This window comes from Erigeron canadensis, chromosome 1 (assembly GCF_010389155.1).
Source record: "Erigeron canadensis isolate Cc75 chromosome 1, C_canadensis_v1, whole genome shotgun sequence".
Taxonomy (NCBI): Eukaryota; Viridiplantae; Streptophyta; class Magnoliopsida; order Asterales; family Asteraceae; genus Erigeron; species Erigeron canadensis.
The window spans coordinates 43,065,146-43,137,234 of NC_057761.1; the positions used below are offsets into that span (position 1 = coordinate 43,065,146).

The 72,089-nt window shown below is 33.6% G+C and overlaps 6 protein-coding genes, 1 long non-coding RNA gene and 1 pseudogene across 7 annotated transcripts; 4 read left to right on the forward strand and 4 right to left on the reverse strand.

The window, feature by feature from the left end:
• Positions 1-2,174: 2,174 nt before the first annotated feature.
• Positions 2,175-11,815, reverse strand: LOC122611376 (cation-chloride cotransporter 1). The gene is made up of 13 exons (XM_043749904.1): positions 11,429-11,815; positions 8,974-9,111; positions 8,434-8,509; positions 8,028-8,128; positions 7,729-7,843; positions 7,542-7,642; positions 6,900-6,961; positions 6,590-6,817; positions 6,389-6,503; positions 5,938-6,132; positions 4,844-5,244; positions 3,860-4,021; positions 2,175-3,429 (listed from the first exon to the last, which is right to left on the reverse strand). Exons 1-13 carry the CDS (start codon positions 11,581-11,583, stop codon positions 2,327-2,329), a joined length of 2,952 nt encoding a protein of 983 aa, XP_043605839.1. The 5' UTR covers positions 11,584-11,815; the 3' UTR covers positions 2,175-2,326.
• Positions 11,816-12,189: 374 nt separating this feature from the next.
• On the forward strand, positions 12,190-17,927 carry LOC122592919 (heavy metal-associated isoprenylated plant protein 8-like). The gene is made up of 5 exons (XM_043765254.1): positions 12,190-12,252; positions 15,720-16,002; positions 16,108-16,295; positions 17,069-17,159; positions 17,599-17,927. Exons 1-5 carry the CDS (start codon positions 12,190-12,192, stop codon positions 17,925-17,927), a joined length of 954 nt encoding a protein of 317 aa, XP_043621189.1.
• A 1,094-nt stretch (positions 17,928-19,021) lies between these two features.
• LOC122592929 lies at positions 19,022-20,333 on the reverse strand (annotated as a pseudogene).
• A 479-nt stretch (positions 20,334-20,812) lies between these two features.
• LOC122587000 lies at positions 20,813-22,054 on the forward strand. The gene is made up of 2 exons (XM_043759095.1): positions 20,813-21,404; positions 21,827-22,054. The coding sequence occupies exons 1-2, from the start codon at positions 20,835-20,837 to the stop codon at positions 22,013-22,015; spliced, it is 759 nt and encodes a 252-aa protein (XP_043615030.1). The 5' UTR covers positions 20,813-20,834; the 3' UTR covers positions 22,016-22,054.
• Positions 22,055-30,148: 8,094 nt separating this feature from the next.
• LOC122583132 lies at positions 30,149-31,336 on the forward strand. Its single transcript, XM_043755569.1, has one exon. The coding sequence runs from the start codon at positions 30,298-30,300 to the stop codon at positions 31,087-31,089; it is 792 nt and encodes a 263-aa protein (XP_043611504.1). The 5' UTR covers positions 30,149-30,297; the 3' UTR covers positions 31,090-31,336.
• A 7,279-nt stretch (positions 31,337-38,615) lies between these two features.
• LOC122586077 lies at positions 38,616-43,553 on the reverse strand. Its single transcript, XR_006321868.1, has 3 exons — positions 43,113-43,553; positions 39,167-39,304; positions 38,616-39,091 (listed from the first exon to the last, which is right to left on the reverse strand). It is a non-coding gene; the product is annotated as an uncharacterized LOC122586077 (long non-coding RNA).
• On the forward strand, positions 39,010-41,307 carry LOC122586076 (protein LAZY 1-like). The gene is made up of 5 exons (XM_043758181.1): positions 39,010-39,102; positions 39,189-39,255; positions 39,746-40,425; positions 40,519-40,774; positions 41,028-41,307. The coding sequence occupies exons 1-5, from the start codon at positions 39,097-39,099 to the stop codon at positions 41,045-41,047; spliced, it is 1,029 nt and encodes a 342-aa protein (XP_043614116.1). The 5' UTR covers positions 39,010-39,096; the 3' UTR covers positions 41,048-41,307.
• A 3,131-nt stretch (positions 43,554-46,684) lies between the features above and the next one.
• On the reverse strand, positions 46,685-53,544 carry LOC122584882 (sphingosine-1-phosphate lyase). The gene is made up of 15 exons (XM_043756956.1): positions 53,009-53,544; positions 52,864-52,909; positions 51,154-51,305; positions 50,567-50,626; positions 50,253-50,477; positions 49,759-49,900; positions 49,605-49,655; positions 49,419-49,510; positions 49,163-49,289; positions 48,952-48,967; positions 48,276-48,383; positions 48,132-48,186; positions 47,821-47,967; positions 47,178-47,256; positions 46,685-47,061 (listed from the first exon to the last, which is right to left on the reverse strand). The coding sequence occupies exons 1-15, from the start codon at positions 53,203-53,205 to the stop codon at positions 46,939-46,941; spliced, it is 1,620 nt and encodes a 539-aa protein (XP_043612891.1). The 5' UTR covers positions 53,206-53,544; the 3' UTR covers positions 46,685-46,938.
• Between the last annotated feature and the right edge of the window lie 18,545 nt (positions 53,545-72,089).

Genomic DNA, 72,089 nt, shown 5'->3' on the forward strand with positions numbered 1-72,089 from the left:
AACTACTTAGAAAAAATAAATAAAAATACAACAACTAATAAATAGATATTATATCAAATGATAAAGTATGTTTTTTTCTACTAATTAATTAGTTTTAAAGAAAATTTTAAGCAATATTTTAAAAACCGGATTAAATTTGTCCGTTCAATTACTAGCTGAACAGTTGAATACCTGCTTGCTTGTAACTGTTCTTTATTGTCTAAATCAAACTTGGTTTTGTTGAACCAAAGTTATCACTTTGCCAATAACTTTAATCAGATTGTAAGTATTTGGAACACTAACTAGTCAACATATATAGTTCAACCTGATCCAATCGTATTAACCAACTGAACTAGAATCGACCACACCAAAATTAGGTCAAAAAAGATCATGCCATATTGGGCTTTCGTCTAACGGAACCTATTGCAGCGTTTGCCCCAATAATGACCTTTCTAATCCAATCATCCATATTCCAATTTCAAGAATCAAAAAAGAAGGTTGGGTTTTAAAACATATATTGTTTTCAACTCAATATCAAAGTTGCTTATAGTCTTCCGTTATACCAATCAAAATTATTTAAGAATAGTGATATCTATAAGTATTTTTCCTCAATAATAATTGTTCAAGTTACAGATGTATGTAATAATGGATGACATTTTAGCCTAAAAGAAATGATAGGCTATGTTTAATAACATTAAAAGGCTATGTTTAATAACATTAATCAGTTTTTATATTTATGGATTGATATTCATAATTAACATTATGCTAGGAAATAGCTGGGGTTAGTCAAACACATCGGATCGGAAAACTGAAATAGATCTCATGCACATGGACAACCGATCCTTACAAAGAGTATTAACGAATGTATTACATTAAATGGAAATGTAATTTTCTATCCTTTGTAATATTATAACTTTATTTAATTTTGGTTGAAAAAAAATAGAAAATGATAATTTGTATTTTGATACTAGTCTTCTAATATCGAACAATGTCCATATCAAGTATGCAATGTCAACTCATTTTACCATTTTTGTTGATACATTTAAGAAGACATGGTCAAATGCTGCATAGAAGTATGCATGCAAGGTTGGACACGTACTGTGGAATCTTGTGACGGTCAAACACATCGAAAGAAGTGCATCTCTTCTTGCACATGAAATTATGACAACCATACTCAATTCCTCATTCAAGATTATGAACATATACCAATCTCATCTTTTTAAAAGAAGAAAAAACGAGCTCATCAGATTTTGAGAGGCACTTAAAATATTTAAATAACGCTGCTTGATGCTAAATCAATCAGGGGTTATATCTATGAAGAAAAGTTAGGTAAAGTATACAATATCTATCTTAAGTAAAGTAGGAGGATTATGTAAAATTCAAGAGAGTTTTATGTAAAATTCAGGAGAGTTAATGTATGTTTATCAAATTCAAAGGTTTAAATAGTAACTTTTTTTTTAATGTAACATTACCTTAGCTTAGTTAAGTCTGCAGTACGGATCATTTTACCATATAAATATAATTTTTTTTTAATGTATAATAATGTTACCACTAGGCATAATTTCGCCCAGATATTGACACGGGGATATATTTTTATACCTTTCAGAATTCAGACTTTTATAGACATTCATGTCCATACTTTGTAATATAAAAGCAAATATATACAGTACTATTTTTTGCTAGAACAATGTCACAAGATGAGAATGTACAAGATATTTTATGCTTGAAATAATATAGCCTGCGAGCCGGCCATTTTGTGCGTTGTTCGGTTGTTGTATTGAATATAGCACGAAGGATCTGGCGCAATATTTGTTTTAATATTTTTACCACAATACTGACTTGTACGGTCTGCTACATATATTGTACTTAATGATAAATTAATTGAAAAAAATGATACTAATATCATTTCTCTAAAATAAGCAATAAACTTGGACATGTTATCCAACCAACTTGAAAATTCCATTTTACCACCTAATATATTTAAGAATATGGTTTTTCAAGTCCCCCAATACCATTGCTAACGTAGTATTCACTATTCACGATCCCCAAATAGACATCCTTCCAGAAATTCATAATTAATATCAACAGCAGACCAAACTCTTGTAAGAAATCTTATACCATTTTCCTTCTAAACTCTCATTTCTCGTATGAGAATAGGGCCTTGAGAGAAACATATTTGAACAAACCCGGACTGCTTCAAGATTAAAGCTCGTTTTGAATAGAACAAAACTGAATAGAGGTTCAAAGAATGAATCGAACGTTTAATCTACAAACTGACATCTTTGACTCTATATATGGAAAAGGTTATAAAAATTAAAAAAAAAAAAAATGGTTTTAGGGTGATTGACTACGTGAACAAAGTCACAACATCTTTACGATACCCTCGAACCATTAGAAGCCTGGGAATATTCTCCACCAACAAATCCATATACTCCATGTAAAAGTAAGATGGGTGGTTGACTGGCGGTGGAGGGAGGCTGACCAACACCACTGCCGCCATTCTTGAGTAATTCATAATCGTCGAGTTCAATTTAAGGGTGGTATACAAAAATTTCTCCACTTGTTGCTCATTCACCACCACATTCTTCCCATCTGCCATTAGTGGTTTCCCGTCCTTTTGAGCTCGTTCCTTCATTTCCGTTAGATAATTTTTAATTCGTCCTTGGGCGGCACTAAACGCCTCCACAGAATCATCTTGGGTGGTGGGCCCACCACTGCCGTTACCGCTACTATGATCCCACGTCTTCATTGAAATGACAATAACTTCAGCTTGCATCCTAAGATCATAAAGAAACTTCTTTACATCAGCTTTAAGCTCCTCCGCATCGGAATCCTCTTCGGCAATACAAAAAACTTGAATTTTGCAGCTTTCAAACATCTCTTTAGTAAGAAGAAGCTGAGATAACAGCAACATTAAACCACCATCTCTAACAATCCAATACAAATCAATCGTCCCATACTGTCGTTGATACTCATTTGGCCACTCATCAAGTCCTTTTACAATCACAACTGCTTTATTGGCGACAATACAGTCGTTGATAATGCCAACAAAAGTGGCAGGAATTTCCGTTAAGTTTTCCCGACGCCATATTTCAGGGTAACGTAACACCACAATATTAGGTTTAAGATTACCAAGTCCCATGGTTTGGACAATACCTCGGAAACCAACTGACATGGTGGGGGCTACCACTATTTCTGCCACGCCTTCACATCGTTTGTATTCAATGTAGGTCGCTAGATTTTTGCAAGCAGTTTTAGCATCTTCAGCACATTCATGGTAGTCTCCATCTAAAATGTCGACAAATATGGACATACCTCGACCCTTTTTCTTCATGCAATTGGCAAAATCGGCAAGTTTTGGATGACATGGAACATTTTCAGGTAATTTACCCCATGGTCGGCAGAAGATGAGGGGAATGGGATACCAGTTCTTCGGATGAACATTGCTTGCTACAAAACCAGAGGTGTTAATGAGAAATAGACAAGACACACAAGAAGGATAAGTTCCAACTACTTGATTGATAATAAATGAAATGGTATTTCAAACAGCAAGAGAAAACTATAAGGACTATGAAAGCAGCTTTTATTAGATTTCTACTTTGGGGTAGTCATCTGCAAAAAAAGAGCCAACTTTCAACAGACATGATTCAAGGTAATCCGAATGGGTTATTTGGTCAAGGTCAAAATGATAACACGCATGTTGACCTTTTGGTAGTGACACAAAACTGGCTAAGTTAGAAGATTATTTTAATGACAAACTTTTTGAAAGTTTGAGCCTTATTTTGAGGGTCCAAAAGTTATGCAAAACAGAAATCGAAGCAAGTTCGTTGTCTTTCAATGCAACTGGCCCAACTGGAAAAGTTTAATCTGTAGGACTCACCTCCCAAAGATCGTAGACTGCGAAGAGCCAGCTGAAAGTAAGCACTTTTGAAACCATCTCCCCAGTCCCCGGCTTTTCCCTTGATGCTGACATAATAGTATATGAGGCTAGCCAGAGCAAGGGACACCACAGTGAATGACCAAGAAATCAAAAACATGATTACTGCAAATAACCAAGTAATTACAGCATTAAAACGATAACCCAAATTCTCATTACACACAGATGACAGAAAATGCACTTAAATGCCATTATGATCATTTAAAATGGTATGCACTGATTTGAGCTGAAACTATTGCTACCATTACCTAACATAACTCCCAAAATTTTCAATTGGAAAATTTAATCAGGACATGATTGTGAAACCAAGAACATGATAATTTTCAGTTGATCAAGAGACTGAATGTTTCAAGGCTTTTTGAAAACTAAGTCCAGAGGAAAGACTCTTCCATCAACATGGCATGATCGGACAATCAATAATATGGTTTGACCATGCCTAGCAACTTCTAAGAGTATCAAAAGTCAGCATTTAGCTTCTACTCCCCCATACCATCTAATGATGTCGTACATAAACCAAACTTCCTAGCAGAAAGAGAAAAAAAGCCATACAAGTTTAATAGAATGGCAAAACAGGTGGGTCAGGTAACAGGTCAAAATGGGTGCTGTTGTAGTGTCCTTGTAGGGTAAAAATAGGCCGGGTTGACCCAAAAGACTTCTTGTCCAACTTTTTTTCAATTATTCATAAGGATACAGTGGGTATAATATGATTGCACATGTATACAATTATAGTATTAGTTTTGAGGTTTTCTAAATACACATTAGGTGATGTTCGAGCCGTTCAACCCATTTGACCCATTTACCTTAATATATCTTTTCTTAATGTGACCCATTTGACCCACTAGATATATAACATAACCAGAATCCCATTCATATGTAAACTGGTCAAAAATCGCCACCTCTAAAGTTGAATATATCCTGGTAGCATACCGATACAAAGAGATGCTCCAAAAAGAGAGAGACTCCAATGGTGAAACTTCCAACGAGGACGCCAGCTAGGAGCATCTAAAAGATCCAGAAGAAAGCAGGACAGGTTGACACCCGCATAACACAGTAGATAGAACATAGTTATGGTTGGGGAGATAAGATCGAGATTTCCAATTACAACGCATGCAATACAGAGGAATGCCGTGAAGAAAGTTGCGACATGAGGTTCACTGCCATCTGCAACCTTGAAATAATTGAGAACTGGTAGAATGTCATCATTGGCTATAGCCGCAAGCAAACGTGGTGCACCAGTTAGACTCTGTAGAGCAGCACCCAAAGTTGAAAGAATGATTCCTATGTATATGATTGCTGAGGAAGGCCAAGCAATGGTTGCCGTCAATAATCTGCAAGAAAAGTTCAGTTATTTTAAAGCAATAAAGTAATCTCGAGAAATGTGTAAACATCTGTTAACTGGGCACATTGATTAGAGTAGTTCTGCTTCTGCAATATATAAGGGCATATTGAACAATAGGTAGCCTTCTTTTAGCCCGGAATACGCCATCAAATTTAGAATATTCGGTTCAGATATACGAGGTAACATTCCAAGTTTTGCCGTTTTCCATGTGCAACATAGCATTAGAAAAGGATCAAACTCAGTCAAATTTACCGACACGTCAACCGGAAATATTATCGTCTTTAACCAGGTCAGTTTACCTCACATTGATATTCTTGAAAGTTGGTCAACTTGGATCAATTTATTGAGAATGTGCCACTGCCACCTCAAAAGTAAGTCAAACTTGGGTAACTGGGTCAGATTATCTCAAATCAGTTTACTTGGAAACTTGTTACATTCAACCAAATTTCTTAAAACCTTGATGGTTTTTTATGACCGAAAAAGTTGTTTCCCTTCGTATGCAGTCAGCCTTACTAATAGTGAAGAAAACTACTGACTTAGTTTAAACCATTGCAGCTATGTTGTGGTCACAGCTCACAGTTTATAAACCATACATGAAGATATGTCCTTCAAATAAGACAAGGAGCCTTTAAATATTGAGAAATGAAGTATGATCAACTGATCAAATGTATAGAACAATTACCTGTCTGTAAAAAGCTTCTCTCTGGTAGCTACAGATCCCAATAGGAACACAGAAATGAAGTACATTGCAGTAGTTGTTAGTGTTGCAGCCAAAGTTCCAATAGGGATAGAACGCTGAGTGTCTTTCAATGATGAAGAGCGGTTTGAACCGGCCATAATTCCCGTTACAGCAGGAAAGAAAAGACCAACTAACGCACTGAAATTGGAAAATTATACCTGTCAGAAGTCATGCATCATAGATAATTGCTAAGCATAGGGTCCGGACGATGTAGAAAATAAACCCTAGGATGACATGGTAAATGAAATTGACACCATAACAATATCATCAAAATATATGAAATTGACACCATAACAATATCATCAAAATTATAAGCTCCTGACATGAGACTTTAGAAAATCCAGAGATAGGAACATATTATAGCTAGAACTGATAATATTTGTTGTTTCCTTACTTGAAATGCCAATTAATTTCTCCATTTGGATCGGGTATTCCAGCATTGTTTGTCGTTTGATAATCAGATCCCCAATTGTCTTTGAAAGATTTCAAACTCAAGCCCGTAATACCAACTATTTTAATCATAATTTGAAAAAAACATGGTCAGTTTTACTTCCCATGAAAGACGTAAGCTAAAAGGATTCAAATGAGGCCATACCTACTGGATTATCCTTCCTTGCTGCAAAAATCCCAATGAATATGCAGAGGAGTGAAAAAAGAACAGGTATAAGAAAAGCTGGTGCAACCTTGTTGATCATTTTCACGCCTCCAAAAACTATAAACACTAAAATTATAGTCACAATAATTCCATAGATTTGCAGGTCATGTAAACTTGGAGTTGTTATAGGTTCTGCTACTGCTGTCCCGTTGACTTGTGTGATGGTCTCTGCAATAAAAAGGAACACAATCACATTAAATCTTACACGTGGCATAAACTACTTAATTTACAAAATAATTAACATTATCACCTCTAAAAAGTCCCGCCTTTGGAACAGCATTCAAGAAGGTCTCCACTGCTCCCAAAACATACCTACAAACAGGATAGGCTCATTTTAATTATTGCAAGAGAAAAAACAGAACTGCACTTGGCACTTTCAACCTGTTTAACTATGAGTCACTTCGGGTTGTGTTTTACTCAATATGGGTCAAGCTAAAAAAAAAGGCTTCACTTGCAGATTACTAGGTAAATTTTACTTACAAACTGATTTGGCATACACGGTGAACCCATGTTAAAGTAAAAATGTTCGCTCTCTTCATGTTAATGGACCACCTTATATGCCACAACATTTTGTAAGTAGGATCTAGCAACCCACATGTAAGGTAAGTGCAGACTTTGGCCTTAAAAAGAACTAACTAATTAGGAAAGGATCCGATGGGTTGAAACTTGGAATTGGCACAAGGTCTACTTAGACACGTCCAGCTTCCTACTCCTAGATCTGTAATCTTTATCTTTAAATTAAACTATTAATATTGTTTGTATTATCGTAATTACCAAACTGATTATATATCACACATAAATTTAGATGAAACAAAAAAGTGGTCGCAAATTAACATAGTGTGTTTCAACCCAGCCATATTAGCACCTCAAGCATAAACTACAACATACTTACATAGATCCAGCAACTGCATTCCCTAAAAAGAAACATAGTCCTATGCTGACTCCAACTTCAGGACCCAAAGCACGACCAATGAGATAGTAAGGCCCCCCGCCCTAGATTGGAATGGATCAGACGGTAAAGATTAGAATTATATTTAAGCTAACTATAAATGAGTTAAAATATCTTAAAGAGACTCCACCTTCATTGCACCATTAGTCGCAATTGCACTCAATGATACTGCAGTCAAGAAAGTACACAAGCCACATAGGGCAACTACCAGTAAAGATCCACCTATGCCCGCCATGCCAACAATCCTGCATTTCAATCCCCAGTATAGTAAGAAGTCCTTCAAAGTTCAAAGATTGGGACAAAGATGATTGGATAACAGTTGATGAATACATCTAAGATAACAATCACAGTAACGTTTGTGCTCTTTAAACCTTACTGAACAGATAATTAAATAATAGTAATATCAAAGACGATCCCCGAAGAACATACCACGAAAACCTGATGTAGTAGATAATGCCCAATATGTTCTGCAAGCATGGGATGAAGACTCCCATCATCGTTCCTGATTTGACAACACTTCTAGTCTGCATCTGGAAGATAACAACTCTTTTCAGGAATCTCAATATAAGCTAATACACGCTTTGCATAAATTTATATATATAAACTTATATACACCAATAGGAGGTAATCGTTATTATTATGAAGTAAATGGGTTGGCACAAACTCATTGCTTGAAAGATAAAGCCATAATAGTTATGTTGAACAGACTTGCTCTCTTTCTCATGAAAATGAACTAAAACATGTGCAGGATTCTTGCAGCATTTAAAAAGAGAATATACCATTGCAATAAATTCACTAAAAAATATGAATATATGATAATTTTAGAAGACATTACTGTTGGATGGTGTGCACCAGAGCTATCTTCACGGCCTCTAGGACTCGTAGGTACAGGGATCGGCTCTCCTGTCATACTAAAATTGGGGAAGTTAAAAATCACTAAAGGTTATAATAAAAAACAACAGAGACTATATGTAGAAGCAATCGAAACACCAAGGTTACTCAAAACTAAAAATTAAAAGCTTCAATGGACCGGGAAAAAAGGCAGCATGGGTATAACTGTTCAGGAGCTTTAAAAGAATGGACCATTACCAAGAAAGAAAAAAAAAAGATCATGGACAAGTATGTGAAGATGAATTTAATCAATCTCCGAAAAGTTGAATCATGGGGGACAGACAATTTCTTGTACATACCATATAAAAGGGGGAGTGATATTGGTACCACAGGTTTTGATAAATCTACCATACATGTTTTTTAATAGCTTGTACAGTGTGTTCAGAAAGTTGTACAGTGTGGTAGATTTATTAAAATTTGTGGTACGAATATCATTTCTCATATAAAAGAGGTTCAAAGAAGCAACAGAATATGCAATATTTACCTTTTGAGACCAAGAATGTTAACAAGAGAATCAAAGCCAAATAATTCCAATTTGGAATCTTTGTGTTCACCATTGAGTTCTCGATCATTTGGCATTGATTCTTCTCTTGCACCCGCACCCGTGGTTGTTTTTACTTTGCTGGCACATGCAAATTAGTTTTAAAGACGTTACTAGCAGATATTAAGTCAGAATTTAATACACTACTAACATGTTATTGTGTGGAAAACTTGGTGTTTTACAAGACAGATACTCCCTGCATAAACAATAATATTTTATCTTACAGGAGAAGGAAAGTCCCATATGAAGAGCAAAAAAAAAAATACATAAGATCAAGATCTAAGAGGGTGCATAGAAGATTATTAACAAAACCCATAATATAATCATTTAATCAGTAATCATGCTAGAAGTCACTCAAACCCCACGAAAATAACTGTTTTATAACAGCCTCAAACAGAGAAAGAAGAAAGAACTAATAACAAAACCCTAAATCTGATATAGATATATACATATACATACACATAGAGTGATCGCCGGACTAAAACAGTCGAGAATCAGTGAAAAGTCAATAGATCTTCTACGTCAGCCTACAGTAAAAGTCTATTTTTCTCCCTGCGAACAGCCACAAACTAATGTTGCATAGCAATGTAAGTCATTCCCCTTAACTTGATCACAATATACTATTCTTATTCCTTCGCAACAAAAGATCAATCGTATATTTTCTTTTATTCTTCAATCTACTTCCATGCTTTTTGCTCTTATTTTTCCCGACGGACAACTCGGAATAAAATAACATACAGAGAGCCTGGACTGTATATTTGCAGAAACGCTAATAGAAGCATATGTGCAAACACTTGCTATTGTTTCCTCTTTGATGTTCAACATATTCAAAGTCTCAACTCTTTCAAAGAAAATTTAATTATGAAAGGCAACAATCTATACGGTTATACCTACACCAATAGTGTCAACTGAGACTTGAAACATACCTCTAAGTTGATGGATCACCCCAATACTGCTACACCAAAGTCCCTTTGGAACGAAATTACCTCTAAACTGATGGAAGGGAGGAGGTTAGCTTAAGTGAAAGATCTTGTGTATATTGATTCCTCGAAAACATCTTATTTCCGTCAGATAAAATACAGCTTGTTTGGCAAGTGAAAACGGATTATTGCGTTTACGTAATGCAACAAGCTTAAAAGTTCTTGAAAAGCTAACCCAAACACCCCCTAGGTAAGTGTGGAGCTTGTCAGCTTATGCTTTTATCAAAACGTGACCCTTTCTGGATACAGAAACAGCTACTTAGGGTTAATAGGTCGTTTTTAGGAGCTTTAGTAGTGTAGCTTTTCAAAAGGGCTTATTAAGCTATAACATTTCTTTTGTCAAAAATTGTTAGCTGATATAAGCCAACCCAAACACCACCTAAGAATTTGACGATAGAAAAATCAAATGGATTAGGTTTCAAGTATATTGCTGTCAGTTTAAACTATCTCTACAAAAATCAGTGCCTACAATGAACTATATGCCAAGCATAGAAGATAATGTCAAGTAATGGCAACATATTGAGGTTGGTGGTCCGTTTCAGTAACTATTCTCAATTAATGTCCCTACCTGGTAACTATGCTTCAAAATGATCAATTTTCTGCATTGGCTAATTTGATCACAAAAAGATCGATTTGTAGCTTCCAAAACTTTGATGTCCAGCAATCTTGAGCGATTGACGAGACCCCGCCCCCAAAAGATGGAGGCAATGATCACCCGCATTTAGTGTCCCGTTAGGGAAGGGTGGTTGTTCCTAATGGGGATTCCAATGACAAGTTTCTGACTTATGTGGCAACTTTTTCTAACGATGCGGCTTCATCACTAATTATCACACTAGTCCATTTCAAAAACAATATATTATTGGACTTTTAAACTAGCTGATTTTGAAATGTACATTTACCATTGAGCAAACTAAGCAGTATTCTAATGAAGTGGCTTGCCACATTATCTTGTTATAATACCAGATTAAAAAGGTAACCCAATTACCAGGTTGGGACATTATTGTGCAAAATCAGCAAAACAGTCCACAATCCTAAGCTTCACTTTAAGGCAAACACTAACCCACCTACAAATCTTAGTACCTAAGTACATTGCTCTTTACGACATTATCCCTAAGCACGATAAACATCAGTCTCACCTATAAACTATAATGCCACTATAAATGCCCCTTTTCGAGTAATAATTAGCCTAGAGCAACACAAAGTCCTCTACGGAAACCTTACTTTGCAATAAATCGTTACAAAGCTACGACGGTAGATATACTAAAAACTAATTATACACATTTCTATGTAATATATATATATATATAACTCCTAACTTTATTACTTGAATCAATTCAATTATTATAATTAACTATTACTGTATATTAATTTATATAAAAAAAAATTGGAAAACATAAAATTAACTGGAAGTAACTAACTTATTAGAAGAAGATCCACGATCGAATGACGACATCTCGAGAACGACGGGATCATGATCGTGAGCAACGACGGGGCCATATTTCCGGCCGACACGTGGCGCCGACGACGGTAAATCGTTGTCATCGGAACTAATTTCAATCTCTTCGTTCCTCATAAAATAATCAGGTATGGGCGGCGGATCTATACAGAAAATATAGATATATAGGTATATGTATGTATGTGTATGAATTGTTGTATATATATATATATGGGGTATGGGAAGAGATCCAATCCAATGGAATGCTTAGGGAGAGAGAAAAGGCAGAGATTTCGTGTGATATTTGAGAGAGAGAAACAGAGTGGACGGGTTGTTTGTATTTTTGAATCGAGTGAGAAATTAGCAAATTGCTCTGCTTTCTAGATGTATAAAAGTAATTATTTCCTCCAACTTATATGTTTTAGCAGGTGTGTTTCTTTGAAATTGTCTAGTCAAGTGCCATTTTGGTAGCCATTTTTTGTTTTCGCTTAATATCATAAATTTGTATTATCTACGTGTAGTTAAATAAGCTTTTATTGTTATTGTAAAATTTGAAGGTGAGTTTTTCATTTCCAAAATTATAAATTTTTATTGTAGGTTAAATGTTATTAGATTATTCCTAAAAAGTTTATAGAAATATCGATCGTATAATAATGTGTTGGGCGTGATGACGAAGTTAATTTCAAACCAAACATTTATGTACGTAAAAAGTAAAATAGCATTCGCTAATATTCCGATCAATTGATGGCGGTGGCAATTTGTAATGGTGATGCCGTGATGGTGGCTCGATTATTGGTGGTGTCGAAGGTGTGTGTTTGGAGAAGAAGAAGCGAAAAGAGGATGAATGAGAGAGAATTGAAAGGAGTAAGGTTAGAAATAAGAATTGATTTAAGAATATTATTAGTAGATCATTAGTGTTGGTAGGAAACAAAAATGTATAAAGAATATGTCTGGTCTTTTAGTCCTTATCCTTAAATGACAGTGAGGTAAAGTATTCAAACGGTTGGGTATTAGTTTATTCTGTTTTGAAGAAATATTAGTTACGCCCAATACCCAATTCATGGATAAAAAGAACTAAACTAACCAAAATTAACAATCAGTTTAAATAGTATGAACCATGTAAAACCGAAAGTATGAAGGATTCAATATTTCGATGAAATAAATGGTGACACCGAATTCTCGTTGTCAATCAATATAATATTTACTTTTAGACCTTTACAATATCAGTTCATTAGCTAAATTATTGTATAGCTTTACTCATCGATTTTAGATAAAATGCCTCGTAAATGGTTTGTATGGCACACTAATAGAATTCAAACTTCAAATACATCTATCGACTATATATTTATTTTCCTACTAATAACACATGCTTTTAAATTATCAGGTATTCGGATAAACTCAAAATTTAAAATGAATACCCAAAATGAAACCAAAAACCATTATTTTGTTTCGGTTAGAGTCAAACATCAAACCAATACCCAAATAATTCAAACCCATTAACCTAAATATGTTTGGATTGGGTGGTTAGTTGGTTAAAATAATTTAATAAACATCAACGGTCATGTAAAATGTATTATAAAAGAGTATAAATAAAGAAAAAGATATGAGTCTAGTCTAAAAATAAATAAAATTTATCTGCTTATTATGATTTCTTTGTTACTAATTTATTCAAGCAGACTAATACAATAATATATGGAGGTTATAATTGATATATTTGAAAAATAAACCATTCACTGTTACTTCAAAGCTAAAGCAATTGTTGTTATACATATACATTTGCTATTAAATACACAAGTGTTGGTTTTCATTTGTAGATGGACGTTACTACGTTAGTTAGTTTGAGATGTTTACTATCGTAAAGGATAAAAAGCTGTTGGTAAATTGACCTTAATATGTACATATAATATGTATCAATAATTTGGATGACTACGTAACAGTCTATTGACTTGTGAGACTAAAATGTGTAGTTCGATTGAATTTCTCCGTTGTAACTAAATAAATGAAAATTATCGGATTTCTTAGCTATTTTCATTTATTTAAATTTTATTTCTTTGAATTTTTTTCATTTATTTAAATTTCCTCCTACTAAACGTGCACTTAACATATATATATTATTCCATGACAATTGAATTAACCATGTAATTTTATGCAAAGTGATCTATTTGCCACCCAAATATTAAAAATCTAATGACTACTTAAATGAGAAGGAATGATCTCACAATGGTTAGTGACTTAATTGATATAACAAAAATAAGTTTCATAGTTAAATCACAACATAGAAAATTCTCGAAGTGATTATAGGGAAGGATTCATTCGAAATATCATTACTAATTAACCAATAATAGTTTTCATATAAATCAATTTTAATAGGTTTTTGTCAATTTAGGTACCGTTATTGTTGTCATTTAACTAAATAACCATTTTCTGTTATAAAGTTTCTCCAAAATCAATAAAACTCATTATTTTCCAAACAAATAATAATAATAATAATCGTGTTATGTTTCAATAAATGCCAAACAATTTTATTTTTTTCGTTCTCCTAACCTAAAATTCTCCACCGTTTGACTAAAAATAGCAAAATACTATATTTTTTTTTAATAACATAGCTTAATAAAGCACTAATTTAATGATTATTATCAATTTCTCTAAAACTAACAATAACTTATTTTTCAAAAATATGTGAGAAAAAAAAAAACTTTCGTTTTCTAAAAAGTCAATAGTCGTACTCGTTTTCATTTCCAACATACTCCATCACATTAGCAGGACTTTTGTCGAGATTTTCAAAACAAATTGAAATCTTACCCTTAATATGGAAATATCTTTAAAAAAAGGTGAGTAAAAGTTCCGGTATTTACTGTTTTACCCTTACTGCACGCCCAACAATCGTTTTCGGTCTTGCCACATTTGGCCTGACTTCACAGAGCTAGACAAGCAGACGTATTAGTTGCCCCATGGCCCAGTCATATTTTTCTTTTGAACGGCAACGCACAACCATATTAGGATTATTAGCATCATTGACCCAAGCTTAAGGCATAATTAATGTGTCAAAATTTTTCATCATTTTGGATCAACGGTAGAATCTTTTATAAAAAATACCCACATTCATTTTCAATGAATTATATCAAATCCACAAAAGTGTTTTTTTATAAATTGTTTTATATACTAGTTGCCTGGTTGGCAATGCATCAATCAAAATTAATCGGCTGACAGTCAGAACTCATCATTTGCCAAATAAGAAGCAGGGTAAAACAGTAAAATCCGACATAGTATAAGGACAAAATACCAGCAGACCACCATTGCCATATCAACAGAGATCACTTTTTTTTTCAAGAGACAAAAAAGGACACTGTAGCAGTAGTAGTGGTGGTATACACACACATATACATATATACACATACGTGTACATATCTCTCTTTCTATACATATATATCATGCATAGCCATTTAAACACGCTCATAACAATGTCAGTTACAGCATAGCTGTGCCCTCTTACCATATTCTCTGCCGTTACTGCTCTTTCTGCATTCTCTTTCTCTCTCTCTTTCTCAACACCACCATGGGCAAGGTCCGTACATTCTCTATACTCTGTTTTTCAAATTTTTTTTTTTCACAAAAACTATAACTTGTAAATTATTTTTTCATCTAAATCAAACTAAAATTTTGATTCGAATCGTTATCAAACAAATTTTGTTCACAAATCAAACTCCTCATATCTATTTCCGTTTAATCGGACGTTAAATTTTTTTTTTTCCACAATTTTCTCCGTAAAAATAGGTGTGTATGTGTGTTGTACTGTGTGTAAAACTATAGATACAGATATAGCTACATGTTAATATGTTATATTGAACGTGTGATTCTGTTAATTGTGATTTCATTTTATTTTACAATTTCTTCGCCGGAATACGTGGGTAAACCTATAGATACACACAAACATACATACATATTTCAGATGAGAACTTTTCTGATTTTTTTTTTTTATATATATATTTTAGTTTACAAAGATTATTAAAAAAATTATTCACTAGAATGTGTGTGAAAAATTATTCATACATATATGTATATGTATATATTTTCAGAGGAAGAAGTTTCTGATTAGTTTTTTTTTTTTTTTGATGAAAACTTGGAGAACAATTTCTCTTCTGTTATGTGTGTGAATCATCAGTCTGTTACATTTTATTTAAGTAGCTTCTAGAGGATTTTATTCAAGTGTACATGTATATATAGATACAAAATTATTAATTCAATAATATTTTGATTTTTTTGGAAACTTGAAGAACAAGAAGAAGAAGCCAAATCACAATAACCAGACCGGTGAACAGAATCAGAATCAGAATCAGAATGAAAAAGAAAATGAGAATGAAAATGAAAATCAGAATCAGGAGGAAAATAACACTAATGCAGATGAAAAGAGGGATGAAAATGCGGACGAAAAGGGTGATGAAAAGGGTAAGGAATCGAAATCCGACAAGCAAAACACTGGAGTGATTGTGTTAGGAGTTCACCTTCATTGTCAAGGTTGTGTTGAAACGGTAGTGAAATCACTCAGAGGATTTGATGGTAATAATTGATTAATTTTTACTACTAATTGTATTTATGGAAATGTTTAACAATGATTTATTTGGTTTAATGATAATTGAATGATGATGATTTTTGATTAATTAGGAGTGGAAGAAATTGAGCCAAATGCAAAAGATAGCAAAGTGACTGTGAAAGGCAAATCGGCAGATCCAGTGAAGGTTGCAGAGCGTGTTAGGCGCAAAACTGGCAAGCCTGTGGAGCTGATTTCGCCTAAACCAAAGAAAGAGGCTGACAAGAAAGACAAGGATAAGAAGTCGGAGAAGAAACCCGAGGTAGTTAATATACGTAATTTCCTTTTTTTTTTGTTTTTTCATAAGTTGTAGCACATTAGAAGAAACAATATTAGGAAAAAATGGTTCAACTGCTTGTTTAATGATTTATGTATGCACATATCTTTGCACCAGTATGACTAGAAAACTTGTTCTATTTTTGCGTTTGTGTTTATAACAATGCTCAGAACTAGAGTTTGCTTGTTCCATATGCTTTATTATGTTAATGGAAATTCTGTTGACTGATATAACTATAATGTTTGATAGCAGAAACCAAATTTGGTAGACGCCAGGGGTAATTTCAACAGTTATAGAACAGAATAAGAAAGACTATTTGAAGAAAAAGGCTTGAAATACCTGAAAAATGTAACGTATATGTATAATTGTTGGCATTATTACTAAAGCTTGCCATAACTTGGTATTTAGGTGTGTATGCATTCCCTAATGTAGTGTTTGCTTGTTCTATTGGATCTTGATTGCTTGTACTGATGTTTATGGAATTTTATATGACCTTTTTGGAGTGTGATAAGAATAGTAGACACCATATGTGGTAGAAGGCAAATCCGCAAATGTTATTTTCATTTGTCATAACAATATATAAGAAAAGAATATTATGGGGAAAAAGTGCTTAACATGCCTACAGAACCATCTATTATGTACATATCTATGGCATTAGAACATTAACTTCCTGATTTATTGCTTTCTCAATCTTCATGCTTTTCGGTGTACCTGTGTCTATGGTTTAGTTGATTTAATAAACGTGATGAATGATGTAGGCACCAAAGGTTATTGAGACTGTGTTGAAGATCCACTTGCACTGCGGGGGTTGTGCTAAGGAAGTTAAGCATTGCATCCTCAAGATGCACGGTATATCTTTCTACAAATCTGATTTCATTACATCACAGTTATCTTATTTTCTTGTGGTTCAAAATATCAGATTGTTTGTTACCATATAATGTGTCTTTTATTTGTAATCTGTCCTAGAATTGCTGTTTTTATAACCTTTAACACTTGATTACTCGTATGATTTAAGATGACCATAAGTGACTTCATGTCCTCTACTTCTATTTAGTCATCTTCTAGGCGTGTAACTAAAAAGAAGAATCACAAACCAAAAGCAGTAGCATTAGGAATCCTATGAAGAGAACTGATATGATTCATAAACACCGGCTAAACTATAAATTGCTAATAAACTATAAGCACAAGGTCATGATTTTAACTGTTCTATCCAAGGACTTGATACATAATTGGGTTTATTTACATGAGATTGAATGCTAGATTGAGAATAAATATGTGTGCTTAACAGGTGTCCAAACAGTCAATGCTGATATAAACACATCGCATGTGACCGTAAAGGGGGCTTTTGATCCAAAAAATCTGATAGCACATATTAGCAAGAGGGCAGGGAGGCATGCAGAGGTTGTGAATCCGAAGAACAAACAGAACAAGAACAAGGACAAGGACAACAACAATGATGGTGAACCGAATGAAAAGAATGATGAGAACCCTAATGAAAAGAACAAACAGAACAAGAAAAAGCATGAGGGCTCTCCATACCCAGACTTTCCTTCAGAAGTTGTTTATGCTCCACAACTATTTAGTGATGAGAACGCTAATGGCTGCTCCATAATGTAGATAGCCATCAAGTTGTTACAAAGCGTACTTTTGGATCACAGTTTTGGTTACAACAGGTATTTCTTGGTATTTTTGGGGAGACATACTGATTTCGTTGAATATGATTCACGATGAATATTTTGCTTTGGAAGGTTGTATAGAAGTTTCGTCAACTAAGTGAACACAACTATTAGTAATTTTGTGATGATATTTAAGTCTATTCATCTCAGGTTTGGGACTGGGTTACACATATGCTGTGAGCTTGTGATGTATTTCTACACACATATGGTCACAACTCACAAGCTAAGGATTATGTCCAAGTCTTTTATATAATTATTCTAACTTGCCCAATTGCATTATGCTTGTTCTATTGACGCTTAAGCTCTAAAAAGTGTTTAAACGATCAACTTTATTAGCAGTACATGAATGGCTTTTGACTTTTGTGTAAAATTTTAATTTGATACGAGTGGTTTTGAAACAGCTAGAACAACTTAGCAAACCAATGGGCATCATTTTCATCACTTTTGCTAGTTATATCTAGTTGTCATATTATGCTAAAGTCAATACCGAAACTTTGTTCTTAAAAAAAAAGTCAAACTTATATCAATTTGGTAAAAACAGGTATGTTCTGTTTCTAGTATTGTTTGTGTCCCCTAAGTAGAATGTTAGTACAAGCGAATCTTAAAAAGGTTGACAAACACGAGCCATGCTAATTTGGTGATAGACGTATTTGTCTAACTGGTGACACATGACCATCTTGACCAGTCATACAAGCAATAGTTGAATTTAATTTACGACATTTTAAACTCATCTCCAATTCTGATTATTTGAAGAAAAAATTTAAATAACATTCGACACTGCTTTTTGAAACATTTGACAATTAACATTCACTACTAACTTATGGTTTTCAACTGTGAATTATAACTGGTCATACTTCATACAAACATATACAATAACCAACTGCCATTTCAAACAAAAAAAAAAAAAAGAAACTGATAATTAACTTGAAATCCTAAGCATAAAGACATAAACAGCCATCATATGTGAAAAACAATTAACATTGTTCAAATTTTATTAGCTGTTACCGTTGCCGGAAGAAGACTACTCCCAATATTTCATGACGCGTACATGTTAGGTAACGGTGTTACAGCCATGAAGGCATCCACCATCTCCTCGGTCACCTTCGCCCGAGCTGCACGATGTGTTTCAACCAACTGTGTCAATACATCAATCACTCTGTTTTTAACTGCACCGGTAAGCATGCGTCCAGAACCATACTCCTCCTTAATATGTTCGAGTTCCTCATCATCCTCCAAGAAGAAGCTTAGGTACTTGTATGGTATATCCACATCCAAATTTGCTCCATACTTCCTATGTTCCTCAATAGAATCTCGCCCTCCTGAAAACGCATACCGGTTAACCTTTTTCTTGATATCTTCCTTGGAATCCGTCAAGTAAATTGCAGAATTCTCGTCACTGGCAGACATCTTGCGCGATTCTCCTTGAAGCGCTGGAAAGAATTTAGACTCGATCAACGCAGGCTTGTTATACTTTAACCAAGGAGCAACATCTTTCCAAAGTGATCTTGGCCAAGAAAACCAAAGATAGAATTAACTTTGTTCATTGAGGCACAACATCCAATCCTTATTATGTTCTCATATAATTTGCTGACATATATACCCAGAGTTCTGGAAAATAAAGGTCCTCGATCGTTATATCAAACCCACACGCGATTATGTCTTTTGCATTCTCGCGTGCAAATCCTTTACTCTCTTCCACCGAAATATCCTTAAACAATGTCTTCTCATCTTCTGATAATTGTATGACAAGAGGGACTTTAAAAGCATCTTGTAAGTATTTGGTGAACATGAAAGGTATAAGGTGGCCCAAATGTAAAGATCCAGAAGATGGGCCTCGGCCCGTATAGAGATAGAATTTTTGGCCATGTTCGTAGGCATCAAGAATTTTATCAAAGTCTCGATGAGCAAAGAAAATATCGCGACGTAGAAACGTATGAGCAGGACGGTTTGTGAGAGTTTCAACTCGGCGAATGATATCGACGGAATTATCAAGTCTTTGACACCCGAACTGGTCAATCAAGTTGTTATAAATTATGCCCTTTTGCTGCTGCAACTTTGAACGGGGTCACTTCTTGTTTCGTTTGGTTATTTTCGGGTTTGGTTTCATTCTCGGCTGCTTTTTCGGGCTTGGTTTCTTTCTCAGCTGCTTTTTGGGATTCGGTTGCATTCTCGGCTGCTTTTGTGGGTTCAGATTCCTTCTCGGCTTCGGTAGTTTCCTTCTCGGCAGCTTTTATGGGTTTGTCATCCTTCTTATTTGGGTGCTTTTTCAGTTATGGTTTCCTTCTCTCCTGCTTCGTTTTCTTTGTCGATTGCTAGCTTGCCGTTGTTTGCTGGTCACGCAACCCATTGTGTCACGTACAATGAACGAAAGGAAAAATAAAAAAGGTTTCTTACGAAAAGCAAAAATTAACCTATGAAAATCGATCGACAAAAGCTTAAAGGATAAACTTAACGGGCTGGGATCTAACATGCATATAACGTATATATATAGAGTAACCCTAAGAATCCTAAATGGACTCTAACATGGTTTTTAAACAAAAGGGGCTGGGCTCGGTTTTGGGATAAACTTAACGGGCTGGGATCCGTCACGTGATCACGAGGCCTATGCAAGAAAGTCAACTAAAGTTATTACAATTACAGTTATTTTATTACTCGTATTACAAATTACGGAGTATATATATACGACGACGACACAAATGGAAATACTAAGCATGCCACGTGGAGAAACAGACCCTACCATAAAGAGGAAAAAAATGTCAAAAACGATCCATAATTTTCTCAAACATCTTTCTCATCTTATTATCTCTTGACCCATACAAGAAAAAATATACAATCTCGTAACAAAAAAATGTCGGGTGTACAATTAGCAACGGCTCATGCCACAAAGCCAGACAACACATCCACCGCCGCCGCAGGGTCTGCCAGCGGTGGTGGCATGATGGGTTCGATACGTTTGATCGAACTCCAGCTTGTGGCATTCATTATGGTCTTTTCCGCCATTGGTCTTGTCCCTATTTTAGACCTTATATTCCCCGCTATCATAACATCCTATCTCCTAATGCTATCGCGATTAGCATTTCCCGGGAGAGCTAAGACGAAGGAAATAGTAAAATGTACGGGAATGTTACGTGTTTATTCAATTATGGGCACGGTTATTGGGTTGTTTTTGCCATTAGCATATGTATTGGGAGGGTTTGCAAGGGGGGACAATGAAGCGGTTAGATCGGCGACACCAGCATTGTTCTTGCTTTCGTTTCAAATATTGACGGAAAATGTCATAAGTGGGTTGTCCTTGTTTTCGGCTCCTGTTAGAGCTTTGGTACCCATGTTGTATACGGTTAGAAGATTGTTTGCTATTTTGGATTGGATACAAGATGTTTGGTACAACAAATCCCTTGATGCAGATGCTCATATCCAGGTATAAACAACCTCAATAAACATAAACATATGTACCATTACGGGCATGTAGTGTTACGTGTCAAAATCATAACTAATGCATCAACTTTTGAAAAAAAAAATATATATAAAACTTTGCTAGTATAATGATATTTTTAATTAGGAGAGACTTATTTGATCACAACTTATAGAAATTTTTGAAAGAGAAGGTAACAAAAGGAGCCCATTATACTGACGGGCCGGGTTGGTTAAAGGGTCAAAACTCATGGTCTTTTGGTGTTTGTTAAAACGAGTTGGGTCAGGATTGGGTTGACTCACAAACATTGTTTTGTAAAGAATAATGTTGAATTGTTGATATGTATTAGTAATAACTAATTTCTTTAATGGAAGGGTTTGAAGCATACAAACTTATGTGATTTAATCAATTAATAATGTTTGAAACAGGATATCGCATGGTATTGGTTTGGGATAAGCCTGGCAGTTGCAAATTTAGCATATTTTTCGATCAATATATTTGCATTCTTGATTCCCCGTTTTCTCCCAAAAGCATTTGAGCTATATTTTAAGGAAAGGTACGACGAGACAGGGGCAAAGTTGTCTGATTACAAACATCAAGATAAGAAGTTTGATTAATTGATTAGTTTAGCAAAGTATTTTGTTAATTTGTACGTATGTGTTTATTTCAAGAGTTCACTTGTTATATATATACGCTCTAATGTTATACCTATAGACGCATCAGGAAATAATATGTTTTGTTATAGACTTTAAAACATCGTGCAAGCTCTTTATTGACAACTAGGTTTTGCCCCGTGCAACACACGAGATAACATAAATTTTTAACAAATAATTCAACAAACACTTAATATAAAAAAAAACTTTCATCGAAAAACGAACATAATTTTTTATAAAATGAAGTAAAATTTAACAAATGATAAAGTAATAAACATTATTACAAAAAAAAAAATTATAAATCTCACAATACACTCCTCACTTTTTCATCCTCCATCATCCCTTCCACAAGCATTGAATATTTCAACATTCTCTTCCCATCTCTCCCCACTTAACAGAAGACAAAAAAAACAAAGAAAAAAAAACTAAAACTAATAAGGTGAGAGGGTGAGAAAGAATCCGGATACCACCATCACCACTTTGCTACCCGAACACCCCATAGGTACCTATAGGGGCGGTGGTGTTCCAACCGGTCACAGGTTGATCACTACCTTGTCTCCTAACGTACTACGTCCACCCTCAAAGAACTAAACATAGAGTATATAGATAACATAAATTCAACTTGAATTAAGACAACATTTTTCGCGATGACACGTTATATAACAAAAACAACTGAAAGTCATAATGGTTAACAACTTAAAAGCCAAAAAGAGATACATTATAAATTACATGTTTTGCGTGTATACATTTATAAACATATTTAACCATTCTACTCTTTTATATAGTAAAGTTGTTTGGAAGGGTATATATGTTTATGTATTTACATACACTCTAATAACTTTTTCAATTAGATAATCAATCTTTTTTAGATGACATATAATAACTTGAATCAAACAGTGACAATCACTACATAGTGAACAATAAATAGTGCAACAACCATCATCTTATTCATTATAACATATAATTACTTATTCGCTATAAAATACTCACTTTGTCCCACTAAATGTGTCATATTTTAAATTTTTAAAGTCTTCTTTTATAAACTTTGACCTTATATATTTTGATTTGTGTTATATAATATTTGATGAAAACTATACCAATTTTCAAAGTCTTCTTTTATATAACTTTTATCAAACATTATATAACACTAACTCAAAAAATTTAAGGTCAAAGTTAATATAAGAAAACTTTAAAAATTCAAAATATGACACATTTAGTATAGTAGGATGGGGGGAGTAACAAATTAGTATGTGGAGGATTCTACATCCAAGCTTAGGTAAATAACAGCTACATATTCATTTTTCTCATAAATTCGTAATTAATATTATTGTGGTGAATTGTCATTAGCAATTATAAAACTAAGAAACTGTTACCATATATCTCTTTTCTATATATGTTAAGTGTCATCTAATTTATATATGTTAAGTGTCATCTAATTATATAAATAATATTTTTAATAAATTTTGTTGGATTTTAGACCGAATATCTATTATGTTTTGCAAAATAAAACAAAAATTTTATTAGATCAAGTGGTTTATGTTTCATATTAAAAGCTAAAGGTTATGGGTTTAACCATGCTTATGACTTTTTATTTATATTTATGCTATTTATTTATAATTAATAAAAACTATGTGGCTGTTGACTGGATGACGATTTGTCAAGTTTTGGTAGATAATTAATGTATGAACACCACGCAGGAAAAAGATGATGTGACGACATCAGAAATATGTCACATCATCGCTTGGAGATAAAGAATAAGTAAATAAAATTGGGGATTCGTGATAAACCTATAAAATTTATAGACATGAGTTTCATAGTAATTAAGGGATGTTTGAGTTTTTAGGAAAATAAGGTTTTAAGAAAGTGAATATATTTGAGCAACTCAATTGAACGTATACTTTGGGATATTGATATGAAGGTTTAATATGTGTTGATATTTAGATTTTGGTTTCGAAATACTAAAAGTAACTTCGTTCTAGATGGAGTGGCAATTGTATTTATATTTATTAGAAAGATCGTGGGTTTTAATCCTTTTTTTAAAATTTTTTAAAGATTTTCTACAAATACAAAGGTGGAAGATTACATATAGATTTTCGTTTCGGAAAACAGATTAAAATTGCTTGTAGACTAAGTGGCAAAGTTGTTTTATAGCTTTCACATAAGTCGTGGGTTCGAGTACCGCGTTAAAGTTTTTTATATTTAAATTAATTATTTTAAATTTAAGTTTTAAACGAATGCATAAGTGGCAGCTTACGTGTCAACGTTTAGCGTGGGAAAAAGATAATGTGGCGATCAAAGAAGTATGCCACGTATGCCTTTTGAGATAGAAAATTATATATATATATATATATATATAGGGGGATGGGAATATAAGGCTGTCGGGTATCTAAGCTTAGGTGTGGAACACTCACATATTGTTTTTTTAATCCATAAAAATCATAGGGGCCCATGCATTTATTCATTAAACAAGAAATAATAAAATATTAGTATGTGAGGGGTTCCACATCTAAGCTTAGGTGCCGGACAACCTTATATTCCCTTTTCCCATATGTCCATAAGTCTTTTATTTCCTTTTATTCATGATTTATTCTTAAATGGTTTAAGTTTTGAACCTACTTAAACAAAAATTTTAGAGGTAGCTAGCCATAAAAAAAAGTTAATTAAAGAACTATCAAATGACTACCCCGATGATATCATTTACATTTGACTATTTGAGATAAAAGTTGGTTTGGAAAATCCATCTCTATTGTGTTAATTTAAGATTTATTTCATTAAAATTATCATAAATTTAAGAAATTATTTCATGTTAACTGATAATAGTCTTAGAAAAAAGAAGTACGAGTGTCAAGTATTTTCACTACAAAAAGATATATACTGAATAAAAAGATTAATGTAATTTCTGTATGATGAAAAGCATTACATTAATCTTAATTGAAAGTCAAAAAAAAAATATATACAAAATGTATTAATTTGTCGTGAAATATCAAAGAACCGACATGTAAAAGGATGGTGTAACTTTGTGAATGATTGAAAGAAGCTTTGAATCTATAAATTGGAGACACGATGATCTAAAAGGATATATAAATCTAATCAAAAGTTCTAATTTCGAGATTTACTAAATCTTTTGACGAAATAATAATGAAGAATCCACTCGATCAAGTAGAAAGCATCTGAAATACAACGGGGGATTCAATTGTATGTAGCCGACCAACATTTTGCACTGTTTTGATATGCCAAGAATATTTTAATCCTCATCTTCTGCGATATTCCATGTTTATAGTTAGTATTTAACGAAAATTAGCATTAGAATCTACATGGTTCGAAGATACATGAATGATGAATCTATAGAATTCGATTGTCGATGAAATTATTCTCTCAAAGTCTCAATATATATTAAATCAACTCTTGCAATGATGCAGTAAAGATATACTGTATAATTTAGCCACTTTTTAGATATTGGGCCTACCACCAAAAAAAAAACCTTAAAGATTTTGTAGCAATGAGTCAATGACACACAATTGAGGTGACGATGCTTTTTATATATCAACGATTTTTAGATATTTTTTTTACGAAGCGCGTAACACGACCAGGCCATAAAGGGTATTCCAGCGAAATAAGTTATCCGGCGAACCAGTTTTCGGGGAACGAATTTTGCGACGATATCCGGCGAACCAGTTTTTGATTTGTCCGGCGATATCCGGCGAACCAGTTTTCCAGCGAACGAATTTTTTCCGACGACCCAGTTTTTCCGGTTTTCCGACTACTCATTTTTCCGGTGAACCAGTTTTCAGACGAGGTAACACTCATTTACATTTTAAATTGTTGTTTTTATTTTAATATATAAAAATGTTATAAATATATATTTGTTATAGAAATTATTAGTTATAGAAAATAAATGTTAGAAAATATTAGTTATAGAAATGTTATAGTTTAATGTTATAAAATATATGTTTGTTATAGAAAATATATGTTAGAAAATATTAGTTATAGAAATGTTATAGTATTATAGTTAGGAAATATATGTTTGTTAGTTTGATTGTAAAAACTTTGTAGAATATGATTGTTATAAAGATTATGTTATTATACTTAGAAATGATATGATTCTTAGAAATTAATTGATTTTTAGGAATTATTGGTAGTTAGAATTATTGTTTAAAATGTTATATTATTATAGTTAAAAATTATATGATTCTTAGAAAATTTATGGTTATTGTTAATATGATTGTTAGTATTATGTTAGAAAACACTTGTTAGTATGATTGTAATTGTTAATATAGTTGTTATTAGGTTAATATCAATGTTAGAAAAGAAGGTTTGAAAAATAAGTTGCAAAAATGTGGTCATTTTAGGGCTCTAATAAGTTTGAAAAACAATTTTGTGTCCAAAATATATCAATTTAATTTGCACCTTTTTTTTTACATTTATGATTGTTTTTATTATTTATAAGTTGTGTATAACTTATGTAGGTTAAAATGGTTGCCCTTCACGGCGGAGATGGTGGCAATGACCCTCCAAATTGGGGGTGGAATCCCGAATGGGGCTGTAATAAAACATACTAATCGCGCTGCATGTACTCGGCAATCTTGCAGGCACATGGTAGCCCGCAACTAGACTGAACCTTGCATCCGCATTTTTTTACGTGTCTTTTAAGGACTTTGTCTAAACATACGATTTCACCAGCCATGATGTCCAAAGCTTTATATGAAACCTTTCCCAACAGGTCCTTCATACAGTTGTAGTTATGACTCCCCTTCCGGGTCACGTTTTGTACCCCAGTTGGCCCCTTATTTCTGTCTCTTGACCGATCAGGACAGAATCAACACATTGCAGGATTCTAGTAAATGTGCATTTCCCCTTCAACTCTTCCTTCAGTAGGTGGTCCTCGGCCTCGACTCTGTTTGTGGTGTGGTTTTGGTAGTTGAGGTGTTCATCCACCCAACATAACACAAACTGCTCTCGGTACGGGGACAACCAATTATCTGTCAGGTACTTGTAAACGCTTGAGAAAGCTGCAAGTTTATTCTTTAACTCCTTATCGTATGACTTAAACTCGTCAAAAGTCCGAGATTGATAGACTTTTTCCCACCAGACGTTAAGCCTGTCAATGTTAACATCTTTTTTCATCCGCAATGTCGGTTCACAATGTTTGATTATGTTTTGCCATATGTGGTACCTACACAGCAGGTGTTTCGCTTCCGGCATAACAACCTTCAAAGCTCTCATCAGGGCCAGCTCCCTGTCAGTAAGAACGACACGAACGACAAAGCTTTCAACAAGGGTGGACTTGAGACATCGTAACACCCATTGATAATTCGCCTCCTGCTCGTTTACGATAAACGCATACGCTAAACTAAAGGTCTTGCCCGTTGAAGTCACGCCGACGATCTCAACTAGCGGCATGTTGTAGATGTTGGTTTTGTACGTGGAGTCTATTTCAATAACCCAGGGAAATGCGAGCCATAGGGTCATTGATGTTGGATGCATGAAAAACAGGTTCTCCAAACGTCCATTTTTTATATTTGTGGTGAACTGGTAAAAGTAGCTTTTCTCCTGCAACAGTGAGAACATAACCTGCGAAAAGTGAACAACATATAGCAAATAAGTCACTTCCAACAATGTAGTACATAATCACTAATTTGATGTTTGTACATGCATTGGAGTACGCCCTGCTTGGCCCGACCTCCGTCTCGATTTCAGGAAGTTGGTAATGTCTCCTCTCCGAGTCAGGTTTCCCGGAAATTCAAGTTTGAGGTTTACCAGGATCTGACGTGGGTACAAACCGCGATCCGATTGGTTCCCCACATATTCCTTTTCTTCATCCGTCTCGCGTACACATTCCCTTGCAGATCGGTAGTTGGATCATGATTGTGTCTCTAGTCCTTGACAGTTACCCTCCAACCACCATCACGCCCAGGGCAGCCTATTAAAGTGAAGGGACAACCTATCTTGGTGGACCGTTTGGGTGGCCCAATTAACCTTGCATCGCGCGCTCCACCGTGGTGACATATAAGTGTCACTTTATTGACCACCTCTTTTGAGTTTTTGTTCGTCCGCTGTATGACTAGAACATAACCCAAATCCATTGTTGTTCTTTGAGCCCACTCCGTCAATTATTCAACGGAACCGAACACCTCATCGGTTTCTAAGTCCCCAGCTTCGCATTCAAATTCACCGTCTGCATCAGGTTGCTTAAACACATTATCCGACACTTCAATACGTACGTTTTCTGGGTCTGCCCAAATATCTATATATATATTCATAACATATATATATATATATAAACATACGTCAATATACCAGCAGCTATGAAAACGAAATTGCCAGCGACTATGAAAACGAAAAAGTTATGTCTGAAAACGAAAGATACAATATGCTTGAAAAGGAAAGATACAATTTGCATGCGTTCTGAAAACGAAAGATACATTATATACTATTTGAAAACGATGGGCTGACATTCAATCAAATTTCGTGGCTGCCATACTCTTCACAGTGCTCCATACTCTTGATAGGATAAAATGATGGCGAATAACCATTCCCGAGACTTTCCTAAACGTGGTTTGTCAGTCTGGTGGGATGGCCCCACTATTCGCGGCGACGTCGCCGCTATTACTTCTGATGTGGCATCTCGTAAACGTGGTTTGTCAGTCATCAGTGCAGGTTTGTCGGGGGTTCCACTATTAGCGGCGACGTCGCCGCTAATACCCTGGTGGGGTTGACCGTTGACCTGGTGGTGTTACCCTGTGATAGTTAGTGATGATAAAGAAAGAGAAGAATGTAAATAAATTTATAGGTCTTGAAGACGTTGTCCTTAAGCATTGGCTCAATGGTTGAAAGACCACCCCTCATACATGAGGTTATGTGTTCAAGTCTTGGGGAGGACATAAAGAAGTCCCTTTATGAGGGTTTGGCTTGGGTTTTACCCAGGTTCAAGTCTGAAGGGGCAGGGTTTATTCCTATTAATCGTCGTGCCTTCGGGCAGATTAGTAGGGGGTTTTCCCCCATCGGGTATTTGAAATAGGCATTTCTACTTGGAGGGAGCTCTCTAGTGCGGATCCGGTTAAGACAACGTATGCTAGACCTCTCACTATCGAATCGCGACACGAAGTTTTCAACGAAATTCACCTTTCACAAAAAAAAGAAAGTCTTTGAGACGTTTAACAATATTTTATTATTAGTAATAATTGTTGTCTAGTTTCAATTGTTGCGACTTGCAACGGACATGATCAATAGATACGGGCTAGAAGAGGAGTTTTGATAACACGTATCGACCCATCTTTTCATGATTATAATGTAGGAGATCCGTTTGACTTGACTTTAATGTATTGTATAATTATATTCGTACAGATTAGAATACGAAGGGTATTACCCAAAATTGTATTGTCACTCGACTCAATTGAATCGCTCCCTTATAAACACTAAGCCATCATACATAAGAGAATAGTGCATTTTCTCGTCTAATAAGTCAGGTTTGCCGATGGGGTTAGTGGCTCATTGCTAAGGTCTTTGACATTTGTTGGGGGGGGGGGGGGGGGGATTAATAGAATTTTTTTTCGAGAGTCCTGATTTTCAGACATACGTATAATTTAAGAGTAGGATAAAATGTCATTAAAAAAAATCAGGTTTGCAAAGTCCCTTTCTTAAAAGATAGAGCACTTATTACTCAACTAATTAAAACACTAGTGTAAAACTATATGAAATTGTTTTCCTAAAATGATCATAATTAAACCTGAAAAGTTAGAATAAGATCATATTTAATCCATATAATATGAAAATATTTTCTATTGTTAAATGATAAATTTTTCTAATTTATCCTCTTTAATACCATAGCTATATGTCAAGTTTAATCTATTAATTTTTCGAGTGTTTATGTTTGAAATGTTAAAAATTTTAGATTTTCTTCCAATCACTTTATCTTTTATTTTGTAATAATACATACATATATAATTTTTCATATTTAAAAAACAACATTTTAAATGTCCTACAAATAAACACCAACACCAACCAAATACAATCTCATGTTATTCTTAGCATTGAAACGCATTAAAAAGAAATAAAGTTGATGTTCTCTAGCCTCAACCCTAAAGTGACAAAGAAACATGATTTCCTGATTGGCCCCCTTATTTGCTACACTCACCCTTTGCCTCCTCCATTCCCATACCTTAAAATAACACACTATCCATTTTTTTTTAAAATTTTTTAATTTTTTCGTATTTCATTGTAAAAGATAATACTAATCCATCCTCTTTATGTCCAACTCACTCACATTTCACAAAAACAAAAAACCACACTCAAATATGAAGATGAGAAACAAAGGTAAAGTTTACCCTTCCACTTCATCCACCACCACCACCACCACCACTTCCCAACCGGACGGAGACTATCTTTCCGTGTTAAACCTTTTACCGGCAGCCATTCTTAGCTTAGCCGTGGTTCTTTCTCTTGAAGACCGTGAAGTTTTGGCTTATATGATTACTAGGTCTATTCAATCCACTAACCCATCTTATTTTGAAAACAAGAAAAACAACAACAACAAAAGTACTATTGTCAACAACAATATTAGTCATAAATCTCCATTATTTGAGTGTGACTGTTTTGATTGTTACACTAATTTTTGGTACAAATGGGATTCTAGTCCTAACCGTGAGCTTATCCATCAAGCCATTGAAGCTTTTGAAGAAAGCTTGACCAACAATGAACACTCCAAAAAGAGAACCAAGAAAAAAGATAAAATGGCTCATCGCCGTTTAGCCGGAAAACATCACTCTCCGGCGGCTGAGAGTAGTCCAAGTGTTGTTGTTCAAGTATTACAGCAAGAATATGAAGTCCTGCCATTTGATGAAAAAGTTCAAGAAATTGTTGAAGAACAAAATGGGGTTTTGGGTAATGTGGTGGAGGAGATGCCGGAGTCGCCGGAGATGGCGGTGGTTGTGAGACCGGCGGCGGCTGGTCAGAATAAAGGGCTGGCTAGGAAAGTGTTGCCGGATGTGATAGGGTTGTTTAATTGGCGTTTATTTAGTCTTTGGAGTCCGAATGTGTAGTGAGGGATGAAATTTTATTAGTATTTTTTTTCTAAGAAAACAGAAGAAATTCTCGATATGTGTTATATCTATATCTATTTACCTACTGTCTGGTCACTGTACACTATGGCCTATTTGATTAAAATTGGCATTGGTTTTTGTTCCTTTTATTTTTCCCCAACTTTAGGTCTGGCCGGAGGTACCATTAATCCGGCATGAAGAATGTTTTTCCGGTGAAATGACATACACAAATTTTGGTTGATAAAAATTAGTGGATATAGTATAGATTTTGTGTATCTATTATTATTTATTATTTGTGTGTTACTTACCAAGGTATGTTGAGTTGGTGATGATATTTTAGGGAAAAAGGGAGCAACAAATGTGACATGTGAACTTTAGACCAAATTGATGTAAGCCTATCACTTAACTTTCCAATTTACGTATGGTCGAAACGCTTCCAAATGGAGATTAAAAAGAAGTTTTTAGTGCCCTAAAATAGGTTTGCACATATGGTTACTTTTAGTTGATTGGGTGTAAATGTGAGCCAAGTTATAAGGCCTCCAAAACTAAACCAATACTAACATTTTTAGGCTGAGAACACAGAACTTTTGTTCTTTCATTTATATATACTCGAGGGGTACCCGCGTAATGCAACGGCGATGATAAAAACGAGTGGCGGTAGTGGCGTTAGTATAAAAGTTATTGATGTAAAACAATAGTGTAGTTATTTTAAGGGTTGAAACTTGAAAGATGTATGTTATAGTTAATTTAATTAAAGTTATTATAGGTATATTAGGTAAATATATATTTAAATTATATAGGGATGACACCCGCGGGTAACGGGTGCGGATATCCTTTTTCCATTACCATGTCCGCGGGTTTTTCTTAATCCGTCAACTCGCAGGTATCCACCACAGGTTAGATATTTGATCCATATTCATTATCCGCGGTTATACAAGTTCGCGGATAGATCCATGGGTTATCGTTATAAGTGTTAGAGTGGGCGTATGGCCATCAAATTTAAAAAAAAAAAAAAAAACCTAGTACGCATACATAATAGCTTTCAAATATCTAATTTTATACAACCTCAAAAAAAATCTAATACTAACCATACAGTAAAAGAAAAAAAAAGCATCCTAACTAACCATATCACAATTGTTCATATCTATACTCCCTTATAAAGAGTATTGGATTTCTTAAAATTCAGCACTTTTTTTCCCAAAATACTCATACTTAAACATAAAACCTTTATATACCCTTTTTTCTATATTCTTTCTAATCATTACACACTCTCATCGACCTCTATCACCCTCTACCGCCGCCCTCCTTCTTTACCGCCTCCCTCGATCTCCACCACCACCTCCCTTTTATATTGTTATCACCTTTTAACCGCCGCAACGCGCGGACATTATGCTCATACCATTTAAAGAGAAAACCGAAGTCAACAATGTTACTTTAAGACATAAGTAAAAGAGAAAGTAAATAAAATTGCTCACAACTATCACCTGAAATTTGGAAACTTAATCGGGATAATAACTATGCATCAAACATAATAATCTGGGCAAAGTTTTAAACTAAAAATGTGAAGATTTGAGTTTAATAAGTTTAACATTTACCAATATTTATCACATATATAAGTTTTATATAAAACTAAAAAATAATATGTAGATTTGACGGGTAATATCCATGGATCTCACTTATGGGTATCACGGGTTCGCTAAACGGATATATCCATGACGGATATGGTATACCCGTCCGCAACCCACAAACGGGTAAAAATTTATAACCATCACGTATCCACTGGAAAAACTTAATGAAATTACCCGTCCATAACGGATGGATATCAGCGGGTTACGAATTATTGCCATCCCTAAATTTATATCAAAAGGAAAGTAAGGTCATATATTTAATGAAAAGAAATTGACCAAACCAACATGTATTAGTAGAGTGGTAAGATTTATTGTTTGGGAAGTGATATATCTACAACTAAATTTAGCCATCCATAACAATCCATGCATTAAACAGTTGTACACTGTGCTGTAAAATATATGCGCTTGTTATAGATCGCTAAAAACTGATGTAGATATATCACTCCCCTTATTGTTTTAAAAGTCATATATTCCATGTTCATGTCTTGCTCACAACAACCAAAATTGATTTTTCAACATTTTAATAAATCTGAGGGTATTTTCGACTTTTTAAAGACTGAAAAGTTAAAAAGGAAAAATGACTATTTGCTTTATAAGGATTTAAAGATAAAGATTAAAAAAAAAATAATGTGATGATTAAAACCCAACTGGTTGGAAAAGATATATATACTGTATCAATAGGATTGAAATGCTAAAGTGTAATTAATGTTTTTTTCTGAACAATTCATGGTATGATAAAGCAAGAGTTTTTTTCTGTAAATAATGTTTTTTTTTAGAATCGATAAAAAAAGAAAAAAAAAAGTACAAATACCATTTATTTAATAATTTATTTATTATTATTTTTTTGACACATTTACTATTTTTATACATTATATATTTACATTATTACAACCTATTTAAAAAGATTTCGCATGAATAGTGGGTTTTTTGTCCTTATACGCTGTATTAGTTTAAATATCAAACTTACCAAATAATAAGAAAGGGAATGAGATTCCCTCAAATTTTTCTGACTTGACTAGTCAAGTTGGAGAAAATCAAAGGACAAGATTTAATAACTATTGAGGGAATCCTCTTCCATAAAAAAGAGAGTTGTATGGTGGAGTGGTTTCTGCGCCCACCTGTGGGGTGGGAGGTCGCGAGTTCGAAAGTCTCCCCCCTTTCAGGTTTTTTCTTTTATTTTCATTTTGCCCTTCTTTTTTTTTTCCTGTTTCTTTTTGGCCCCTTTTATTTTTTCCTTTTCTCCTTTTTTGCCTCTTCTGTTTCTTTTTTATATTTTTTTACCCCTAACCTTATACAAAAATTTCTTTTTTTTAATCCATTTTAACATTTTTTTTCCCTACAATTTACATTTTGTTATTTTATAAGTTTTTAAAATGCTACATTTTTGTTCAAATGCTATATATTTTGTATTTTATCCTATTTCTTTTTTATGTCTTTTTTGTTGCATTATATATTTGTTTTTATATTTAAACATTTGATTTTTACGAGTATATCTTTTTCACATGTAACATTTGTTTTTTTTATAAATTATTCATTTTAGTTTTCGTATTCTTTTTTTTTTGTTCTCTTTTTTCTTTTTTGGCATTAGTATCTTAGTTTTGTTTTTCTAAAAAAACATTTGGTCATCCCCGGCCAACGGCCGAGTATAACACTAGTTATTATTATACATTTATATATTTACATTGTCTATGTCAGTTCTACCGTATAATACATTAGTAAGAAAAAACAGTATCAATATGGCAATATGGGTTCTCATCAACCATACCATTATACTTGACAAATTTACTACTTTTAGACGTTATACTTTATTTATATAGTCTTCTATGCCTTATGATACATTAATAAAATAGGAGAGTAGTATCGGGTTCTCATTTTTTAATAATATTAGAAACAAGTTATAAGGATAGATTCAAAACTCTAGAGTTTCCATTATGGTGCTTGCTATAAAATTCATTGAGAGTAGATGGTCTTGTACTAGTATTTCAAGTGTAAATTAGATACCAATTCTGTTGAATGTAATTTCTACTCTACGAAACAATGTTTAGTTTGACCTATTAAATTAAATATATAGGAAAATGATTGTGTGCAACATCAACACTACCCAGTTGGGGTTATAAAACTAAAGAGTTCAAAGTAAAATGAATTAATGTTATGCTAACATAGAATTGATATAACTAGGTTTTGAATTGGAGATGATCTATGAATGAACTTTTACAAGTTGTCGTTATTTGAGGACTAATTAAACATAAAGATGAAGGGGAAACAACGGCTGAAATATAGTCGATTAGCAATGTATCGGATCAACTTTCAATGTAAATTTTGGGATCTAAGAATCTGACGCTGAATTACAAATATCAAAATTGAAATATGCATACCAAAATTTAAGATTCAGATGTGTAAAAAGTTACAATTGATAAAGAAAAACAGGTATGGTAAAAACCTACACCAACAATTATCAACCTAAAAGTAAGTAACTCCCAATGCCGTCTTTCATGGGTTTTGGGTCCCAATACCGTCTTCGACGGTGTATGGGGGAGGTTGATATGTAAACAGCCTTACCCCTATCAAAAGTAGAGAGGCTGCTGCCAGGTTCTACCATAGATAGAAAAGGATCTTCAGCCTTGCTGGGCATGAGAATCGAACCCATAACCTCTGTTTCCAGAACCAATGATTATCAACCTACGAGCTACAATGTTCCATGTTTTAGTTCCATTCAGATTGAACTTAAAAAGATCTACTCTTTTTTTTTTTTAATATTTTTTTTATTTTAATATAATAAATACTGTAGACTTTATACCATTACAAAGTTTACAATGACCTCAATACATACGAGAGCCCCTAAGGCTTTCCGACCTCTGACCATTCATGCTACAAGATATAACACACGAGTTTTGGAACAACAATATATAACGTTGTCTCTGGATATCAAAGATCGAAGATTACTTTAACAATATAAAACGTTTACGAATACTTTTGATTAAAAGGTTTTTGAAAGGATGCAACGAGACAATGATGTGTGTGCTTATGTGTTTAACTCAACATGTTACCAAGCTTTAAAAAGCAAGATCTTATCGAGAAACAGTACACCAATTCAACTACGGACATGCATTATTATCATATTATGTGAAACTTTTGACTTTACCCGTCAAATACTTGTTAACACTGGTTTGACAGTAAAAATAAGTTGTCGTAGTTGTCTAATTCATTCACGGGCAATGTACAAGAACACAAAGAGCAGATACAATTAGGATGTTTAACCTTAATCAATCCATCTAATAAGTTGATAAACCAAAAGACAAGATTTTATGACTTCATGAAAATAACAAATATATCAGCCACAGTTTGAACTGCCAACTAAATGTTATGCATCAAGCAGCCTCTCATCCCAGTTAGGGGCTGCGTTATGCTTTTCTAGTGTAGCTGCCAATAAGGGTCTACTAGCTGACAAGGGCCATAGTGGTAGGTAATTATCAGATATATCACTCATTTATGCCATAGAGAAACCAACAAAAGTAACACTTGACAGATTCTATTTAATGGACAAGATGTGACAGAAATCACGAAATAGGTTGCAAGATATGGAAAACAACCAATATTTCCGGCTCAAAGGATCTCAAGTCAATTTTTTTCACATCAAAGCCCCCTTACGTCAATATGCTTCTTTAAATTTTTTTGGTTTTTCACTTACTTTTTAGATATCTATTAGACAGGTTTCGGAACGGGTAGGACCGATAGGCTATGTAAGAGATATAATGGGTTTGTATCGAATCGGGTTGGCCCAAGCACATTTACAAATCATAATCTTAACTTTTCGCAAAAGGTGATTTGGGAGACTTTCAACCCATCCAAACCATTCGACTCATTTGACCTGTAAACCCATTAGGTAGGGGATATACAGAATCACTACCTTCGTCTGTACGCCATCATTTCCATAAGTAAATGGATAGATGCCACCTCTAGTAGGTTGTTAGAATAGTGCTAACTGGTAAGTCCAGATTGTACAACACTCACCAGCAACCTAAACATTTAATAATTGTACAACATTCATCACCAACCTGAACCTCAACAACTTACATATACTGACCCTCTTCATTTTGAACAAAGAAAATGAGCTTTTAACTACTGAAAGTAAGCAGGTCAAAATTTGAGCTTCAAATCTCATAAGTTCAATTTGTTTAACTTGGTAACAAAAGCGGTGAATAGGAAGACATTGGGGGTAAAGTTTTGCATATAAAACCATAATGGTCTTGAATTTGAAAATCAGATTAGCTTTACTCTTATTAGGTATGAATGTAGTGGAGAAAATAAATTATATATACTGATATACACCACGTTACCACCAACATGCAAACATTAACAGAGCTAATCTATTATTATCGAGGACAATATAATGAATATTGATAAAGGGGCGCCTATTTAGGGACCTGTAGGGAGATTACGACTGAGATATGATTGGCTTACTGCATTCTCAGTCACAGATTCATGTAGGGCACCTAGTCCCATCTGGATTTTTTTTATCCTTCTCCACGAAATAGTATCAACCACAAGTTCCAACTTGAACAAGTGGACTTGATACTGAGGCTTAAGCAGAATATAGTATAGACAAACAGAAAAGAAGAATATAAATGTACTAGCCATTTGTTAATATGTCTTCCCTCATGCAGATGTCTAAAATCGGTATTATTGTTTTCTATTTAGTTCCTATGGAGTATAACGAAGTGAACATTGTAGCAGTTATGTTGTAGAATCTGATTGTCGCTATACAATGCAACCACTATGTGCGCCTGTGGGTCATTTCTTCTACTGAACCACATACTTCTGTATTCAGTTATTTGCGTATCATGTTTTCCGTAGTTGTATGTTTGATATTACATGTTGATCCATTTCCGTACAGGTTCCAAATTTTTTAACAGGAATCACCAAGCAAAAATCAAGGCTATGAAAATGTTCTGTTTAAATTCATGATTTTAGAACTCTAAGATCGGATAAGTATCAAGAATGATGCCAGTTGATAAAAAGGAGGTAGCAGTCTATTCTTAAGATTCATATCCCTTATGTACTTATGTAGGACCATGCTTTGATGTGACCAAAACTCCTGAGATTAAGTGCACCTAAACTAACATGAATCTATATATTGAAAATTATTACAGCAAACAGTAAGGATACCGTTGCTATTGAATTATTAATGTTACCATTAAGCTAATAAGCACAATCCAACTAGAATGACCATTTTGATTTGATAATGTGACATTCTATCGGTTGTACTAATTTGATAACACATGCAGTCAGAGTGCAAAATCAAATCGATTCTCTGATATTATGATTAACCACCCTTATAATAGATTCCTTGCTCATTAAACTGTGGATCTTGCTAGCCTTAAAAAAAATTTAAAGAAGGAATCGATATCATTGAAGAGAGAGAAACATATAACAGCATCACTCATTCACTTGTTTTTGCTTGACAATAAGTAAATGTTGTCAATAAAGAGATCATAGTTTATATTGTAGTTGACTATTTTATTGATAAACATGAGAAAATCGATGGCCTCTTTATTGAGATGAAAGGGGAATAAGATGTGAGGACTTTATTTACAGTTGGGTAACAAAGAGCGACTGTTAAAATTCTCATCAGACATTTTTTGCATAAAAAATCATGTTGTCTGTGTTACTCTGAAATAGTAATAACCTGTCTGCTCATAGAATGTAACCTACATTTAAGAGACAGTTCGCATTTTGGTCGTACAAATGTAGAGTTCCGGTTCAAAACAGGAGTACTGGGTCACTTAAAAGTAGTGGTGGCAATTGCAAGCCAAACCTTTTTAATGGCTTGGTCCAGGGTCATGTTTATCCCACAGGTAAAAAGGGTTAAAATAAAACTAAAGAAGAAAAGATCAAACAGCTTGAAAATCAGCCAAATTTATTTTAATGCAAGCGGAATAACATGCAAGGTACAAGAGGTAGTTGATTGTGTGAAATGCTGTAACCTAGTAACAGCTAAAGGCTCCATGCATCTCACTACATATCAGTAAATCACATGATAGGTGAAACTATGTGACCACTAGATGCACCCCTTATTTTAAGACTAGCCATTACATTAATGCAACCCTGGGCTCCTACCACATGCAAAACTAACATAAAAACGTCAACGTGTTGGTCCAGATATTATTGGCCGAATTATTTGATCTTTGCACATGCATACAACCCCAAAGATTTGTTATTTTCCCTATGTTCTTGTCCACCAGTCATGGATTGGAACTTTAACACCTTCTGGACTATTATCCACGGGCGTATCTTCATCACGATAGAATAAAAAGCTGTCATCCTAATTCTCTATATCCGAAAACTGATTACTCACTGATCTCTCAAAACTAGACCTATAATGAAGGTAAAGGTTTAACTTTATTACAAATTTGAGACATAACAATGCATATTCAGTAATACATGCTTACCTGTTAATTATCTTCATTGCAGCTACTAGATTGGATGCAGCACAAGTTCAGGCAGACAAACAATGAGCCACTAACAGAATTTCCTCCGAGTAAGTCATTCATCTTTAATTTTCCGTCCACATCTTCCATAGCTAATACCTAGCATTTCCGATCCATTAACTAATGAATGGGTTGTTTTTGGGTGGTGTTTTATCTAAAATGGGTCAAATAAGTAACTAAGACGGGAAATAGTCAAGTAGGTTAAACGTCGCCAGTTCATACAGCCTCCCGAAGTGTTTTCACTCATAGATGTAGTCCATTATGATGATAATGTTGTTATTTAAACCTCGCTTACAATATATTGTGCTAAGGGCTACGGCCCACAAATGAGCTTATCACAAATGCACAATCATAATTAACAGGTTAACGATTACTACACGATTAAAAAACAGACAAAGCTATGTTTAGGGGCCAACCCGTCCCATACATAAAAGACCATTTCAACCCGCTCATTTTGCCCATTTACCATACCTGCTTGACCCTCCCATCTATTACCTCTTCCTTGACTCAATGAGCCAGTGTTCTGTGATTGATTAACAGGAAACATTTGTTCATATCTCACAAGACAGCCGTCATTTGATGACCTACAATACTATCCTAAATCACATTCTTATGCTAAGGCTCCAAGCAACACACAAAGAGAGAAACAGTTCCGTAAGTCATTTGCATGCATAGAGACTGCACGAGTGGATAATCAGCAGGCAGAAGAAGAATCAACTGCTGCCTTCTCAGAAATCTTTCATGGATTTCTAGCAATTGGGACTCTAGCCACTGAAAATGTCACCATTGAACCAGTAACACCAACATTTGGTACCTCTATCGAGAACAATATGGGAAGACAAAATGAAGCAACAGAGAATGAGCTGAAGTTCATCAATGATGGGTTGGAGGAGGTTCTAGAACCTGAAGAAGAGGATGATGGAGCTGAAAACGATACAAATGAGAAAATTGTTTGTCGACTCCAGGACTATCTCTTTGATTCAGTAATTGGAATGCCAGAAACAGAAACGGAAACGAAGAAACGTAGAACATCACTTGAAGAGCTGTTCCGGAGAACTAAGGTGGCAGAAGAGATGGCAGAAGCCAAAAGCAACAAACTTGAAAAGAAAAAGGATAAAGAAACTGAAAAATCTGCTTTCAACTTGATGAAAAAGATACTTAAAGGAAAAACATTTCATTTGTCCTCTAGTCGCTCCACAGCAGATAAAAAACCTCGCAAGGTTAGTGTAGTCCATTTTAGTATCCTTACACCATTGTAAAATAAGCTTAAACTTTGTAGATGAGTATCCTAACATCTAACTTGGGACACACAGATACTACAGCTGTTCCACAAAAAAATTCACCCTGAAGGCCGGCCTGATGTACTCAAGTCTGAAGATCACTATAAACATGTTACTAATGAAGAGTATAACAAAAATCAATCACTTTCTGAAGATATCATACTATTTCCTAAAATGGATACTTATAAAAAGGGTCCAAACTGCATTAAAAGCTCCATGGCCCACTTTGCGTGTTGTATGAGTGATTCAGACGGGAACAAAGAATGTTGGATCAAATCAGATTCAGAGTGTAAGTTTTCAAAATTCTACCATCTATGTTATCTAATCTTAAATATTTAACTTATCAGTATGATACTTTTATATAATCAACTTCAGTCTAAGTGGTTTGAAACCTCACTCAAGCATAAGTACTTCCCTTATTCTTTAGCGTATTAATGAAGTAGAGCAGTATATACACGGTCAGGTAAAGCAATAACGTATCACTGTAAGGTATTCCCCATTCTTATAACTACTACACCTAATGATTTATATTTTCTGTGTAGACCTGGTATTGGAACTGTAGAAGACAAAAAAAAAAGTGGAAGAAGCATGTGACGTTTTGGCGTTTTGCTTCGTTCACATTGATCTGGAAGAGGTATGTTATTGTATGAGTTCTCCTATTGACAATGTTAAATATTTAATAGCGATGTATTAATGTTCGTGAAGCTGGAAAGAATCAAATGGTGCCTCGTTATCCAATGTTATGCATAAACCTTAGTTTGTATGTCGTGGGATTTTTCTTTAGTGATGATCAATATATTCTTGCATTTTAGCTTTGTTTTATTTGGATTTATTGAAGTCCTTTGTCTTCCAAATTAAACTTTACTATCTGAACGTCTGATACACTATATACATTTTAGGGATAATGACCTCTGAGTGTAGCTAACTAAGCCAAAATGTCTATGTAATGTAACGATCTAAAAAAACGTTTATCCAATGCAACGAAAAACGTATTTGTGTCTATGTGATGTATGTAACCGGCTAAGCTACCAGTAACCGGCCACCACTTTAAAAATATTCAACTTTTATCCTATGTGGCACTTTGACTCCTCTTTTTTATTTCATAAAACCTATTCTCCAATTTATAATCAAAATCTGAGGCAATACACACAAACTCCAAACACAAACATCTCTCACCACTCTCTTTGCTACATCAGTCACCACTTCACCACCATCTACCATGAATTACCACCGCTGCCCAGTCTCACCGATATCTCCATCTCCTCCCTATCGCTACACTGCATCTAGATCTATATCTATATTTATAGTAACCGTGGTTCCAGATCTATATCTATATCTATATTAATATTCTTTTCCGTGGGAGGTGAAAAATCAGATATGATTGATAAAAAGGTAATTTATAACCGGCATGAACAGATTTGATATATGAAGATGGGTGATTAAGAAATTGAAAAAAAAAAACAGAGCTTTAATCTTATTTGACAATGTTGGTGATTTTAAGATATGGGTTTTTGTTCTTTTATATGATTGTTTTGGATCAAGATCAAGTTTTGTAAATACCCACCTATGATTAACATATTGGTTGGTGCTCTTTAGAATAGTATTGTGTGGGTAGATATGTGTTTTGGTTTTTGGAAAAGATGGGTAGATGATTGTCTAGATTGATTTTTCTTTTTCTATCTTCTTTTTCGTAATTCCTCATATGATTAGGATATTGAAGTAATTGCTAGAAAAGTATATTTCATAATTTTTAGTATTACAATCGGTTTGAATGCATTGAATCGGATCTAAAACCCACAAGCAAAAACGAGTAGGCCTTTTAGGATATGATAGAACTGCTTTATCATCACGGAAAAATTTGAGTCACCGGAAGTTCGCCAGGGACGATGACCAGAGATTGGTGGAGGGAAAGGAGAAAAGCATGGTGGAGGGAAATAATATAAGGGGTGGGAAATAATAAGCGGGAGATTTGAATGTGGTTAAAAATGGGAAGGAAACTGCCTACATGGCAGCTGACATGGATCCAGTCTTAAGTAACCGGTCATTTTGTATACTTTAGCCGGTTACATACATCACATAGACACAAATACGTTTTTCGTTGCATTGGATAGACGGTTTTCTTGATCATTACATTACATAAACATTTTGGCTTAGTTAGCTACATTCACAGGTCATTATCCCAACATTTTATGATTTTCACTATGCTAAATGTGTGTTTAAAGTGAAATAGTATTTACATCACACACGCAACGCATGAAACTGTCAAAACATAATTGTCACGATTTCATTAATCCTCGTTCTTCTTTGATCTAGGTATGTTGTATACATATAAGACTCTACAAAACAATATACTTATATCTATGTACGTATGCATATAGATAACTAGTATATATAAACTCATGTAACCACGTCTTACAACCTTATGTGAACTACATCAAAATAAATACAGTTTAACAAGTAGACCTAAATGCTGAAGTCACAGCCATACATGTGAACTAATCAGGATAAAATATGCAAATTGTGTAGATCAATAATTCAGCTATATATAAAATTCAGATTATAGGGAAATTAGAAACCTAATTTAGCGATACAAAAATAAGAATGAAGTCAAAGTTCATAAGTTATACCTCATCAGAATCGTTGCGCGTCACGGAGATATGAAGCGGAAACAAGCGTTATACCCACGGAGTTACTTCGAATGACATGTGCACCGTGTAGTATCAGAGCGAGAATGGATATATAGATTGATACATGTTAATAAGTTGTAACTGTAGGTATATATACACAAATGTATGTATACATTGATCACACAAAGTCACACACGCAGAGATTTTGACTATGTGCAAAATTTTTGCCGGAAATAAAATTTTCAAAGTTATATACACTCTTTATCGGCATTATATCTATGAATATGAGTAAGGTCGGATGTGAAGCGAACCCTGGCAATCAACAACCATCCTTGAGGACTCAATAGTCAACAAGGTCGCTTTTTCTTTAGCTTTTATAAAAGCAAAAATCTTTTTCCCAAAAGGTTGAGGTTCCTTTTGACTTTTTGTAAAGACTATTTTCTTCAATCACCGACCATCGTTGAAGATAGTCTTAAGGCCTCTCCTTATACACTTTGCTTTTTTCCCCCTTTTTACCCACTTTTTTTACTATAAGTTTCTCTCTCCTTGAATACCCCAAGAACAACTCCTTCCTTGTACTATCACTTCTTCCACTATTCATTTTATTATTTCATTTTCTTTTACCAAAAATAAATAAAAACACATAGAATTCTTTAAAACAAACACATTTTTATTCTTAAACACAAAACAATACACAAAAATTAAAATTACATCCTAAAAACACATATTAAAGCTAATAATTAAAACACACTTAATCGGAAAACACAAACTACATTTAGATATCCTTAAAATATGGGTCGTACTTATCGATGAGGTTTTTACGGGTACTCCTGATCTGATCCAACTCGTCTTCGTCTATGCCGGTCGGAATTGGCTGCTGCAGAAGCTTAAACGCCACCCTCACCTGCTTTCGGAAGCGATCATCCTGTCTCACCTTCCGCTCCTCCTCTATCCTCTTCCTATCCTCCTCAATTTTAAACATCTGCTCTTGTTGCATCAAGAGCATTTGATCAAGCTTGCCCAACGCCAATTCTGACCCACTCAAACCGGTTCCACGGCTGGAAGTAGCATCCGAGCCACTAGACATTTTCCGGCTAACATTACGACCCGGTGGTCTTCTAATTAGGTCGTCTCCAAACAACTAGTTCAAAGCCGCATCCGGTTCCACACTCGGACCAGCCCCAACGTGCCCCTCATCCTCTCCTAAATCAACAAAATCAGTTGCACTTCTTTTGGCAATACTATGGTCTTGCCAAAATGCAGGACAATTTTTCAGCACATCGTAACACTCCTCATATGGAAATCGGGGTGGCCCATGGTTCTGTTCGTAGATTTCATGAGCAGCCTTATACATTTGTCTGTCATCTGCCCCGCTCTGTCAGCCTTGATCTTGCAATCTCTTCAAGATTGCTCCAAACAGCTTGATGGTTCTCTTGATCTTGCTCCATTTGCCTTGTAGTTGACTTTTGTTGCGCTCTCCTGCTGGGCGGTTACTGTTGAACCCCTCGATCACTTTGGCCCAAAACATTGTCTCGTCTTGGCTTATCCCCACTCTCGAGTCTTGTGAAGCATGTGTCCACGCCTGGGCCACCAAAACCGCCTCCTAAGTTGACCGCTTCGCCTTATCCGCTATAACAACCCCTTTTTCGTCAACCGTTTGGGCGGGGCAGGAACTTCTTCCACTTCTTCCTCGACAGAGGTGACACTAGTTCGTGCCGGTTGAGACGAAGTCTCACCTACAGGCCTCTGGAATTGAGGAATCTGGAATTGAGGAAATTGTGAGTTCGTAGCTTGAAATTGATTAAATTGTTGGAGTAACATGAACTACTGAAACTGTTCGTTCAACAGTGGCAATTGCAACAACTACGTATATGATTGGTTCATAGCACCCGAGCTACTAGATGCCCCCATCATGTTAGACGACGACATGGACAGGGGAGATCCCACCAGCAACGCGTCAAATTCATCGATAGTCTTTTGGTATTGGTATTGGAGTGGGTTTTGATTAAGGTTTTGGTTAGTGTTTTGATTTTGGTTTTGGTTTTGGTTTTTGTTGGTTCTTTTAGGCATGGTGGATGAATTGAGAAAGAAGGTTTTTAATGAATCTAGAATTGAGAGAATTATGTGAGTATGTGAAATGGTGAAGAATGTGAAGAAGTATGGAAATGGTGGTGGTTTAAATAGAAAAAAAAGGGGGGGGGGAGCGGGCTATGGAATTCAAAAAGCAACGGCTACTACAAATTTTTCTTTTTTTATTTATTTTCATTACATTCAAAAACCAGCGGACCCCACCTCAACACCCAAAAACGCGCGTCCAGAAGTAGGAGAAACGGCCGAAACGCACGCCAAGACGCAGTCGTGCTTATAGCGGCTCTCCTCGGCCGGGAGACACAACTATAAGGACGAGCCTAATATGGCTAGTAATAAACCATTTGTTTCCTAGTTCAGTGGTTATAAAGTTTTCCATTTATGTTTTTTGATTTATGGAGGTTTCAAAACCTGTCAAATAAAAATTTGATGAAGGCGTTTTAGCTACGGTATACACACTAACTAGGAGACCAAACCCTAAAGCAAACCAGATTATTGAGCAAGATCTGATAAGCAATAGTCAACAAATTGGGTTTCATTTATCAACAGAATTTTTTTTTCTTCCGTTTGAATTTATTTCAATAATTTTTTTAGTTGCGTTAATCGGCGCAATTGTTGTAGCTCATCAATTATACTCGTTCAAAACGAAATGAAAAAACCTTTTTATGAGCTATCACATGCATTTTATTTTTTTATTTGACGTTGTATATAAAATAGAAATTTTTTATTAGTTCGATTTATTACCACTGATTCGATTATGAGGTGGGTGTATCAAAGTTTGTGTTGTTAGCCAATTATCTTTTCTGTCTTTCAAAATGAAATATGTGTAGTAATAAATTTATTATATTTATAAAAAAATTGTAATATATTTGTATAGAAAATAATCATTTATTGATTAAAAATTATAGATTTACCATTTCCCCTTGAATATCTGTAAAATAATGTTTGATAATGTTTTACAAATACCAAAAACAAATAGCTTTAACTCATAGTTCCATTAATAGAAGTTTGTATTGTTATAATAGAAAATGAGAAACATAGTAAGATCATTTGGTCATATTTTAAATTTGGGAAAAATACTCTAAACAATTACAGTGCAAGGGAACATATCTAAGTCCTGCCAAAAACATATGGAAAGATAAAATTTGTTGGCAAATGGGGATAGATGCAAATAAGGAATAACGTCACCAGCTCATATTCAAGGAAAATTGTTAAAAGTTATGTTAAACAAGTATCTATCCTTGTATATCGTTTCTTAGTAAAATGATCGTGGACTTCAAATTGGCCCCCAAATACCAATAGGCCTGCACAGGTCCAAAAGTTAGCCTGAAAGGCTGGTACTTGGGTAGTTTATTAATCATATCACAAGAATAGATGCCAACCAAACCTGGCCCCTATCTATAGTCGTAGAAAGTTGTTCCTACGCATTGAAATGAATTTGAACAAACATTTGGTTTGTAAAGTTCATTTGGATTTTACAGCTATATCAATAAACGACGCTATACAAATCACCAAGACTTTACAACAAGCGTGTCCTGTCATCTGTTCATATACTGCAAATATATATGAGCTCAGCCCCGAAATGCCAATGAAGATCAGCCACAGATGACTTTTCAAATAATTTACTTTTACATCATCAATCTTTGTAATATAATTGTTTACAAATCAGTAAGACAATTTACTTTCCTATCCTTTCCTTTGAAAGCGTTTGACAAAGAATGAGAGCAACCAATCAATATTAGCATGTATTGTCCATGTAGTCCACAAGTAACTCGTTAACCATACCTCTATCTGGGATTTTCCCGGCTGCACCATATATTGGTGCAAGTCCTCCATTTACTGGCCCCGGATTTGCTTTCACCTACAAATAAAAAGAACGAACAAGTTGTTGGTTGGATTAGAAGTATAGATTCCTATTACATAATCAACTAGGTGGGAACTGGAAAGTATACTAAATGCTATATAGGTATCACTTACAATTTCAACTGAATCTTTAAGATCTTTCAGGAAGTCATCAACAATGGATACATGTTGAAGGGTCACACATATATGAATGCTGAAAAATGAAAAACAATTCCAAAATGTCATTTGCAAATTATAATTTCAGAATACAAAAAGTATAGGTGGCAAAATGGCTGAGGTGGGCGTGTCGGATAACATGTCAAAAATGGATTTGGGTCAAATTTGTTGGCTCATGTACAGGACCCACAAACATGTATGGGGTTTAGTGCGCCGGAATGTAACTAACTATGCCTGAAAAGTTATAGTGTGCACGAACTCAAGTAAAACTGTATTGTATGCACATACTTAGTAAAAATGTTCAAATCATGTAACATGGTATACGTGGCAGCCCATATGAGCTGCCACGTGAAAGGTTTTTTTTTTTTAACATGCCACGTGTAAGGTTTTAATTGGTCGGTCACAAAAAGTTACACATGATTTGAACATTTTTACTATGTTTCGTGCATACAATAAATGTTTACTTGAGTTCGTACACTATAACTTTTTCGACATAGTTACTTACATTTCGACGCACTTAACCCAACATGTATGTGTTAAGGGAAAAATAACTGTTACAAGAACAATGAAAAAGAAAACTAATTGGATTGTAACAGCTTACCTATTAGGCCTCTGCAAGGGATTTAAATGCCAGCCTTTAGAGGACAGTTGGTCATTTACTTCAAATATGTCGACCACATTAGAGGCGAGAGCCACAATAGTCATATCTGGCCTTCCAACAATAAACAAGTCCGGAATCTCCTTTACTCTGCAAAGCATGATCTTTGTTATGACGATAAGTATAGGTAATTATACATTTGAAAAAGCTGATTAGAAAATAAATTTTTCATATGGGATAGGTGTAATCAAAATTAAGTTTTACGAAACAAATATAAGAGTCTTTATTAATTTATTAGGACTCAAGCAATATACCCCTTCTGTAACCTCTTTGAAGCTTCCATTATTTCCTTCGTGTACTCAAGGTAACCTTCAAATCAAACAATAAAGACTGTTTATCTATAAAAATATGAGAAATATAAATGCAGATTTTATAAGATCAACGCTTAATTATGCTACCTTCTTGACCTAAAGAAACCATGGCTGCCCAAGCCCCTGCAATCAGACTTCCAGGTCGGCTACCAGCAATTGTTGGAGACACATAGAGACCACCAGTCCACTCGGTAACTGTAATATTGACAAATTAAGAGCTTTAAAACACAAGTATTTCGCACATTAAGCTCCCAAAAGTACAAGAATAATAGTTTGTGTCTGAAAGAGCATGTTATCTTATTTATCCAGCTAGTCAGATTTATTTGTTCGTGGAGATTTCTACCACTTTCCTCAAAAATAGGTTTAATCTGGGTTGAGTTGTCTCTCTCAACAGTTCGAATGGGTTGGACCTTAAACCTTTACAATGGAACAAGTCAAACGCATTGAAAGGCGCCAAAATGCCCTTCAAAAGTTTTTAACATCTTAACTGGTCTGTTCAAAAGAACTATATATTACGAGTATTATACAACATAGTTTCTATCACCATATCTGATGCATCAAAATATTGTTTGATTGAAAAGATCTTGGTGTGTCCCCGACATGTTGACCCTCAACTAAGTTGCATGTTTTGACCCACTGGCCACTACCCAACCAGCCCTTTTTTCCACCTCTAGTTATTGTACGAGGTCAACAAACTTGATATGTTCATTGTACCATCCTCATATATAAAGAGGAATAATGCTCCTGAGAAGAAGGAACCTACCGGCAACAAATTGATGCTATTTAGGATATACAATAATACGCCAATGTCCAGCAAGCCAGACACCCGCCAAATATGCCACAATCAAGGAAAGATAATAAGTGACCTGCATAGCTGTTCACTTCGATGTATCTATTGTTACATGCATGGCACACAAACACACATGCACACACACAAACATATATAGACCGAAAACAAATATTAGACTTGTTACCTTCCGAATGTCATGGTTTCTGTATAAAACTATACTAGTCCCTTTGGGTGCCAACCCATACTTGTGCACATCTGCTGATATAGATGTCACTCCTTGAACAGAAAAATCAAATGGTGGAATTGGATACCTACAATAATAATGACCATAGTATAACTTGTTAGATTTGGACATGTATAATAGCGCACAACGGCATACTCTTGCAACTTTGAGCGTGCAAAGCAACAATAGTAGTGAGAGAAAGAAAAGCCAATCACACCCAAGTTTGCGTGCAAAAGGCAGCACAAAACCACCAAGACAAAGATCTACATGCAGACAGATCCCATAACTGAATGCCAATTCACCGAGCTCCTACAAGGCAGAAGGTCAAAATCATCATCAATTAAAAAATACTCGTACATTAACAAGTTAACAATTCAAATAACTGTCAGGTCAGATATGTTACCTCAATTGGGTCAATGATTCCATGTGGAAAACCAGGTGCCGATCCAACAATCTGATGTGTGATACAAGGTTGGGTATTTAAAATGATAAATGCTAGTTAGTCGTTGATAGAACGAAATATGACAGTCAGTTTGACCAGTGCAACCACTACATACCATTATGGTGTTCTTGTTGATATATTTCCTGATAGCTTTCACATCTGCCTGAAATTCCTTATTCACGGGAACACGCCACAGCTTAATTTTGAAATACTGGGCAGCCTTGTCATAAGCCGAGTGTGCAGATTCAGGGATTATCCTACACTCTCATCAATATAGCATTTACATACAGATTAGAGGTGATCAATTCAGATAAATATATTGATAACAGCTCAAGCTTGTCAAATATAAGATACAAGCTAGAAGAAAAGGGGTCACATTGGTCGAACGGATCAAAGTCACCATGGGTATATTCAAATGCTCATAAAAAAGTAAACAATTTTTTTCGGGTGTAGCGACTCGTTTTGTTTTAACACACATGCAAAAACTTCCTGTTTTAGCCCAAACCCATTCCCACCCGTCATTCTACCCACCCATTCTGTCACCTCTAGAACACGAATAAGTGTTTGTGGGCCGGACCAAAAGAAATAGGACACAGAGATCAAACTAACATTTCTGGACATGTGATGTTCTTTTTCGCCCTCATGTAATCACGTGATGATTTCACAGCCAACAATATACTTTCTGTTCCTCCTGAAGTCATGTTGCCACATATTTGTCCACCAGATGCCTTCTCTTTACTTCCAAAAAGAGCACCCGTCATGGCAACCACTTCTGCCTCAAATTTAACAACACTTCGGAATACATCTAGATGTAATGGGTTGGTATGTGCAAACCTAATATGCAACAATTCGATAAGGGAAGTATTTATGATCTACAAAATATAGAATACATGGTGAAATTTGAAGAAAAGCTTCTTACTAACATTGAACATGCTTCGTTTATTAAAGAAAAATGACCCTCAGATTCGTTTCCTCCAATATATCTGCACAAAAAGTACAACCTATTATGATACACAATGATGTGCATTAAGAGGGAGACCAAAACCCTTTTGCAGTACTTTTGTTTCATTTAACTTGAATCAATTTTGGTCATATGAGAGCTAGCCTTATTAAAGAGGTAGCAACATTGGCCCATTTACTGAAATATGACTTCTGCACCAAAACTAAGACAATTTAGGCTACAACTGATCACTAAGGGTAAAAGTAGTAAAAAAAATTAGCTAAATAGGTGAATATGTGGTAAGTCGCCAAAAGTAATTTCTAATGCCAAAAACCTCCAACCTAGGAATATCCAAACATATATTGTTACTGAAATATGACTTCTATACCAAAACTACACAATTTCTAATGCCAAAAACCTCCAACCCAATTTGATCCATTACCAACCCACCCTCCTCAGTCCTCACCCATATTGCCACCTTATTAATATTATTGTGTACCCAGAGTGTAAATATAACAAACAGAAATACTAAAAACTAATGATATTGCAGAAAAAGTTTGTAAAACATACACTGTACCAGAACATTTGCCTTGCCAAGCTGGATCCTTGTGTTTCTCTTCTTTCATTTGCTCTATAACCGCACCTCCTAGTCCTGTCCTTGGTAGCTCGGTTTTCCAACCATCCCTTTGAGATTTACCAGATGATTGTAATTGGTCAACCACCTGCGAAGTATAACATGTTCACATACTAATACAATCCATTTCCCCTACTCATGTAACATATTGGACAAACTCCACAATGTAGTCACAAAATTTCTTAATTCAATACTGTTGAAGAAATTCTATACATCATATAACTAGCATTTAAGGCTATAAACATATGGATCTTTGTATTATGATCCACACAAAAATTGATTTTGATATTTGATGCCAAGTCCAGTGCTTGCAAAATAAAAATTAACAATTTAGTTAATAGGCAAAATGAAGTTAAAAAACAAACCAAATGGATTTATAATGCGGCCCCCAATATTGGAGATCATGACCCAAAGTTGAACTTCGAAGGATAAGTAGATGGAGGTAGTGTGACCTGAAGCAATATATAACTACTAATAATTATCTACGGAGGTTAACCGTCATCAGATAGTCTATTGGCAAGAAGTCTTGTTTCCACATAAGAGGTTTCATGTTTGAATCCTGTCCTGGGTAAATAACTATATATCTTGGCCAGGGAAATGGTTGGAACCGGCCATGAGCAAAAAAGAAAAACCGGTTAGGCCATTTCATCCGAGTCAAAAAATGTTTGGCCATCCCCAAGTAAACCCAACGGGGAAAACCTCCTCCGTTTACCCGTTTAATTTATCTAACACCTCTGCGGCCCCATAAGATGGGCACTTTACATTTTGAGATTGTTGCTTGTATATACCTTAATAGCTAGGACCACTAGTTTCTAAGGTTTTACAGTTATTAATATTCATAACTCAAGTTCCGTTATTCTAACACTCGATAATAGTCAAATACAAAGAAAAACAAATACGATCCCCCGTTTCCTGTCAATTATTCGACCCCGATCACGCCCAACAAACACATTAAAATTCCGAGACTGTTATATTTTTTCTAGAAGAAATCGTATTGTAAACTAAACTCCACAACTAGCAAGCATTATGATGTCAAAGTGTCAAACAATATAATATTATATATATATATATAAAAATTATGAGGAAAGTTATTTTTAGTACAAAGGTTTGAAAAAGTACAAAAAATACAAGGTATTTCCTCCTTCTTCTTCCTTCTTCCTTCCATCTCCGACCACCACCACCACCACCATGATCATCTTCGACCACCACCATGATCCTCCGGCAACGGCGACCATCTCCGGCGAGACTTACACATGATTAAGTACAACTTTTTTTTAGCATTTTAGGGTTTAAAATTTCTAGGTTTTTTCCTTCGCGAGACAACCACCACCAGCCACCATCATCTCCGACCACCCCAACCATGGAGCCGGTGCCGGCATCAAGCGCTTTCACTCATACCGTAGCAAACTGTCACAATCTCTTGGATCACCGCCCATCAAATCCATACGATTCCCATTAGCGTCCCTTGACGGTCAGCTTAGAACGGATGAGGGCCTCTGGCCCGTACCGTCACAAGCATGTGTAAGTTAACTTACACATGTACTTTTTTAAATGTTTGTACTATAAATAACCCACCCCTATAAATTATATATATAAAGTTATAAACATGATTATGACATGATAAGATAGAGTGATAAAGCAAATACCTTTTGTTTCTCAGCATCAATATACTTCTTCACACCAGGCACCAACCTATTATTACGTGTATATACAAACCAAATAATAATATAATATATGGATACAGATAGTGTATGTATATATGTAAAAAGAGGAGATATATGTAGTATTTACTTGAAGAGCGACATGAAGAATCCAATAAAAGTGGATTTAAATCCTTTATCTTGAAAAACTTGAATTAAGGATTGCAAAACCCGAGCAATAAAAAGCGTTAAAAAAGGTGCAACAACAAGAACTAGAGGTTCGAATTCTGATAAATATGAATTCACAGAATCTCGTATTCGAATCATCATCACTGAATAAGACTCCATGCCTTTTTCAAATTAATCTCTATATTTATTTCTCTTTTTTCTTTTATTGCTTAATTAGTAGGAAAAGGAGGGCAGCTAATTAAATAACGATGATGATGATTAAACTGATGAGGATAAGATGTATTAACAAGCAAAGCAACTGTGATGGAAAATGACACGCAGGTGGCGTATATATATAGGCTGCTGCTGCTATTTTAGATTTAGATTTGTTAAGAAGTGTTATTGAGTGTCGATAACAACTATACATACAGAGTATATATATGTGTGTGTGTTTAGTTTTTATCTGATTTGATTTGATGTTATCTCCGCAGCTTTCTACCCGGATCTTTCGCACCAACTGAATTGGACAGGTACTTTTTAATCACTGGAGCGTATGTTTTACACTGGGTTTTATAAAGCTTTTTTTAGGGGTATTCGCGGATCGACTTAGTCAAGGTTTTGTCCAAATTAGAACCCAAACCGACATTTCCTGTTTCAATATACATCAAGAACCAAATGAGACCAAGTATGTTGTCAAATTGGATCGGACCAAACCATTTAAGCCGGTGCAGTTTGACTGGTTTGACGGTTTTGAGGTTTTTTTATTCTTTCTTTTAATTCTATATAAACTTTTTTTTATATATTTGTCTCGGTTTATGTTAAAATGTTAAAAGGAGAAACTAAAACACTCATCGTGTAACAAATGCCCAGGATTCAATTTTACGTTTCTATTAGGGTGGACGGAGCGCCCTGGGGAGGAGACCGGTACCCGTCCGGTACCGGATTGAACACCGGGCCGACCCCACGGTACCGGTAGAGTGGGGAGCAACTTGGGGACAGTCGTGCCGGTTGTGGTGCCTATGTTTTTGAACGTTACAACCATAAAAAAAAATAAAAAAATAAAACGGTAGGGAAGGGAGGGGAGGGGATGGGTGAGGTGGTGAGGTGCTCTGTCCAGCCTTACTACTGATGAGTAATGAAATAGATATTTGGAGTCATAAAAGGCTACTGGACTTGTGCTTTTGTGCTACTGGGCTTCATTTGAATGAGTTTTATTTTGATGTCTTCATAATCATACAATATATAATTCATGTAGGATAATATAATGCATGTTTTTTCAAGATGACACAGGGAACTTCAATGAAACGGTCCAGTTTTTGCGGTTTCATATTTACTCAAACGGTAACCGAACCAAATAACTTGGTTTTTCAAAACTTAAACCATCGAACCAGACTTTAATAGCTCAATCCGCTCAAACCAACCCAAATACTCCGGTTTGGTCCTGTTTAACCGGTTTGATGGTTCGCTGAACACCTCTAGCTTTTACACTGTGTTTTTGATTTTTATTTTTTTTTTAAGTTAGTGTTTTCTTTTTACACTTTGTTTTCTTTAAATTGTCAGAGTATCTCCAATGATAAAGCTTTTTGTTAAAAGCTTTTGATCAAGTTGGTGCTCCAATATAATGATAAAAGTTATAAAAAAAAAAAAAGTCTTTTAAGTGTTATTTAAACAAAACAAGGAGGAAAGAGTGTTATATTCTTGTAAAGACTTATCAAACTATTGATAAAAAAATTTTCACTCCAATGAAAAAAAGCTTATGCAATAGCTTTTTTTAATAGTAAAAAACTTTATAAAAAGCTTTACAAAAAGCTCCACTGGAGATGCTCTTATAAGGTTGGCATCATCTCCAACCACCACTCACTTCCAAGCAATCACGTTATGTATAAGTCCCAACTCAAGAAATGTTACTAACTGAAGACACCTCTACGTCAATGATGAGATTTCTTTACAATATAAACACTGAACTGGAGACGACCAGTTATAGTGAATGTATACCAAGTCCTTGGTTAGATTACTTAAATGGTGACAATAAGTAAATGACAATGCAATAAGTAAATACAATAAAGTAAATATGGTGAGACCAAGTTGTAATTTTTAAATGTATTTATTTATTGATGTTAAATAAAATACAAGGTTGTTGCGGAACCAAGATAATACATAAATGTAAATATCCTAACAACCTATGAAATGCAATTGATCTATACTTGGAAATTCTCTTTCACAATCGAAACACTTAAAGTTGTGAAGTGTTCCCTTTTACGATTGAGAGAATATTGCACAAGTTCACCAAGAATATTGCAAAAGTCTGAATATGCAAAGTTGTATTCTTGTTGTGCAAAGACCTCTATCTATAGACAAAGTTGGCATTGGGATTCCAACTTTGTCGTAGAGATATGGTTGACAACATTTAAGGAAACTAGTTGAATTCCTTTGAAATGCTTGATAAGGTAAGTCAAGATGTTACTTTATCCAACCTGCTTTATGCACTTTTGCACTTTAATCATAGACAAATGATATTGTCTACATAAAGCTGCATAAATCAAAAAGGTCATCCTCGTAATCAGTGTAAAGCATTGTAAAGGCTTTAAATTGATGCTCTCCAGATTATATCTGAATAGAATATCAACTGGGCTTCGTTGCCATTGTCATTCTCTATCTTCCACTTGTTGTCTTCGACTTCAACTGGAATGTCTTCAGGTTTGATCAGATCTCAACTGGAGGAAGTCCTCAGTTGCATCAACTGTACATCGCAACTGGACTTCAATATATTTCTGGACAAATCTTCTGGTCTCAAGATGCAACCGGAGACTGGCCAGTTTCAGTCGAAACTGGACCTAACATTATGTCACCTCAAGCCCACCACTTATTCACTATTCACTCAAATTTTGTTGGCATTATCATCACCCACCCACCACTCACTATAATTTTCATTCCTTTAAATTATGTTATTTGAAACTAATAATAGTAATAATAGTCTATATAGTCCTTTTAATAACAATAAAAAATATAGTAATAATAAATTAGGGGTGTAAGAAATGAATCGGAAAACCGAAAAAACGATCTGAACAACGTGATCTGAAACCCGAAAAAATCAAAAATAAAAAAACCGATGTGTAACTGTTCGGTTACGGTTTTCAATATTCATTACCCGCGGTTAACCAAACCGAATTTTGATATATACCTACATATAATCATATATATGTATATTTACACATATATGTATTACATGAATACATCATTTACATATCAATGTAGCTAAATTTTGTAATTCTTGCCTAAAATATCAACAATTTTACTAACTTTATTTCATAATCTATGATTAGTTGTGGATATTCTAAGTAATTTTCTTATATATATACTCTATTTAAGAAAAGTTGTCAACTTTGTTTAAAATATTTATCAAAAATATTAGTAATATCATATTGAAGACATTTTAAATAGGAAATCATGATACTCTTAAATAGAAACTTGCATTGCATAAATATAACGTTTGGAAAAAAGTAATTCAAAATTAGATATAATGTATATTTATTTATAAAATAATATATTAATGTAGTTAAATAACTATTATACATAGAAAAATTAATCAATACAATGTAAATTGACTATTATAATTAAAAACTTAAACTTTATATTAGCATAATTTTAATAAATGGTTAACCGAAAATAAAACCAAAAGTAACCGACTTTTTCGGGTAACTGAAATTAACGGTTCAAAATTTCTAACTAACCGAACCGAACCAAAACCTGAAAAACGGTTCGAAATTTCAAGATAACCGAACCGAACCGTTTACAGCCTTATAATAAATAACAAAATTAGGGGTACTATGAATAAATATAACAAATCCAGGGTTAAAAAATAAAAAATGGAGATGGTTTGGAAATACATTCCAAAAAGTGAGGGGTAAAAAGCAAAAGTTTAGAAAAAAAAAAATAGTCATCTCATCTTTTTCATTTTGTTGCGCAACATATTTTATATATATATATATATATATCATAGAAACATAAGTTTTTTTTCAAAATTTATCAAAAGTAGTAGTTTTTATTGCTTTGAAACTCATGCACGCAGGTTCTCCTTCGCATGGTCACACCACCGAAACTTCACCACACGTGGGTGGTTAGGCACCGGCGGTGGTGTTCCACGCGACGTCGCACGTTTCAAGCATATGTTACCAACGGTCTTATGATTTTATCATATTCACATGTGACCATGTTATTAAACCTTTGAGTTGTGCATTTATATACTTCACATATGCGAAACTTTGCGAAAATAAAATTCACAATTGATCAAAGAAAATGTAAGATAAATAGAACATCTGATTTTAAGTTGCCAAATTATCAAATTAAGGAAAGTTGATCTTTTTTAATTATCAAAAAGTTCTTTAATTTACTAGTGCATACATTTTAGTGTATACATATGAACAACTATGGTCAATATTTGAGATATTTGGCTGAGTACAAACGTAAAAACGTTCTTAATGTTACTAAAAGTGCATTTGAGCAAAGTTGTCATATGTGAATATAGTGAAATCGAATAGATGGATACCCGCACAATGTGACGGCGGTGACAGCAACGGGTGGTGCTAATGGCGGTGACGGCAACGATGTGGTTATTAACCTAAAAGTAATTGACGTAAATAGTAGTGTAGTTATTTTATGGTTAAGGGGTGCATCTTTTGTAAATAACTTTGTTAAAAATATTATAAAGATGTTAGATGAAATATATAAGTTAATTAATAAAGAAGATAGATAGTTTGGATAAATATGGGTATAAAATACGAGATGGGTACCCGCGCAATGCGGCGACGGCGGTGGTAACGATGTGGTTATTAATCTTAAAGTAATTGACGTAAATGATAGTGTAGTTATTTTATGGTTAAAGGATGTATCTTTTGTAAATAACTTTATTAAAGATATTATAAAGATATTAGAAGGAAATATTTAAATTAATTAATAAAAAAAATAGATAGTTTGGATAAATTTGGGTGTAAAATATTTTAGGGATATATTTGGTAGATTTAGTGTGAGAGTTAGGAATGTGTTGAAAATTAAAGGTATTTTGGGTATTTTAAAAGTAGAGAGTTGTAAACGAAGAGGGTATAGTTTGTTTATTAATCTCTATCTCTCTCTATATATATAAAAGGCTATCAGAAAACGCTTACGTGGCGCTCTCTGAGCCCGCCACGTCAGCTTTTTCTTAGATGGCATCACGATAACGATTCAGATGACAAGTCATCAGCCACGTAGGCAACTTGTGATGATATGGAGTGTCCACTTACGCATGTATATAAGCCACTAAATCATCTTTTAATAAAAAAAAAAGAGCTAGAAGTAGGAATTGAACTTATGACTTCTAGGTTACCATCCCATCACATTTGCCAATTGAAATAAATAAAATAAAAAGACTTATGTTTCTTTACCATCTATTATTATTAATAATAATAATTTTATTATTTTTTTATTGGGTATTATTTTATAATATAAATTATTATTATTAGAATACTATTATTATTATTATTATTATTATTATAACAATGATATTATGATTATTGTTGTTAAATATATTATGACGTACAGATTAAAATATTATTGTTATTAAGATTATTATCAATGGATAGTCGTTTATCAATGGGTTTAAAGATTAAAATTTCTTAGCTTCTTAACTAATTATGTGTTTTTGATTAAAGTATATATTGAAAATTTCTAATAAGTTATTGATCGTGGGCTACATAAATCATGGCCACCCAATAATGCTTATCTATTGTTATTAATATAAATGTGATCAATACAGTTGTTATTTGTGAAATTCACTTTTTGTTGTGATCATGATTGATATTCCACAAAATTTTTACAATAATATCACTATACTGTAAGTAATATAGACATATTTTCAAACTAGGTAAATTGAAAATCATTGGGTATAAGCTAGGTTGCATATATACATATACAACATACTTTGCCTCCCCCCCCCCCTCCCCACCCCCCAAAATAAATAAATAACTAAATAAATAATTTTTTCTTACGATTAATCGCCGATTTAAGGTAATAGTCCTATTTACCATTAATTTCTGTCATGTAAGGATGTCATCCTTTATCTCTGTTATTTAAATTGTTATGGGATCGAGATTACTTGAACATCACTACTTTTACGCTGTTATTGATGTGTTCTCATATCCTTAAGATTATGGTTTTATGAGTTGTACATAAAGAAAATGGAAGATGATGATAATGATAGAAATGCGTATGGGTATGGATTCAGGAAAAAAAATAGAATAAAGACTGAATGGTCACAACTAAACACCAATCTTTTCATTACTTTTCTTCTTTCACTCATATCTAGATGTTTCATTTGTTTGATCATCCTTAATACTTTAGCACCGTATGTCATCAAATATTTCATGTATTTGATTTATAAATAAACTATTATTTACAACTTTTGTTTTATATATAATTTTTGAAAGTAGAGATATAGGTAGATGACTATCGTCCAATTTCAAGCTAATTTAATGGCTTTTTGTGATGATTGTAGGTAATTAGCTTTATTTACGATTCATCGTTATCTTAGGGTAATATTATTGTTATTATTATTTTTATTAGTATTCATATTAATGTATCTCAGTTATCAAATTATTATCAAGGATTTTTAAATCAATGGGTTTGGAAATCAATACTATTATTATATTATGATTTTAATATTTGTTATTAGAATTATTGCCAAGAATAAAAAATTACATGCTTGATCACTCATAGTTTGCATATATCACTACAAAGTGTGATACTATAAACATTGAAAATCTCCACTAGGTCTAGAAGTTTTATCACTCACAATTATGTGTGTCTACATTATTTCTTTTATAATCTGCTAAGACTGTGTTTTCAAGACAACAATATGTGTTAGTAATTGTCAAGAGGTATAACAATGATCAATGAAAGCCAATGAAAATATAGATGGTGGGATTATATATAGTAGCTTGTGCCGGTGGTCACTTTTGTGAACGATGTTGGCTATACGAATGGTTTTCAAAGAAGTTGTGTCTTTGATTGTCAATCAATAATTCGCTTCCATATGATATTGAAGTTCAAATTTAGAATGACATTGTATGGTTTCTTAACTAGTGGGTTACCTGATATACATTTACGATATTTGGAAAAGAAAAAACCCGTTACATATATTTTTTTTGGACGTTCGACTAATATACAATTTATGTAGTGAATTTAAATTTGTTTACCTATCTACAAACATAAACTTCTCTTTATACAATCATAAGCTTTTCTTTACATAATCATAAGCTTACTTTTGTTTATACAAATGGCTGAAAGAGTTTTGCGAGGTCTTTTGCTTAGACATTATCAAAGATCAAAAAGGTAAATAGGGAATCTTAAGGATTAGGAATGTGCTCAATTTCTGTTTATACCGCATGTATACTGAAAGTCGAATCAAAAAGTGATGGATGAATTAATCCTTTAAACTTTATACCATGATTCTTGAAATCTTGTAAAATATTTGGTGGTTATTATTTGATTTCTGTTGAGTACTGATAAACTATTGTACATATAAGAAGACCAATGAAAACGTTAGTCGTGTTGTCTCACGGCGTGATATTACACAATTTTGGTTCAGCTAACGACATCTGTTAATGGCAAAAATGAAAAAAGTAAACAATCAAGAAGTGAAATGAGATGACTTATAGAATTTAGGGGGAAAAATATTATAATTAGATATTCATTTAACAGTGTTCATAATATGTTTTTTTTATATTATATAAATAATTAGATTTTCAATTAATGAAATTTATTTTTGGTAAGATTATTTTTATTGCATTTCATTTACGATGAATTATATTAGAAAACAGAATAACCCGGTGCAACGTACGAGTATCACCTAGTATAATATAGATAGATATTTTTTTTATTGATAAATCTTACCTTTTGATAAAAAAAAAAAGGATTCCATGAGTAAATTTCTTTCAAAAGATGCCACGTGGCAATTTAACCTTTCATTTGATTAATCTCCTTAGTCAAATGTATCACCAGCTTTTTAAAAGACAATTAAATTAATTTAAATTAAATGATAATAAACCTATGATATTTTTTCCTTTATTCTTCTCCAAAATCTCCATACGGCACAAATTAATCATACCTCCAGTATGTCTATCTCCATCAAATGGCCATTCGGGTAACTCCATTTATTTTTTAATATGACGAAGGCATTTACAACGTATTCGTTTTCAATTGCATTCAAGGTTAGGGTATCACCCATTGTATTTTATATACGAATAACATGCTTTTATTATTACGAGAACAAGTATCTGCGCGTTGCGGCAGTGAGATAGTGGTGGTGATATCTAGGTCATAGAATGATAGGTTATAGGAGTTGATATGTTATAGAGTATGATAGTTAAATGCCTTAGCCGTACGGGCTCCGCCCTCGGATTTAAAAATTTGTCGAAAGTATATCGAATGACAATAATATGACATCTCTAATGAAAGAGCATGAAATTTTAAGAACATCCATACAATTTTTATAATTTATCGATGTACGGTTTTTGAGATAAAAGATTTTGAATGAAATGGAGGAATAAATGATTTTTGGATGAGAGAGAAAAAAGATGATTGATTAAGATTTGAGGAGAGAGAAAGAGTATTATAATTATTTTAGGTAAATATATAATAGATAGGAGAGACATGTTTGGGAAGTATTTAAAATCAATATTGAAAATTTCAAGTTCAATGTTGAAAATCAAGGAGAAATCTGTTTTATAATATACGAGTAGTATAGATTTATATGCTTCCTCAAGAAATAACCTATCAAAAAGACAAAAACTTAGATGGTTGCTGTTTACTCTCTCTTTTTAGGCATTTAATTAATACTTATGATTGATACTATATGGGCAAAAACCTTGATTTCTTTTGGACGCACAACAAATGCTTGGTGAAATGCCCGAGTATGTGGTTTATCATCATTAAGTTTTCTGTGATAAGCTTTAAGCGATAGCCTAATGGATTGCAAGTACTTTTTTTAAGTTTTGACTATCATGTGTATATTTATACTTTTTAAAATTGTGTCTGCAACTCTAGAAAAGGAAGGGAATCACACAATAGATAATAATGGATCAAAACAAAGCTAAGGTAGTATCGAAAAAATGTATGGATCGATCAACTTGTTATGTCAATTACTAATGCCATTATGTATATGTGGATTCCTTTTTTTTTTTTTTTTTGGCAGACGAAAGAGATGATATTTAAATATGTGATGTACCGGCCTGATGAGCTAGCTTGCTGAAACATTCCATTTGTTGACTGAAGCAGCGAGCTTCTACATGGTCAATTGGTCATGGTAACTTACATTTATCTTAACTTATAACTGCATATTAAGAGATTGTGGCTTTTTATTATTATTCTACAGTATTAGTTTATTCACTATCTATGTATCAAATATTAACGTAATTAGCATAACTCTTTTTAAAATAGCCATTCATATCAATATGTACGCAGATCGAATTGAATATTGAAAGCAACCAAGGTCCTCTCATTAACGGAAATAGTGCAACCTACTGGAGCAACACACACGAGATATGTGCTGGATTGATTCACTTAAATTTAGTTTGAAAATTGTAAGCTATCTATTAGTTATCCTGTTTTCTTGTGTTATAGTGATTGGCTCAGTTCTAAGAACCCTCCACATTTGATTGGAAATTTGGAATTGCGATCCTTCCTTACTCCATTTATTATTTTAAGAGTGATCGACACAAATCGTCCTTGTGGTTTGTTCAAAAAGTCTAATTTCGTCCTTTAAGTTTAAAACTGTCTAATATCATCCTTTATAGATGGTAAATAATCACGTTTCATCCTTTTTGGAAACGGACGTTTACTCCAAGCCGTTAACCCCAGCACGTGCTACCCACGTGAGGGCATTTTAGTCATTTTCCACCGATTAAGGACTAAATTTGATATTTGATCATTTTTTCTTATCTTTTTCTTCTCTTTGTTGCATTTTCTCAATCCAATTACATAAAGTTTTCTGTGTATATCTATATCTATATATTGATAGATACAATTAACTAATTAAGTAAAAAAAACAAAAGTTTACATCAAAAGGAAGAAATCTTATATTATATCGGCCTCCCAATTAACCACCACCAAAGATCATCACCACCATTAATTCTCCAGCAATCTTATTTACATATACAACAAACACATATTTAACAATCAATCGATAGATAAATCTTAGCCATATATATCCGAGTAAGAAGCAAATGCAGCCATACTATAATCGATTGTTCACACACATAAACACCCACATACAATTGCTAACACACACACACACACATATATATAATCTAGGCAGATTAAAAGAAACAAATGACACAAAATAATAAAACCCACCAAATCAAACCCTTTTAAGATCAAAATCAAACACACTTTAAAACTCATCCATATCTTTATTAGTTTCTCCTTCAGATCTCGAAGAATATGTGGACAACGGTGGCGGCGGTTTACGGTGGTGCATATAGTTGTTATGCGACGGAGATTAGACGCAATGGTGGTGTGGTGTGGTGGATGACCAGATCTAGCTGGTGTGGGCGGTGGGGTGGTGGATGATCGTATCTTGGTGGCCGGATATACAAACCGGATATAGAAATCGATCTAGATTTTAAATCTACTCGCACCATCACCACACAAAAATCGATTTAATGGATGATTTAATTGTGGCAAACAGAAGCAGCAGACCCATATAATATATATGTGTGTGTGTGTGTGTGTGATTTTTTTATTATTTTTGAAGGGTTGTCGATTGATTGATGGAGGAGTTGGATAAAAATTATTAGCTCAAACATGAAACAACGTATCATGAAACTGGAAAGAAAGAGAGGTACAGATGGATACAAATTTTTGGTAGAATAGAGATATATATGGATGAATGAATGGATAGATTTATGGTACACATATATATGAATTGTTTGTATGTATGACTGTATGTATATATCTATTTGATGTTAGACTTTAGGTTTGTTTGTGTAATGAAAAAGATATAAAACTATCACTTCTAGTCCTTTAATGGCGCAAATGACCATATCACCCTCACATGGAATGCATGTGACGGAGTTAACGGATTCGAGTTAACGTCCGTTGACGAAAAGGTTGAAACGTGATCATTTTTAATCTATAAAGGATGATATTATACAATTTTAAACTTAAAGGACGAAATCAGACTTTTTGGGTAAACCACAAGGACGATTCGTGTCGATCACTCTTATTTTAAAAACTAACATATATGTTTGTAAAGTAAATTTGTTATCCGGGTTAGCTAGTCCTTTGTACCAAAAAAATGTTTTATTGTTGCGATCGTGAAAAAGATAAACAATGTTGAAGAAGTTTTTTGGTTTTTGTACGTGAACTTTCATTTTCAAACATTTATGCTGATTTGACAATTCAAAAATATTAAAATGTCCGCGGCAATTCATGGTTGTAAGTTATAATTGCTATTTCAAAAGAAGGAACTTTGGATTAGAATCAACGTAAACTTTTAGCTAGGGGTGTAAGAAATGAACCGGAAAACCGGAAAATCGGTCCGAACTACATGATCCGAAATCGGAAAAACCGAAACCCGAAAAAACCGATGTGTAACGGTTCGGTTATGGTTTTTGATATTCATTACCTGCGGTTAACCGAACCGAACCGGGTTTCGATATATACCTACATTTAATCATATATATGTATATTTACACATATATGTATTACAGAAATATATCATTTACATATCTATTTATCTAGATTTTTGTATTTGTTGCCTAAGATATTAACATAATTTGTGATTAGTTTTGGATATTTTAAGTTATTTTTTTATATATATACTCTTTTAAAGAAAAGTTGTTAACTTTGTTTAAAATATTTATCAAAAATATTAGTAATATCATATGAAATACGTTTTAAGTAGTAAATCATGATACCCTTAAATAGAAATTTACATTGCATAAATATAACCTTAGAAAAAAGTAATTCAAAATTAAATGTAATGTATATTTTTTTTATAAAACAAAATATTAATGTAGTTAAATGTCTATTATACATAGAAAAATTAATTAATACAATGTAAATTCACTATTGTAATTAAAGATTTATATTAGCATAACTTTAATAAATAGTTAACCGAAATTAACCGACTTTTTCGGGTAACCGAAATTAACGGTTCAAAATTTCTAACTAACCGAACTAAAACCCGAAAAACGGTTCAAAATTTCAAGTTAACCGAACCAAACCGTTTACAACTCTACTTTTAGCCATTAGATTACCAAGAAAGTTATATCAATTTTAAAGAATCTCGCTTTTCATATGGCTTTTTTATTTCAATTATTTGTTCGAGTTATTGTCTTGTGTCACTTTATAGTTGTGTAATCATTATGTAATGTTTGATGGTTAAATGCTCGTTAATTTTATCTGTCTATCGATTATATTTGTATATACAACTCTAATAAAATACTTATCATTAGACAATGTATATGGTATATTGTGTTAATTTAGATTATGTCATAGTTTAAGGTAGTCAAATGTAATAATTTAAGGTGGTCGAATGTAATTTGTAATAATCAGAGGCGGTACTAGAAAAAAATTACGAAAGGGGCAAATTTAAGAATTCTATGAAAAATAAATACAAAAATGGGCAAAATATTAAAAACCTATATGAAATTTTATAAAACCATGAAAAAATTAGAAATAAATAACAAAATTTAAATTTCGAGGGGGCATTGGCCCCCTTTGCCCACCCTTTAGTACCGCCCTTAGTAATAATATAAATTAATATCAATGAGAAAGTAAAACCCAAAGAAATTCATTATCATCTTACACTTATAATGAATTAACAATAAATCTTGATGTGAACAAACCACATTAGATTCTAATATCATATATATCCCCTTTATTTATATACCTACGAGATGAGTATCCGCGCAATGCAACGGCAGTGACGGCAATGGGTGATTATGGTGGCGGTGGTGGTAACGATGTAGTTATTAATCTAAAAGTAATTGATGTAAATTGTAGAGTGGCTATTTTATGGTTAAGAGATGTATATTTTATAAATAATTTTATTAAGAGTATTATAATTTATAAAGATGTTAGATGGAAATATTTAAATTCAAGAATAAAGAAGATAAATAGTTTGGGTAAATATGATTGAAATTTTTTTTACATATATATTGTGTAGATTTAGTATGTGAGTTAGAAATGCGTTGAAAATTAAGGGTATTTGGGTATTATAAAGGTAAAGAATTGAAAAGAGGGAAGGATAATTTGTTTGATAATAGAGTAAGTATAGATTAGTATTGGCAACCACATTTTAAACCATACAACTACAATGTAAAACATTCAAATGTCAACATATAGAAAACTGAGTTACGAAATTTAATCATTTTATGGGAGAATATATTATATATACTATTATAAACATAAAAAAAATCATATTTACGCAGCTTAAATTCGTAATACCATACATATCCACCGTACTTACAAACTGTGTTTTTAAATTACTGTTTGTTTTCTCCTGAATTGATGTATTGGCATTATATTGCCTAGTGGGGATATGATCGGGTGGTACCCTGGTAGCACGATGATACTCCAGTGGTCCGTCAGTGATTCAAATTTGCCGTTTAAAAAAAATAAATTACTGCTTTTCTGATTGTTGTGGTCTTTGACTTTTGTGGACATTTACTCCAGCCCACATTATAAGTTTGTTTGGCCAAAAATATGGGCTACATTTAAACCATCTTTTGGCCTATAATGGAGTTAATAAAGAAGCCCATTAGTATTTACAACACATTTTCTTTTTGACTAGTCCCTACTCCCTATTCCCTAAGAAAGTAGTATCAAATTGGCAGTCACTATTAACTTCCATCTGTAACCTATTTGATTTTGTACTTTTGTATGTTTGTTACTGTCAAAGGAAACATCGTTGTATTCTATTACTGTGAACTATGAACTGATTGTGCCGTTGGGTGACTTGAGAAATTTGGTTCATGCCAAAATCAAGTTGTTTTTGAACACTTCCAATAATTTATTTTAGTACGCCGAAATGCAACTAACTATGCCTAAAAAGTTATAGTGTGTACGAACTAATGTTTTTTTTATTGTATGCATAAACTTAATAAAAAAGTTTAAATCATGTAACTTTTTGTGACCGACCAATCAAAACGTTACACGTGGCCTATAAAAAAAAAATTATCCACGTGGCAGCTCATATGGGTGGCTACGTATACACATTGCATGATTTGAACATTTTTACTAAGTTTATGCATACAATAAAAAAAAATATTAGTTCGTGCACACTATAATTTTTTTGGCATATTTGTTTCATTCCGGCGCACTAAATCCTATATATAAAGGTGTGAAGATGATTACTCGGTATTTTCTATTTTTGATAAAGGGGGAAATTACTCCGACATATTTTATATCACACGATAAAACATTAAGATACGCATAAACTACAATTATTTTTTTAATTTGCAAAATATAATAGTTTTAATTTAAAAAATGTTTAATTATAACCTACCAATTTTTTATTTTTTTTATGAGATATACATAATACATTATTTTTTTTATAAAAAAGATAATAATAAAATAAAATTTACCCAAAAAATAACTTACTTTTTCTTTTAATTCCTTCATTAATAGATACTTTTAAATTTACATTTAACAATTTACAATATTTGCTAGCCGTTTTCAAAACATTACATAAGCTATTTTTTCGTCATATCATATCATGTGGGTTACATGTTAGTATATAATTAAAATAGTATATGGGGAGTGAAAAAATTAGCAAAAATAAGAGAAATATTAATGAATTAATTGAAAAACAAAATAATAGATTTGAACTTCGGCCTTTCGTTTCAACTCGTTGGATTGGATTGAATTTAGAAAAAAAATTGGTAGAATGGTCAAAGATAAACTGAATAATAATAAATTAATAATCTTCTATTGGCATACAATGAAACAATTCAAATACATTGTACACCCTTGGTATAATAACATAATAATAAAGCTATAGCTATAAGTATAGATAAATAAATAAATAAAGATAACTGAGAAGGTTTAAAAAAAAAGGTGTACATATATACAAGGGATAAGTGCTCTGGAATGCAGTCAATTAATACTCAAAAGTTATTGTGTACACGAACTTTAGGTCAGCTTAATTTATTGTATTCAAGAAACTTGTTCAATAGTCCTATAGCATGCAAAAGTGACCGGGTCAAAAGTTAGTCGGTCACCACTTTCACGTTGACTGCTTACGTGGCATGCACACAATAACTTTTTGGGATTAGTTTATGCACGCAATTAAAAAAAACTGATTATTTTTTTTCAAACTCGCCAGAAACTGCAAATATTCGTCGGAAAACTTAAAAACCCGATTAAACCTTCATTTTTTTGAATTAGACCATGAAATTCGCACCAAAATACTTAAAAATCAGCCGCGAACAAACCCTCAACAAAAGTTAAACCAATTGAGACTTGTCAGAAAATTCACCAACTCGCCGGAAAAAATAAAATCACCATAACTTTATTGTTTCTTCGAGTTTCGACTTGAAACCAACCCCAAACTGCTTAAAATTGACGTCCACACAAATCCTAACTCAAAACAATCTCGATCAGATCTCAACAACACATCTTCATGGCAGATGGTGTAGACAATGGGTGAGGTGCTCTGTTTAGTGGTGGTGATGGTGTTCCTGGCGGGTTGAGTAGGGCTACAAGAGGCAGGTGAAGGAAAGGTAGTAGTGATGGCCGGAGGTGTTGTCCGATGGGGGTGGTGGTTTGTTCGATGGGGTGATTTTTTGTTGGACTTGAGGAGCTGTCACAAAGGGAAGTGAAAAAGCAAATATATATATATATATCAAATTAAAAATAAACAAGTTTAATGTGAAGTAACGAGTCCCACATAACCATAATCCCGTTTTATGTTCACAATAAACATAATTTCAAGTTTTCTGAACACAATAAAGCTGACCTAGAGTTCGTACATACAATAACTTTTGAACATTAATTGACTGCATTCCGGGACACTTTTCCCTATATACAAAACAACAGTAAGTGAACATAGTTTTTTTTGTGGGTTATCGCAAGATGACAAGTTAATCTTTTGACTTTGATTCAACGGCTTAATCAGGTTTTGTGCTTATATATATAGTTATTTACAACCATTTCTCCGACCACGCTTGTCAAAGACATGATTCAAATGGAACATTTTGTTGAGAAAAAATCAGACTTGTTGCCACTAGAAAAATTTTAGTTGTTACATACATACGATTTGAGCAAGTTCTTTATGTCGATCAGCTAACGAGTTTTCTTTATAATGCTTTGACACTTTATATCATTCCCCAATTTTAGTTTCTTTTCAAAAACAAACATATTATAATAAAAATACAGCTATCTAATTAAATTGATGTTATTACATACCATAACAAATGATATAATAAGTGTTTCCAATACTTATGGTAACTTATTTATATGATCATATGCTTTAGCGACGTGTGCGAACATTCCACACTAGTTTGGACTTTGAATATTATACTTTCATTAGCCATGGAATATAAAATATATTTGAAAAAAGCTAACTAACTAAATTAAAATCAATTTAATGGAGAACGAGGAAACCCTATAGTTTGAAGTTTGAACTATTCTTTGTCTTCTTTCTTATATATGTACGACACATTTGAAAAATAAATGGATAAAAAGGATGTAAAATAAACCAAAAGTATTAAACAAAGGCTTTCAAAAAATTTCTTTATCAAAGATGTGTCTACTTTATTTTAAGCTTAAAGTAATACATATATCTAGAACATATATGCATGACTAACAACCGGCCTAAAAAACCGATCATGATACATCCTTAGATTAAAGATGAGAATTAAAAAAATAGAAAATGATAATGACAACTTTAGGAGTAGTTGTCATTTATTTTGAAACATGCTACTTTATATATTACAGCCTTAATTGTATAATTGACAAAAAAATTGCAAGTATATTTTCAAAAGGGATAACTGCATAAAATAGAAAACACATTTCGATCAATTCAAGAAAATAGCAGTGACCTTTAAAAGTTTTACTTTTTAAAAATGAACTTTCATTTATTCACGAAATAGTAACATTTGACACGTGTACATGATGACGTGGACATTTTTTTAATTATGTAGCATTTTTTAATGACATGATATTATTTTTATTTATTTATTATGTAATTTTTATTAGCCGTGTCATTTCCCCCAAAAAAATGGCATGGCTTCGTTTCAGTTTCGGTTCTGACAAGGTATTTTTTCTCGTCATTTTCTTTTGAAGCTACTTTGAGCTTAAATTAATTTAATTGATTTTAGTTAAGTTTCTTCCTATTTCAAGCATTAAAAATCTGAAAAGTTATGTATGAAGATCTTAAAGGACATAGATCTAGCTCTTCTTTGTCTATCTCGAGATTAAAAAATCTAAAATTAGATGTCAAAACGTCGTCGTTTTAGTCGGAGGGAGATTATGAGGATGTTCAAGGTGAGATGAGAGTTTCATAGGCCGGATCTGGACCGTTTAAGAATAGTTCGTCGACATATGACATAGATCCAGATAGCGAAGGTCTAGAGGTTAGCTCGAACTCGAACAGACCGCCGACGATTTCTAAATAGTTGAAGAAATCGAGAAGAAACCACCTATACCTCTACCTCCAACACCGCTGCCGTTGGGTGCTGGAGTAATCCAACAATAAATGAGAGTTTATTGCTAGAAAGTGAAACTTTTAAAGGTCATTGTTATTTTCGTAAATTGGTTGAAAAGTTTTTTCTATAGTTTGTAGTTATAAAGTATGTCACGTCATTAAATTATGACACGTAACTAAAAAATGTTCATGTCATCATATACTTGTGTCAAATGTTACTATTTTCAGGAAAAGATGAAAGTTCATTTCTAAAAAGTAAAACTTTTAAAAGTCACTGTTATTTTCATAAATTGGTTGAAAGGTGCTTTCTATTTTTTATAGTTACCCATTTTCAAAAATTTATAATTCAAATAGCGAGATAGATTTGAAATTTAAATAACAAGACGAATATTCATTACACGTGTTGTGGACTTGTGGTTGTGTAAACTGTAGTAGTGGTTTTTTCGTTCAAATAGATATTACATATACTAGTCATCAATATCATCAATATATGATGGAATCTGAGACTAAAAGGTCTTGAATTTAAATTTCAATGTAACCAAAATGTTTTCAGAAATATAGACAGAGTTTTCTTACTATAAAATTGAAGCTGGGTATACGAATAATCATACAGCGAGCCAAATTTACCGTAAAAAAAAAAATACACACTACATATATCACACACTTTATCACATGTTTACATAGTTGACCACACTGAAATGATAGTTCACAATTTATTAATAGATGATCGCCTCAATATACTACTATCAGTTGTACGTGTTCTCGTTGTCTAAGCTACGTGCATGGCTTCACAATTATACGGTAAGGTTTTTCAGATATCGCATACTGACGAAATGTTTGGAAAAAAAAAAGTTGTACGTTTTGATGAGTTAATGCCTAACCAAGTTTTATTGGAGGAAACATAAAGATACATAAAAGAATATAGTTTTGCGTGAAATTTCATGTGTTAAGGTTGAAAAGTAAGCCTCGATAGTTCCATGGATCGTGTCAAATTGGATATGGGCATCGAACTATTCCATGTCAAGCTTTACTAACTGCGAATATGATTGTTGGGTTCTTATACACGATTGACAATGTCAATATTTTTAAAACGAACATAGTGTCCGCGTAATGCGGCGGCAGTAGTGGGGAAATCGGTCTGCTTTATTAGGGATTTTGAATAGTTACGTAAAGAAAAAAAAAAGTCTAAGGGCAAATAAGGTATTTCAAAGACAAAAATATTTAATTGGGGGGATTTGCTTTATTAGGGAGTAGAAATTATATTTTATTAAAAAGATAAAAATTATCGTTATATACCAATTACATATATGTGTCAAATTATTATATCAAAATTCAAAACCATAGTTTCATTAGCACAAACTAGCATGTAAGTGCGTAA

Bases quoted from the DNA above. Each gene is read 5' to 3' on its own strand.
- LOC122587000 (XM_043759095.1), top strand. From the start codon at position 20,835: ATGTCGGGTGTACAATTAGCAACGGCTCATGCCACAAAGCCAGACAAC. The intron at 21,405-21,826 runs GTATAAACAACC...TGTTTGAAACAG, and splicing joins ATGCAGATGCTCATATCCAG to GATATCGCATGGTATTGGTT.
- LOC122586076 (XM_043758181.1), top strand. The intron at 39,256-39,745 runs GTAAGTCATTCA...ATTGATTAACAG, and splicing joins ACTAACAGAATTTCCTCCGA to GAAACATTTGTTCATATCTC. The intron at 40,426-40,518 runs GTTAGTGTAGTC...TGGGACACACAG, and splicing joins CAGATAAAAAACCTCGCAAG to ATACTACAGCTGTTCCACAA.
- LOC122611376 (XM_043749904.1), bottom strand. From the start codon at position 11,583: ATGAGGAACGAAGAGATTGAAATTAGTTCCGATGACAACGATTTACCG. The intron at 9,112-11,428 runs GTTAGTTACTTC...TGCATGTGCCAG, and splicing joins CGTGGATCTTCTTCTAATAA to CAAAGTAAAAACAACCACGG. The intron at 6,962-7,541 runs GTAAGTATGTTG...TCCTGTTTGTAG, and splicing joins AATGCAGTTGCTGGATCTAT to GTATGTTTTGGGAGCAGTGG.
- LOC122584882 (XM_043756956.1), bottom strand. From the start codon at position 53,205: ATGGAGTCTTATTCAGTGATGATGATTCGAATACGAGATTCTGTGAAT. The intron at 49,656-49,758 runs GTATGTAGTGGT...ATCACACATCAG, and splicing joins TCAACAAGAACACCATAATG to ATTGTTGGATCGGCACCTGG. The intron at 47,257-47,820 runs GTAAGCTGTTAC...TTCATTTTTCAG, and splicing joins CCCTTGCAGAGGCCTAATAG to CATTCATATATGTGTGACCC.
- LOC122583132 (XM_043755569.1), top strand. From the start codon at position 30,298: ATGTCCAACTCACTCACATTTCACAAAAACAAAAAACCACACTCAAAT.
- LOC122592919 (XM_043765254.1), top strand. From the start codon at position 12,190: ATGGCGGTGGCAATTTGTAATGGTGATGCCGTGATGGTGGCTCGATTA. The intron at 12,253-15,719 runs GTGTGTGTTTGG...GGAAACTTGAAG, and splicing joins GATTATTGGTGGTGTCGAAG to AACAAGAAGAAGAAGCCAAA. The intron at 16,003-16,107 runs GTAATAATTGAT...TTGATTAATTAG, and splicing joins ATCACTCAGAGGATTTGATG to GAGTGGAAGAAATTGAGCCA.